This window comes from Somniosus microcephalus, unplaced genomic scaffold (assembly GCF_052327205.1).
Source record: "Somniosus microcephalus isolate GS21.2 unplaced genomic scaffold, FLI_Smic_1.0 unresolved_chr2, whole genome shotgun sequence".
NCBI lineage: Eukaryota > Metazoa > Chordata > Chondrichthyes > Squaliformes > Somniosidae > Somniosus > Somniosus microcephalus.
In genome coordinates, this window is record NW_028225180.1 from 15,685,459 (window position 1) to 15,746,206 (window position 60,748).

At 47.5% G+C, this 60,748-nt stretch overlaps 1 protein-coding gene across 1 annotated transcript; it reads right to left on the minus strand.

Moving 5' to 3' along the window:
• Positions 1-756: 756 nt before the first annotated feature.
• On the minus strand, positions 757-35,759 carry LOC147092181 (serine protease FAM111A-like). Its single transcript, XM_085975863.1, has 4 exons — positions 35,672-35,759; positions 25,049-25,157; positions 12,136-12,288; positions 757-4,462 (listed from the first exon to the last, which is right to left on the minus strand). The coding sequence occupies exons 2-4, from the start codon at positions 25,127-25,129 to the stop codon at positions 2,681-2,683; spliced, it is 2,016 nt and encodes a 671-aa protein (XP_085831989.1). The 5' UTR covers positions 25,130-25,157; positions 35,672-35,759; the 3' UTR covers positions 757-2,680.
• Positions 35,760-60,748: the final 24,989 nt, after the last annotated feature.

Below are 60,748 nucleotides of genomic sequence, written 5' to 3' on the forward strand. Positions count from 1 at the left end.
GTAGTTTTAATGAGTAGCTCACAGCTCTTGGTCTCTGGAACCTCTTGGACACAGATGACGTCGTCTTAAGTCTGTTCCTTTGTTCTCGCAGTAAGTCTGTGTGAAGTTGTTCTTTGAGTATCGAGGTTTTAACCCTTTTCTTATCAACAGTTCGTTTGGCCAGTGTCCATATATGGTCTTTAACAAAATCACCTGCTTTAATTGGTTCTAATGGTCAAAATACCATTGTCACTCAGACTGAGGTTAACATCTTGACCCCGCCTTTTCCAGTATTTTTACACAACCTCTGTCCTGTTATCTTGTTTGTAGTTTTTCACCCCATTGTAATTTACTTTATCTCTTTCATTTCATAGCCTCAAGCAATACACAGCCTTTCTTTACCAAGGGCCCATATCAGCGCTGTTTCACTCATCTTGAGATATCCAGACTGTTTCACTTCAATCTACCTTAACTCCCATGATCTCGCTCATTTTATGGTTCTTATACTAATTAACTTTTAATTATCTTTGCAATTAGTTTTGTTAAGCGAATTCTAATTTCTACTCAGCATCATAATATGTTATTTAGCAACTTAATCTTCACTCGCAGCCTGCGGCTGTTTCTTATCAAAACTTAGTCCAAACTGCTTTTGATTGTCTTTGCAGCTGCATTTTGAACAAGTCTTAACTTTTTAGCTCGCCAGGAGTAATTCTGGGTAATATTAATTGGTCAATGGCTACACTTGAATTCTACATATATGATTCTTGTCTACTAAATATCATCCTCTTGCACATTGTTGCCACAGTATTTATGTGTTACATCGCTAACTATGTCCAGTTCTGACAAAGGGTCACAAACCTGAAACGTTAACTCTGTTTTTCTCTCTCCAGGGATTCTGCCTGGCCTGCTGAGTGTTTCCAGCATTCTCTGTTGTTATAGCCGTATAATATTAGCAGACTTCCTAGACAACCTGATTAAGACTTTCCTTAGAACTGAGAGGTCTGCTGCCCAACCACAGTCATTAAATGATAAAACATTGTTAAATGGTATCAAGCACAAACAAGGAAAATGAGCTGGATATTAACTGGGGCGGGTTGCGTAGGCGGGTGTGAGGGGTGGAGATTCGGATGGTAAACCCGGAAGCCTGGGTTTTTCCAAGACTTTTGGCCTTCAGCCTGATTGACAGGCTTGGCATCGAGTCGGCCGGGGGTGGGGGCGGGGGGCGGGGGCACCGCGGAGGGAGCCGCAGGACTAGGTAGGTCCGATTCCCCACCCCGGGCAGTCAGGGGTCCGAACTCAGGGTGGGTCCGATCCCAAAGTGGGGTCCAATCCAAAGGAGGGTCCGATTCCCAATCCCAGGGTAGGGCCGATCTCCGACCCCGGCGGGGGCGGGCCAGGTCTGATCCGGTGAGTGGCGTGGCGTGGGGTGGGGGGGGGGGAGGTGACGGGCATTTGTTCGTGGTGGGAGGGGGCTGCTGTTTGATGGTGGTGGAACTTGGGCAGGCCGGGAGGAAGCACTCCTGCTCCTCCTGGCCCACAAGGCGTGCTGCGAAGGCCACTTACCTTCTCCCTGAGGCTGTCCTTGCCTCGCTGCATCTGCCGGGTTTCCCGAAGCCCGGGTAACCCGGCCGGCCCCACTGAAACCGGCAAAGCAGGCTGAATCCGAGGCTTCCAGCCTCAATGACGTATTTAAAATAACAACTCCTGTTCCTGGGACCGGGTTGGCTGCCCGCCCCTTGTCCCCGCTCAGTAAAACCTGGAGGCTGGTGGGTTGGAGCTGGCTTTCCCACACGCTCTGAAGTTTTACTCCTTTAACCCCACCCACCTGCACCCAGTCCCACCCGCTCACCCAGGTTAAAATTACCCCCAAAGTGAAGGGATCTGGTGTCCCAATTTTGTCTGATTTACACTCCTGTGAAGCACCTTTGGGACGTTTTACTACGTTAAAGAAAGAACGAAAGACTTGCATTTATATAGCGCCCTTCACGACCACCGGACATCTCAAAGCACTTTTCAGCCAATGAAGTACTTTTTTGAAGTGTGCTCACTGTTGTAATGTGGGAAACGCGGCAGCCAATTTGTGCACAGCAAGATCCCACAAACAGCAATGTGATAATGACCGCATCATCTGTTTTAGTGATGTTGATTGAGGGATAAATATTGGCCCCAGGATGAACTCCCCCCCCCCCCGCCCCCCGCCCCGCCCTGCTCTTCTTCGAAATAGTGGCCACGGGACCTTTTACGACCACCTGAGAGGCCAGAAGGGGCCTCGGTTTAACGTCCCAGCCTGAAAGACGGCACCTCCGACAGTGCGGCGCTCCCTCAGCACTGCACCGGAGTGTCAGCCTAGCTTTATGTGCTCAAGTCTCTGGAGTGGGACTTGAACCCACAACCCTCTGACTCAGAGGCGAGTGTGCCGCCCACTGAGCCCCGGCTGACACTGTATCAATAAAGACGCTATATAAACACAAATTGTTGGTGTTGATATCTCCAGGAAGGAATATCGGAGGTAACAGTCAGTGTACAGTTCACGGGCGCGGGTCAGATTGTATTCAGTTGAATGTTGGTATGAACAACACTCAACGTTTCCCCATATCGCAAGCCCTTCCTTGATGCCCAGTATGCCAGTCACTTTCTTCAGTTTGTCCGCTTCATGACCATTAAACGATGTCGTCGCTCTTCCAGTACATGTACGGGTTCTTCACTCAGCATTCCCACATAGAACTGTTTCAAAACCAGGATGGGCTTGATGTAAATCAAGTTGGAAAGCTAGAATTGTGGTTCCATATTCAAACAAACCCGGAGGATACCCCACGCCAGCAGAATGCATGGCAACGACTGCGCCATCGGAATTTATCACCGGGGAGCCGGAAGAACCGTGGAAGAAACAGGTATCGTATTTGAGATGCTGGTGATTATCTCGTACTGCCAATATCTCTTGTGAGATCATGTACACTCTGTTTAATATCTGCTCTAGTGAATACTCTACTTCAAGATGCTTTTGCATCTGTTTTAGAAGGCGCTCTGCTATATTGCGATCTTCCGTTACAACAGGCAAAACAGCACAGTTGTCAATCTTCTTCATTTCTCCATTTGGATGACCAATAATGTAGACTGCTCCCTTCTCAGGTGCCACATTGCAGTTTTCAAGAAGGCCTGGCAAAGACTCGGAATTTCTCTGCGGGCGCTCCTCCAGCTCCAAAACTGCATAATCCAGGGCTTTGGAATACACTTTAAACCACCCTTTCACTTTGTAAATTGTATCCTGAAAATTGGTTTCTTCGTACTCAAATGTGACGACCACATTCGTGTTGAGTACCTCGGCTATATCTTCTTCACTTCGAGCTGTAGTATATTCAGCCACTAGCCCTTCAACAACATGGTAGCACGTGAGGATATATGCACCTTTCAGTATGAAGCAAGTCCCTGAATAGGTATATTCGGGATAGTTCACAATGCAGCCAACCGATGAACTCTTTGATTTAAGCATTGGTAAATGCATGACTGGGATGGAGATGTTCCCATTTGTTTGATATTCACTCTTCAGAAAATTCACAATCGCTGATGGTGATTCGTCACCGCCTGTGCTTTCTTTCATAAATTTCTGAAAATCAGAAATGATTGTCATGTTTGTGTCCACCATGTATGAGGGTATATCTTTTATTATACCCATTACATCGCGTTTCTTTGAGGTTCTTAGATGTATTCCATCAAATGCGGCGCTGCTCTGGCCAGTTATCATTTGGCCCTGGGCAGTCATTCCTTGCCCATTGGCAGTCCCGGGGACCTCTATTTGAAACACCTGTCCGTTTAAAGTATTCACGGTGTTGTTGAATTGAATTTTAGTTACAGGGTTGCCAAACGATACAAGCTTACAGAGATCAGATTCCACGATGGGGAGAAAGCGCCCGTCCAACGTTAAAGCTTCCCGTATGGTTTCTCCTTCGAAGCCCAAGACGCAAAGATTGCTCTCTCCCTTTGATAGCTTCTGGCAAGATAGTATCTTTCGGTTAGCTTTCCCTTTGGTTCTACCCATTGGAGAGATGTAAAACAGAATGGGACGTTTGTCCAGAGATCGCGCAGTACTTACTGGTCTACCATTGATGCCTCCAGTTAGATCTTTCACAAATGACAGAACAAAGTGGGCTCCTGCTGGCAGACAACAGCAGGGAATCCTGCTACTCACAATTCCTTGAAGAGGCGGCGCCCCATAAGTAACAACTTCACAGGATTGATGTTGTTTCTCCATTTGTAGAAAGTCAGGTGATGACTGGAGTGCTGAAACCAAGCTATCGTGTGGCTTCCCAAAGATTGTATACCTGACACAGTCCATGTCCCCTTTAAAACTGAATGTGAACTGGAGTCTTTGGTCTTCTCCATCCTGGTATTGTTCATCCGCAGGCAGTTGCTCACTCTCCTGTGACTCTACTTGTTGCACTGGCATGTCCTCAGATTTTATGCATTTAGTAGAGCCTTGACCAGACTGGAAAAAAAAAGGCATTTAATGTCAGTTTGATTCACCCCTTTGAAGGGCCCTAATTGCCTACAATGTGGCTTTGGCCTCGCTGTAGAGGTAGTGAATTGACCAGAGAATTAACAGCCCAGTTAAAAGGACAACCGCTCGGGCTATGCCTCGAGACCAATGGAAGGATGGGAAAGTTGGTCAAGAACTGAGATCAGCAGCGGTGGGAAAAGTGCTGACTGTGAACCAGAGCGAAAGACAAGCTCATCCGACGAACCGCATCATCCTGCTAAGCAAGCAAAGGAAAGCGATAACCAGGAACCAGCTTGTGAGAAACAAGGACTTGAGAAATGGGAAAGTCATCACGGCTGGGATTGATATTGATAGGAACTGATGATGTGGAATCTGTATGGGTAGAGCTGAGAAATACCAAGGGGCAGAAAACGTTAGTGGGCATTGTATACAGACCCCCAAACAGTAATGCTGAGGTTAGGGATGGCATTAAACAGGAAATTAGAGAAGTGTGCAATAAGGGCACAGCAGTTATCATGGGTGACTTTAATCTACATATAGATTGGGCTAACCAAATTAGTAACAATACTATAGAGGAGTAATTCCTAGAGTGTATACGGGATGGTTTCCTGGACCAATATGTTGAGGAACCAACTAGAGATCAGGCCATCTTAGACTGGGTATTATGTAATGAGAAAGGATTAATTAGCAATCTTGTTATGCGAGGCCCCTTGGGGAGGAGCAACCATAATATGATAGAATTCTTTATTAAGATGGAGAGTGAAGTAGTTGACTCAGAGACTAGGGTCCTGAATTTAAATAAAGGAAACTACGATGATATGAGGCGCGAGTTGGCTAGGATGGATTGGGGAACGTTACTTAAAGGGTTGACGGTGGATAGGCAATGGCAAACATTTAAAGATCGCATGGATGAACTACAGAATTTGTTCATTCCTGTCTGACATAAAAATAAAACAAAAAAGGGGGCGCAACCGTGGCTAACAAGGGAAATTAGGGATAGCTTAAGATCCAAGAAGAGGATATGTAAATTGGCCAGAAAAAGCAGTAAATCTGAGGATTGGGAGCAGTTTAGGATTCAGCAAAGGAGGACAAAAGGATTAATTAAGAGGTGGAAAATTAAGTATGAGAGTAAGCTTGCAAGGAACATAAAAACTGACTGTAAAAGCTTCTATAGATATGTGAAGAGAAAAAGATTGGTGAAGTCAAGCATAGGTCCTTCGCAGTCAGAATCAGGGGAATTTATAATGGGGAACAAAGAAATGGCTGACCAATTAAATACACACTTTGGTTCTGTCTTCACAAAGGAGGACACAAATAAACTCCCAGAGATGTCAGGGAACATAGGGGCTAATGAGAGGGAGAAACTGAATTAAATCAGTATTTGTAGGGAAATGGTGTTAGGGAAATTGACGGGATTGAAGGCCGATAAATCCCCAGGGCCTGATAATCTACATCCTAGGGTACTTAAAGAAGTGGCCCTAGAAATAGTAGATAAATTGCTGGTCATCTTCCAAAATTCAATAGACTCTGGAACAGTTCCCATGGATTGGAGGGTAGCTAATGTTACCCCACTATTCAAAAAAGGTGGTAGAGAAAAAACAGGGAATTATAGACCAGTAAGCCTGACATCAGTAGTGGGGAAAATGCTAGAGTCCATTATAAAAGATGTAATAGCAGAGCACTTGGAAAACAGTGACAGGATCGGACAAAGTCAACATGGATTTACAAAAGGTAACTCGTGCTTAACTAATCTACTGGAATTTTTTGAGGATGTAACTGATAGAATAGATAAGGGAGAACCAGTGGATGTTGTGTATTTGGACTTTCAGAAGGATTTCGATAAGGTCCCGCATAAGAGATTAACGTGCAAAATTAAGGCACATGGGATTGGGGGCAAGGTATTGACTTGGATAGAGAACTGGTTGGCAGACAGGAAACAAAGAGTTGGAATAAACGGGTCTTTTTCCGAGTGGCAGGCAGTGATTAGTGGGGTCCCGCAGGGATCGGTGCTAGGACCCCAGCTATTCACAATATATATTAATGATCTAGATGAGGGAACTAGAAGTAATATTTCCAAGTTTGCAGATGACACAAAGCTGGGTGGGCGTGTGTGCTGTGAGGAAGATGCTGAGAAACTCCAGTATGATTTGGACAGGTTGGGTGATTGGGCAAAAGCATGGCAGATGCAGTATAATGTGGATAAATGCAAGGTTTTCCACTTTGATGGCAAAAACAGGAAGGCAGATTATTATCTGAATGGCAATAGATTGGGGGAAGGGGAAGTGCAACGAGACCTGGGTGTCCTTGTGCACCAGTTGCTGAAGGTAAGCATGCAGGTGCAGCAGGCGGTTAAGAATGCAAATGGCATGTTGGCCTTCACAGCGAGAGGATTCGAGTACAGGAGCAAGGATGTCTTGCTGCAGTTGTACAGGGCCTTGGTGAGACCACACCTTGAGTATTGTGTGCAGTTTTGGTCGCCTTATCTGAGGAAGGATGTTCTTGCCATGGAGGGAGTGCAGTGAAGATTCACCAGACTGATACCTGGGATGGCAGGAATGACGTATGAGGAGAGATTGTGTAAGAATTCACAATAATTTACAGTTCTGAAGATTCATTTTTTTTGATTAAAGAATCCCTGGGCGTTGTGCTTTTAAATTTCCAGGGATAAAAATGGCTGTCACCACATGGCCGAAGACAAAGGACAATGCTTTGTTTACAAAGCAATTGATGCTATCAGCATTTGTTTGTATATCGAGTGGATACATCTAAACTGCAGAAGAGACTTTTGCACCTTGAATGGGAAACATTTAAGATTTGAATGGGTTTTAAATCACCCAGCACTGGACAATAGAGCAGTTGTATCTCCCTTTTGTTTCAGCCCAAGAAGCTCCGGAAGACACATTAACGCAGTCTAACCACTTTGAGTTAGCCAATCACAGCTTTCTCTTGTGTATTGGACCCTTTTGGGTGGGGAATTTTGCACACAGCCCTTGCAAGGCAGAACGGCAGGACCTCACCAGGTATAAAAATAGCGGCTGAGAAGCTATCTCTCTCTCTTACTTCGCTGGACCACAGGTGAGCAGGGTGTTCTGGCTCCTCAACAAGGCAACCTAGCAGGAGTTAAGGGGTGGTGATTTAAGGGAATTGCTAAGATTGTTTAAATAACATTGTAGCCATTGTATCCCTCGTTTTTGCCATCTGCAACCCCCTGTTAAGCAGTTTTACAATTTTACAGTGTTCGTGTGGGATAGTTTGATATTTTGATTATAGTTTCTTTTCTTTTAGTTAATAAAGCTTGATTTTTTTCCTCTCATCCAAACCACTTGTTCCGCTTTAATATCATTAATTATAAGTTCCTCCACTCAGAACTAAAGGAGGGGTAGCGATTCGAAACCGCTGTTTGTAAATTGGTTTAGAGTGCAGCAGCAAAAAGACTGCTGGCCAGGTAGATTACCTTAAACCAGTTAAAAGAAGCCCCCAAATCCTTACAATGGCGAGCCAGGTAGGAGTGGAGGCAGTTTTTGATTTAATAAGTGGTCTGGATCTGGAGAAAGCATCAGCTCTTGATTCTCTCGTTGTTTTCAATATGTGGGTAGCCCTGCGGATGTTCGCAGCAGCGTGTAGGCTGACCTATCGGGGTATAGGTGGCTGGGTTAGGAAGGGTGTGAAGAGAGAGCAGGAGGAAAGGTTTAGGGAAGCAAAGGCAGTTTATAAGCTGGCCTGCGCCCTAAGGTTTGAGGAAGCAGATCATGGCCCCTGTAGGGCAGAGATAGAAAGCCTTAACATGGCTTTAAATGCATCAAAGGGGATGATTTGTCTGATCAGCCCGAAGGCAGGTCAGCTGGACTTTACTGGCAGCCCAAGTAGAACCATCCCACAGGCAGCACCCAGAACGGTGCTGGATTGGGAATTAGAGACCCCAAGACCGCAGCCCACAGCTCCGAGTCTTGAGGAGCTCTGGCAGCGAGGAGGGGTGGACAATGGGGTGGTAGGAGAACGGCAGCAGGTCCCGCTAGGCAGGTGGGACCAGGACCAGTGTACCCCCTCCAACAACGGAGGTACGGTCCGCCCGTGAGGAGTGAGCCTGAGAATAGGAATCCTCAGCCCACAGCATGTTCGAGTTCACAGGCAAGCACTGTGGCTTGTGTGGGGGGAGGAGCCAGTCATGTTCAGAGTAAGCTGTTTAAGCCAGGGAACAGGAAAGGAGAGTTCTGGGACCCCTGTAGAGCAGGTCTGGTAGCAGAAATCCGGGACAAGGGAGGCACACAGGGGATAGTTTTGGCCCCAGGAAAAAGGCAGGTCCAAAATTCCCCAGTTAAAGCCACCTGGGTGAGGGAACATGAGTTTGCTGTCCATGCAAGTTCAAGTTCACAGCCTGTAAAGACAGGCACTGTGACTTGTTTCCAGGGAAAAGCAGACAAACCCAGAGAGAGATTTGCACCAACAGGCTGCCAGGTATATTATACAGTGCGGGCTATTTGGACATGGGGGAGCAGGTTCCCAGCCAGCTGGGGCTGTGACCCAAGCTCAGGGTCCGCCAGCCAAATTTTCCCCCATAGAGACACCCCTCAGAAGGTCTCAGCGGGTGCCGCAGCCTAAGAAAGCATGGTCACCCACTTTACAGTGGAGTAGGGCGGTATCCCAAGCCAGGGAGAAGCCAGAGAACAGGGGTCCCCACTCAACAGCCATAAGCTGCGAGGGACCAGAGACAGGAGGCAGTCCAGCTTCGCTGCAGCCAGCAGCAATCTGCGACAGTGCCAGAGATTAGACTGGCCGTCCGGAGACGGGCGGCATTTGTATTATAGCTATGTGTGTGTATAATTTTTTAAGGTGGATTTTAAGTTTTGTTGATTTAACTAGTTTCAAGTTAAAGTGCAAAGAGTTTAAGTTTACATGTGTGCCGAATGTTTGTATTTTGGTCCGAGGTCAAGGGACCCGACCATGTCTCCACCTAAGGCAGCAGGTCCTTTTAAGTTTTTGCAGGAGATTGGAAAATGAAGCAGCCATGTTCGCCCAGCCCGAGCTGGACACCGAATGAAGATACGGAATGTTGGGGATCACCTCGCCACTGGACGAATCCAGGAGACCCCGCAGCAGTCTTCGGGAAAAACCGGACAGAGTCCGGAGGAACTTGCCTACTCCTCCTACGGGGCGGAGATGGCCCCAGCTGGGTGGGGCACGGCCCCCAACCCAGCACTATCCTGACCGAAGTTCACTTGCGGGAGACCTCGCTGTCGAGGGGTCACGATGGGGAAGCGCGGGCGCCTTGTGACAGGGACGCGTTCCCTGGGGGTGGGTGGTGATGGCCCGGGAAGATTGTATAGAGGAGGGGGAGACCCAAGAGTCGCGTGGGTGCGGTCGGGGGTTGGAGGTACTCACCCGGGGGCCCACGGGCAAAGAGGATAAGTGTGGCTGGGAAGGATGAGTGGGTGGCCGGATCAGTGTGGGGCCAGGGAGAGCCGTCACACAGGCACCCATCATTTTCTGCAGCCAGTCGAGGGAAGACGGGAGGGGGAGGGACTGGGAGTCATGAGATCCCATACTCCCCGGTCTTGGTCTGTGCCAAGGTAATTTAAACATGAGGGGTACCCCGCCTCCACAAAGGGACAAGGGAACGGTTCAGGGCTGGCGGAGCAGGCTGGTCGGCAAATCCATTCTGCCTGTTTTAAAGTTTAAGACGATCAAAGGGGGGTGGAAGGTATTTTCACTGCCCGAGTGGGAGGAGCAATACCCACTCGAATTTCGCGACCCATTATCGGCACATGATCGGGGTTTATTTAAGCATGTTGTTTAATGATTTTTTTTTTGTATTTTGTGTTGCAGCCCCAAGTTGAGCAGAGGCGTCGGATCCTCTCCGTGCTTGGGACCAGTTTGTGACAACTCCAAGTTGAGCAGAGGCGTAGGACCCTCTCCGTGCTTGCGATAATTTTTGAGTACATTGTGTAACTAAGATTGCAACATTTTGTAATAACTTATGATGTAAAAAAAAAGTGATTGTAAATTTGGTTTACACTGTATAATTTTACAAGTGTGTAGGGGTATGAGACCCCTTAGTGAAAACTGAAGTATCTGTAAGATGCCTACCGTACCATGGTTTTTTTTCTTGAATTTAAGGGGAATAGACGGGACGGGGATCAGTGGCAGATAGCTATTAGGTAAATACAGGGGATGGTTGTTTGTGGGGGGTCAGAAATCATTGCTCATTTCTTCAAGAGGATACTACAAGCAAGCTGGAAGTATCCAAGGGCGGACTGTAAGAATTCGCAATAATTTACAGTTCTGAAGATTCATTTTTTTTGATTAAAGAATCCCTGGGCGTTGTGCTTTTAAGTTTCCAGGGATAAAAATGGCTGTCACCACATGGCCGAAGACAAAGGACAATGCTTTGTTTACAAAGCAATTGAATGCTATTAGCATTTGTTTGTATCGAGTGGATACATCTAAACTGCAGAAGAGACTTTTGCACCTTGAATGGGAAACATTTAAGATTTGAATGGGTTTTCAATCACCCAGTACTGGACAATAGAGCAGTTGTATCACCCTTTTGTTTCAGCCCAGGAAGCTCCGGAAGACACATTAACCCAGTCTAACCACTTTGAGTTAGCCAATCACAGCTTTCTCTTGTGTATTGGACCCTTTTGGGTGGGGAATTTTGCACACAGCCCTTGCAAGGCAGAACGGCAGGACCTCACCAGGTATAAAAATAGCAGCTGAGAAGCCAGCTCTCTCTCTTACTTCGCTGGACCATAGGTGAGCAGAGTTTCTGACTCCTCAACAAGGTAACCTAGCAGGAGTTAAGGGGTGGTGATTTAAGGGTATTGCTAAGATTGTTTAAATAACATTGTAGCCATTGTATCCCTCGTTTTCGCCGTCTGCAACCCCCTGTTAAGCAGTTTTACAATTTTACTGTGTTCGTGTGGGATAGTTTGATATTTTGATTATAGTTTCTTTTCTTTTAGTTAATAAAGCTTGATTTTTTCTCTCTCATCCAAACCACGTGTTCCGCTTTAATATCATTAATTATAAGTTCCTCCACTCAGAACTAAAGGAGGGGTAGCGATTCGAAACCGCTGTTTGTAAATTGGTTTAGAGTGCAGCAGCAAAAAGACTGCTGGCCAGGTAGATTACCTTAAAGCAGTTAAAAGAAGCCCTCAAATCCTTACAATTGGGTCGATTGGGCTTATACTCGCTGGCGTTTAGAAGAATGAGAGGGGATCTCATTGAAACTTATAAAATTCTAACAGGACTAGACAGACTAGATGCAGGAAGGATGTTCCCGATGGTCGGGGAGTCCAGAACCAGGGGTCACAGTCTAAGGATAAGGGGTAAGCCATTTAGGACTGAGATGACAGCTGGGTACTGGGAAAGTCAGTCATTCGAGGACAAAGTGCAGGCGGCTTTGTAAATGTACCTAGGGAACAGAACAAAATGATCTTTCTGGGCGTGACTTAACGTTTGTGTGCAAAGAGCTGACACCCAGGTGGGGAAGAGAAAGATACCTACACCTTGCATGCGGGAGAAGTGGCTGAGCAGAGTTCAGTAAAACAAATGCACGAAAAAGTCTGAAAATAGAATTCTGAATCTCAAAAAGTGGCATAAGAGCAGCAGGTGGAGTGCTTCCATCTAATAAATGCAATCTAGAATGCTAGTGATTCTATTACCTCTAGAGATATACCACTGAATGCGTGTTGGAGGCTCTGGTCTTCTCCATCCTGGCATTGTTGAACCGCAGGCAGTTGCTCACTCTCCTGTGACTCTACTTGTTGCACTGGCATGTCCTCAGATTTGATGCATTTAGTAGAGGCTTGACCAGACTGAAAAAAAAAAGGCATTTAATGTCAGTTTGATTCATTCTTTTGCATGTGGGAGAAGCGGCTGAGCAGAGCTCAGTAAAACAAACGCACGGAAAAGTCTGAAAATAAAATTCTGAATCTCAAAGTGACGTAAGAGCAGAAGGTGGAGCTCTTCATGTACTAAATGCGATCTAGAACTCTAGTGATCCTATTTCCTCTAGAGATTAGCCACTGCTAACAATAAATAAATAAAGATTAGCAATGTCAGCACAGGCATTCTGTGTTGGGACTGCAGTATGTGGGAGTTTGGGAACAGCAAGACTGTCCTGGATTGCCACATCTACAGGAAATGCCTCTGCCTCGAGACACTTCAGCTAAGAGTCATTGAGCTGGAACGTGAGTTAGAGACACTCCGACACATACGGGGTGCTAGTAATCTCTGGATAGTTTTCTCCAGAGTACAGTCACATCTCAGAGGAATGTGTTAGATGTCCTGGAGAGATGTAGGTTGGACATATTGGGGAGTTAAGGGTTAACAGTCGGGACTTCTTTGTATCTTAGAGCAACAGGTTTTCCTGGCTATCCAAGATATAAACCGGGTGACATTGAAGTGTGAAAAAAGGAATGGATTGTCAGGCTTTCCGATATAAACAGGGTGATTGTGAAGTGCCGTGAGGAGAAGGCATTGCTGGTTTTCTGATATGTAACATAAAAAGATAGAAAAATAGGAGCAGGAGTCAGCCATTCAGCCCTTTGAGCCTGACCCGCCATTCAATATTATCATGGCTGATCCTCTATCTCAGTACCATTTCCCCACTCTCTCCCCATACCCCTTGATGCCTTGTAAGGGAATAAGTGTCAGTAATGACATCACCCATGAATGGTTAATTTTAGGATATTAAAACAGGAGTAGCGAGGCCTTTCGCTAAAGATAACAATAGGTAAAGGAAGCCTTGTTTAGGGAAGTGGTTCTGTTTACATAGATAATATGTTTTCAAAGGGTTTGGGAAATAGATACGTCACTTTGACATTTTCCTTTGATGTAGTAAAATATATATGGTGTATAAAGGAGCATGGTTTTCAACAGTTTGTCAGAGAGTGCTCAAAATATGCTTGGAGCACTGTGCACAGTTCTGGTCTCCATATCACACTTGGAGCACTGTGCACAGTTCTGGTCACCATATCACACTTGGAGTACCGAGCACAGTTCTGGTCTCCATATCACACTTGGAGTACTATGCACAGTTCTGGTCTCCATATCACACTTGCAGTTACTGTGCACAGTTCTGGTCTCCATATCACACTTGGAGGACTGTGCAAAGTTCTGGTCTCCATATCACACTTGGAGCACTGTGCACAGTTCTGGTCTCCATATCACACTTGTAGTACTGAGCACAGTTCTGGTCTCCATATCACACTTGGAGTACTGAGCACAGTTCTGGTCTCCATATCACACTTGGAGTTACTGTGCACAGTTCTGGTCTCCATATCACACTTGGAGCACTGTGCACAGTTCTGGTCTCCATATCACACTTGGAGTACTGAGCACAGTTCTGGTCTCCATATCACACTTGGAGTACTGCGCACAGTTCTGGTCTCCATATCACACTTGGAGTACTGAGCACAGTTCTGGTCTCCATATCACACTTGGAGTACTGTGCACAGTTCGGGTCTCCATATCACACTTGGAGCACTGTGCACAGTTCTGGTCTCCATATCACACTTGGAGTTACTGTGCACAGTTCTGGTCTCCATATCACACTTGGAGCACTGTGCACAGTTCTGGTCTCCATATCGCACTTGGAGCACTGTGCACAGTTCTGGTCTCCATATCACACTTGGAGCACTGTGCACAGTTCTGGTCTCCATATCACACTTGGAGTACAGTGCACAGTTCTGGTCTCCATATCACACTTGGAGTACAGTGCACAGTTCTGGTCTCCATATCACACTTGAAGTTACTGTGCACAGTTCTGGTCTCCATATCACACTTGGAGCACTGTGCACAGTTCTGGTCTCCATATCACACTTGGAGCACTGTGCACAGTTCTGGACTCTATACCACACTTGGAGCACTGAGCACAGTTCTGGTCTCCATGTCACACTTGGAGTTAATGTGCACAGTTCTGGTCTCCATATTGCACTTGGAGCACTGTGCACAGTTCTGGTCTCCATATCACACTTGGAATACTGTGCACAGTTCTGGTCTCCATATCACACATGGAGTTACTGTGCACAGTTCTGGTCTACATTTCACACTTGGAGCACTGTGCACAGTTCTGGTCCCCATATCACACTTGGAGCACTGTGCACAGTTCTGGTCTCCATATCACACTTGGAGTAATGAGCACAGTTCTGGTCTCCATATTGCACTTGGAGCACTGTGCACAGTTCTGGTCTCCATATCACACTTGGAATACTGTGCACAGTTCTGGTCTCCATATCACACATGGAGTTACTGTGCACAGTTCTGGTCTACATTTCACACTTGGAGCACTGTGCACAGTTCTGGTCCCCATATCACACTTGGAGCACTGTGCACAGTTCTGGTCTCCATATCACACTTGGAGTAATGAGCACAGTTCTGGTCTCCATATCACACTTGGAGCACTGTGCACAGTTCTGGTCTCCATATCACACTTGGAGTACTGTGCACAGTTCTGGTCTCCATATCACACTTGCAGTTCTGTGCACAGTTCTGGTCTCCATATCACACTTGGAGCACTGTGCACAGTTCTGGTCTCCATCCCACACTTGGAGTATTGTGCACAGTTCTGGTCCCCATATCACACTTGGAGCACTGTGCACAGTTCTGGTCTCCATGTCACACTTGGAGCACTGTGCACAGTTCTGGTCTCCATACCACACTTGGAGTACTGTGCACAGTTCTGGTCTCCATATCACACTTGCAGTTCTGTGCACAGTTTTGGTCTCCATATCACACTTGGAGCACTGTGCACAGTTCTGGTCTCCATATCACACTTGGAGCATTGTGCACAGTTCTGGTCTCCTTATCACACTTGGAGTACAGTGCACAGTTTTGGTCTCCATATCACACTTGGAGTTACTGTGCACAGTTCTGATCCCCATATCACACTTGGAGTTACTGTGCACATTTCTGGTCTCCATATCACACTTGGAGTTACTGTGCACAGTTCTGGTCCCCATATCACACTTGGAGCACTGTGCACAGTTCTGGTCTCCATATCACACTTGGAGCACTGTGCACAGTTCTGGTCTCCATATCACACTTGGAGCACTGTGCACAGTTCTGGTCTCGATATCACACTTGGAGCACTGTGTACAGTTCTGGTCTCCATATCACACTTGGAGCACTGTGCACAGTTCTGGTCTCCATATCACACTTGGAGCACTGTGCACAGTTCTGGTCTCCATATCACACTTGGAGCACTGTGCACAGTTCTGGTCTCCATATCACACTTGGAGCACTGTGCACAGTTCTGGTCTCCATATCACACTTGGAGCACTGTGCACAGTTCTGGTCTCCATATCACACTTGGAGCACTGTGCACAGTTCTGGTCTCCATATCACACTTGGAGCACTGTGCACAGTTCTGGTCTCCATATCACACTTGGAGCACTGTGCACAGTTCTGGTCTCCATATCACACTTGGAGCACTGTGCACAGTTCTGGTCTTCATATAACACTTGGAGCACTGTGCACAGTTCTGGTCTCCATATCACACTTGGAGTACAGTGCACAGTTCTGGTCTCCTTATCACACTTGGAGCAGTGTGCACAGTTCTGGTCTCCATACCACATTCGGACACGAGGCTCGAGATCACAGCGGGAGCAGGACCGGAGTGGGACCGGAGCTGAGAGCGGGGATTAAAGGAGCGGCAACTCGAGGTCACATCGGGAGTGAACCAACAAGAGGTGCAGAGTCGGCGAGCGACTCAACACAGGAGTGATGTCAGAATTCAAAATGGAGCTGAGAGGTGAGTATCGGGTGAGTATTTGTGGTAAATTTTTTGTTCTGTTTTGAGTATATTTCTGCGAAGTAGTTCACAGCCTATCTAATAGAAGGAAGTGCTGCTTGGTGGATAGCTGTTGAGTGTTTAATGTTAAGTTTTAAGTTTATTTCTGGTATATAGAGGCATGACAGGGCAGCTCAGTCCTGTGATTTGCCCATCCTGTGCCCTGTGGGAAGTCCTGGGTGCTTCCTGTGGCCTGGACGACCACGTGTGCAGTAAGTGTCGCCAACTGCAGCAACTCAAGCTCCGTGTTTCGGAGCTTGAGCGGCGGCTGAAGTCACCACGGTGCATCCGCGAGACCGAGAACTTCGTGGATAGCACATTGCTAGAAGTGGTCACCCCGCAGTCTCAGAATGTGCAGACAGAGAGGGAATGGGTGAGCGCCAGACAGAGGAGGAGGACCAGGCAGGTAGGGCAGGAATCCCCAGAGTACCTCTCGCTCGCTAACCGGTTCACAGTTCTGGAAACTGGTGGGGGCGATGGCTCCTCTGGTGAGAGCAACCAGAGCCGAGGCCACGGCACCACAGGTGGCTCAGCTGCACAGGGGAGGGGCGTGGGGGGGATGAAGAGTGGAAGAGCAATAGTGGTAGGGGATTCATTAGTTAGTGGAACAGATAGGCGTTTCTGTGGACACAGACGTGACTCCAGGATGGTTTGCTGCCTCCCTGGTTCCAGGGTCAAGGATGTCACTGAGCAGCTGCAGGACACTCTGAGGGAGGAGGGTGAACAGCCAGAGGTCGTTGTCCATATCGGTACCAATGAAATAGGCAGAAAGAGGGATGAGATCCTGCAGGCAGAGTTTAGGGAGCTAGGAGAGAGTTTAAAAAGCAGGACCTCAAAGGTAGTAATCTCTGGAATACTCCCAGTGCCACATGCTAGTGAGTACAGGAATAGGAGGATAGAACAGATGAATGCGTGGCTGGAGAGATGGTGCAGGAGGGAGGGCTTTAGATTCCTGAGGCATTGGGACTGTTTCTGGGGAAGGTGGGACCTGTACAAGCCGGACGGGTTACACCTCAACAGAGCCGGGACCAATATTCTCACGGGGAGGTTTGCTAGTGCTGCAAGGAGGGTTTAAACTAGCTTTGCAGGTGGATGGGCACCAGCATATAGGAGTAGAAAAGAGGAATAAGGTGCATAAAAGAGTGAATGTGTTGGATAGTACTAGAGAAAGAAGTACTAGAGATGGAAGTAGAACCATATTAGACAGGAGCAGACTAAGAAAGACTGAAAAATTCAAAAATGGGTTTAGAATGCATGTACGTAAATGCGCAAAGTGTGGTGAATAAGGTTGGTGAGCTACAAGCACAATTAGCCGTGTGGCAATAACGGAAACGTGGCTTAAAAACGGTGAGGACTGGGCACTTAATATTCAAGGGTACAAGGTGTTCAGAAAAGATAGGGAAGGAAAAAAGGGAGGTGGGGTGGCAGTGCTGATTAAGGAAGACATTGTAGTTATTATGTCCGTGTGTAATTGAGACACGGACTGCAGGAGTTGGTTATAACAGGTCTTTACTGAGTGGAGACAACCTGGAACTACTATGCAAAGTTACTACACAGGCTTATATACAGGGGTGGTCACTACTGGTACTGCAGTATACAGGGGCTGCAGAATATAGTTCCTTCTGCAAAGTACATACACTACAATTCCTCCCCTTTTAGCTAAACAGTACATAACATTCGATTAATAATTAAATAACATATTTACAATTACAGTTGCTAGATACATTAGCTGAAGTTAAGCAATTATAAGTTCAGCCTTTGAGGAGGCTTCCTGATTCTGTCTGGATAACGCCTCTTTGGGGTATCAGGTTCTTCTGGCAAAGTTGATTCGGGATCAACGTCGTTGTTTGGTTCGTCTGCTTCTAATATCACCGATTCTGAGGTAGATGCAATTGGTAATAACAACAGAAAATGCTGGAAAAACTCAGCAGGTCAGGCAACATCCGTGGAGAGAAATTTGAGTTGACGTTTCGGGTTTGACCCTTCTTCAAAACTGGAGAGAAAAGGAACTAGATCGAAGGCAGGGCTGCGATCGGACAAAAGAACAAAAGAACCAAAAGAAGTAAAAGAGATTAGAAGCTAGACGAGATGGTAATAGGCTGGGATTAGGTGTAAAGTGTACTGGCAGGGCAAAAGATAGCTGCCAGGTGTGAGAGAGAAACAAAAGGAAAGGGGGGGGGGAGGAAAGGAGTGGAAAAATATAAGTAAAAATGAAATAGGGGCCGAGGTTATGATCTGAAATTGTTGAACTCGATATTGAGACCGGAAGGCTGCAGAGTGCCTAATCGGAAGCACCTCATCTTCCGATTAGGCACTCTGCAGCCTTCCGGTCTCAATATCGAGTTCAACAATTTCAGATCATAACCTCGGCCCCTATTTCATTTTTACTTATATTTTTCCACTCCTTTCCTCCCCCACCCTTTCCTTTTGTTTCTCTCTCACACCTGGCAGCTATCTTTTGCCCTGCCAGTACACTTTACATCTAATCCCAGCCTATTACCATCTCGTCTAGCTTCTAATCTCTTTTACTTCTTTTGGTTCTTTTGTTCTTTTGTCCGATCGCAGCCCTGCCTTCGATCTAGTTCCTTTTCTCTCCAGTTTTGAAGAAGGGTCAAACCCGAAACGTCAACTCAAATTTCTCTCCACGGATGTTGCCTGACCTGCTGAGTTTTTCCAGCATTTTCTGTTGTTATTTCGGATTTCCAACATCTGCAGTATTTTGCTATCGTAGATGCAATTGGTACTTCGGTTTCATCACCAGGTGTATCGGATCGTGGTGTGGAATTGACGTTTTCCAGTGACTCTAGAATCTGGTCAGCATGGCGTCTTACAATTCTCTCTCCAACGTCCACGGTATACATTAGAGGTCCTTGCCGTGTACAGATCGTTCCTGGCTGCCATTTCTCTGTGCGGTAGTCCCGGGCCAAAACTGGTTGACCTATCTTAAAACTCCTGGTCGGCCTTTCATTCATATTCTGAAACTGCCTGTTCTCCACATCTCTTCTGATGTTGGCTTAACCAAATCCAAGCGGCATCGTAGTCTTCGATTGAAGAACATCATGGCAGGAGTTTGGTTGGTAACCGCATGTGTCGCATTCTGGTAGGCAAACAAGAAGTTATCCACCTTGTGTTGTAGGGGTATGTCTTCATTACACATTGCCTTGATAGCCTTCTTGAATGTTTGAACGAACCTCTCAGCCAATCCATTGGTGGCTGGATGATATGGGGCGGATGTGTAATGCTTAACACCATTGTTCTTTGCCATATCGCCGGAGCTGATGCTACTCTGAATACCAGTCGATTATACTGGTAAAGACCTTTGTGTTTATCGTGAGATACTTCCTAGAGGATTCTTCAACCTCCATCTGCAAATATGCTTGCTCCAGGTCAATTTTCATAAAAAGCTTCCCTCCAGATAGTGAGGCGAAAATATCTTCTATCCTCGGGAGAGGATATTGTACTGTGTGAACGACTGGGTTCACCGTCACCTTGAAGTCCCCACAGATGCGAACCTTCCTTGGCTCCTCAGACTTAGTGTTTAACGTTTTCTTCATGACAGGAATGATGGGTGTCGCCCACTCGCTCCAGTCTACCTTAGATAACACGCCTGCATTCTCCAGATTCTCCAGCTCTGCCTCGACGGCTGGGCGAATTGCATATGGTACCGGTCTTGCTTTGAAAAACTTGGGAATTGCATTCTCTTCTATTTTTATCGAGGCGGTTACGCCTTTAAGAGTTCCCAGTTCTTGTTGAAATACCTCTTTGGCGTTAGTGAAGATTTTTGACAATCGTCCAAGAGTGATGTCGTCATCCTTTTTACCAGCCACCGTCAGTGCCTGAATGGAGTGCCAGTCTAAACTTATCTTTCTGATCCATTCACGTCCCAATAACGGTGGTCCACCATCTTGCAGTATGTACAGATACAATTTCTGTATTTCCTTGCCGTTGTATTCGACAGGCACCCCTATTTTTCCTCTGGGGTATACTTTTTTCCCCGTATACGTCTTCAAGACAATGGGTGTCTCTTTCAAGGGTATGTGTGAGAATAGCCGCTTGTAGTCTCGTCGATTCATGACGGTCAGGGCTGATCCTGTATCCAATTCCATTTTGACTTGGGACCCTGCTATCGTGAGGGTGACCGTTCGCTGATCCTCTTTTGCGATTACGTTGTGAAGTTTGAGACAGCTTAGTCTCTTGTTCCCGGATTCACTATCGCTCATCTGGTCTTCGGAACTACTGTCCGTCATCTTTTGTACTTTCCTGTACTGTTCCTTAGTAGCCTTTTTGTTGTCGTTAGTCTTCTTCCCAGACCTGCAAACTCGTGCAATGTGTCCCATCTTTCCACATTGCCTGCATATTTTGTCCTTGGACCAGCAGTCCTTCTGGTCATGGGTTGTTCTGCCGCAGCGATAACATTTTCCAAATCCCCGTGTCATTTCGTGGGTGCCATATTCCTGTGGCTTTTGCTGTATTTCCGCAGCTCCCCTTGCTGCTGCTTCGTACGATACTGCCACGCTGAAAGCCTTATCTAGCGTCAGCTCTTTCTCTGAGAGTAATCTCTTCTGGGTTCCTTCACTCAGGAGTCCACAGACAAATTTGTCCCGTAGGGTATCTGCCAGTCCTGCTCCGAACTGGCAGTGCTTTGATAGCTTGCGTAGTTCCGTAAGGTAATCAGCATTGCTCTCATCTTTATGCTGATTTCTCCTGTGGAATTTAAATCTTTCTGCTATCAGCAGCGGTGTAGGATTTAGGTGTTCCTGTAGGATATCAACAATTTCGTTAAAACTCTTCGCCATCGGTTTGGCTGGAGTAATCAGGTTCCGCAATAGGCTGTAATTTCTTGCGCCCATTAAGTTTAGTAGTACCGATGCCTTTTTCTCATCGGCTACTTCGTTTGCCTCGCAATATACTTTGACTCTTTCCACATACGTGGTCCAGTCTTCTATTGCATTATCGAAGGCAGTGATATTGCCAGTCTTCGGCATATTGGAAATCTAAGATGGCGCCTCCCGCGCTTTGCCTTCTTCCCCGATTTAACAAAATGGCGCCTCCCGCGCTTTCCGTCTTCCCCGCTGCTGCTAGCGCTGTTGCTGGCGTTTTATGCCTTGATGGCGACGCCCTATGGTCTTCGCGCACTTCCCCCTGAGCTGCTGCTAACGCCGCTCTCCGCGGTTCCCGTGGCAAACTGCAGCTCCTCGCGGCTTTCTGCGCTTCTAATTTCTTTTATTTCCCCGTCGTCGGAGCAACCCTGCGGGACACTTTCCTCCCTCTTCTCGGGTCTGTACGCTGCCCGGCTTCATAGCACCGGCCGCGCCCTGTGTGCTCCACCCTCTCTCTCTCTCTCCTCTTCCTGACAACGCTGCTCGGCCCCGTTGAAAAGCCACCCAATCGAGCTCTAGCCCGCCGCAGCCCAGGAAGGATCAGTGTACTACCTGCCACCAGCCTGATTTGCTGGAACACCATCGACAGGATAACCAAGCCTCGCACTCGACAGCCTCTCCTGCAAATCTTCTACTCCGATGAATCAGAGGCGGTTGCCCATGGTCGACGCCCGTTTCTTCTGTTTGTTTTTTTTTCTTTCTTCCTTCTGGCCTCGACCTCTGACAACTTCGCTTCAGGGATGGATCCCCATGAGGTGGTGCAGACTGTAGGTAAGTTCGGATCTGCTCGTCGCCAGTATTATGTCCGTGTGTAATTGAGACATGGACTGCAGGAGTTGGTTATAACAGGTCTTTACTGAGTGGAGACAAACTGGAACTACTATGCAAAAGTTACTACACAGGCTTATATACAGGGGTGGTCACTACTGGTACTGCAGTATACAGGGGCTGCAGAATATAGTTCCTTCTGCAAAGTACATACACTACAGTAGTGTTGGAAAGGGAGGATGTTCCTGAGGGGACAAGGACAGAATCCATTTGGTTAGAGTTGAGAAGTAAAAAGGGTCTGATCACGCTATTGGGTGTATTCTACAGGCCTCCAAATAGTGAGAGGGAGGTAGAGGAGCAAATCTGCAGGGAAATCACAGAAATATGCAAGAGCTATAGAGTGGTGATACTGGGGGACTTTAATTACCCAAATATCGATTAGGATAATGCTAGGGTAAAGGGGAAGGAGGGGCAGGAATTTCTGAAATGTGTTCAGGAGAATTTCCTTGACCAGTATGTTCTTGGCCCAACTAGGAAGGAGGCATTGCTGGATCTGGTGCTGGGGAATGAGGTGGACCAGGTCGACCAAGTGTCTGTGGGAGAACACTTGGGTACGAGTGATCATCGTATCATTAGATTTAGATTAGCAATGTAGAGGAGCAAGGAACAATCTAGAGTGGAACTTCTAAACTGGAATAGGGCTAACTTCAATGGAATGTGAAAGGATCTAGCCAGGGTAAAATGGAACCACAGACTGACAGGAAAAACTGTAACAGGACAATGGGTGACCTTTAAGGGGGAGATGTTCCAAGTACAGGCTCGGTACATTCCAACAAGAGGGAAGGGTAAGGGAACCAAAGCAAGGGCTCCTTGGATGACGAGGGAGATAGAGAAGATGATTAAAAAAAAAAAGAGGGTGTATGATGCATGTCAGGCGAATTCTTCAAGGGGGAACCAGACTAAATACAATAAGTTGAGAGGGGATGTGAAGATGAAAATATGATTGGCAAAGAGAGAATATGAGAGTAGAATGGCAGATAACATAAAAGGGAACCCAAAAATCTTCTACCAGCATGTAAACAGTAAGCGGGTAGTAAGAGGCAGGGTGGGGTCTCTCAGGGACAAAGAAGGTGATATATGCTTAGAAGCACAGGGCAAAGCTAGAATACTCAATGAGTACTTTGTATCAGTGTTTACTAAGGAGGTGGACGCTGACAAAATATCGGTAGAAGTGGAAAAGGTAGAAGCAATGGAAGGGGTGAAAATTGATAGACAGGATGTACTCGAAAGGCTGGGTATGCTTAGAGTGGATAAGTCACCTGGTCCAGATGGTTTGCATCCCAGGTTGCTAAGGGAATTGGAGGAGGAGATGGCGGAAGGGCTTGCCATAATTTTCCAATCTTCCCTAGATGCGGGGGAGGTGCCTGAGGATGGAAAGTGTCAAATGTGACACCATTGTTCAAGAAAGGGTGTAAGGACAATCCTAGTAACTACAGGCCGGTCAGTTTAACATCAGTGGTGGGTAAAGTTTTAGAAACAATAATCAAGGAAAATATTAATGGGCAATTGGAGAGGTTTAAGCTAATTAAGGAGAGCCAACACGGATTTGTAAAAGGCAGATCGTGTTTGACTAATCTAGTTGAATTTTTTGATGAAGTAACAGAGAGGATTGATGAAGGGAATGCAATGGATGTTGTCGACATGGATTTTAGGAAGGCGTTTGACAAAGTACCACATAGAAGGCTGGTTAACTAAATTGAGGCTCATGGAATAGGTGGGTCAGTGGCAGCTTGGATAAGGAATTGGCTTAAGGACAGAAAACAGCGAGTTGTGGTAAATGGCTGTTTTTCAGACTGGAGGATGGTAGACAGTGGTGTTCCCCAAGGGTCAGTGCTGGGGCCACTGCTTTTTTTGATATATATAAATGACCTGGATATTGGAATACAGAGTAGAATTTCTAAATTTTCTGATGACACCAAACTTGGGGGTGTGGCAAACAGTGATGATGATACCAATCAACTGTAACTAGACATAGAAAGGCTAGCAGAATGGGCAGACAAGTGGCAGATAGAATTTAATACAGAGAAGTGTGAGGTGATGCATTTTGGCAGAAGGGACAGGGAGAGGCAATATACACTTAATGGCACAGTTTTAAAGAGTGTGCAGGGACAGAGGGACCTGGGAGTTAATGTGCATAGGTCCCTGAAGGTGGCAGGACATATTGAGAGAGTGGTTAACAAAGCATATGGGATCTTGGGTTTCATAAATAGAGGTATTGAGGGCAAAAGTAGAGAAGTTATGCTGAACCTTTATAAAGCGCTGGTTAGGCCACAACTGGAGTATTGCGTCCAGTTCTGGTCACCACACTTTAGGAAGGATGTGAAAGCCCTTGAGAGGGCGCAGAGGAGATTTAACAGAATGGTTCCGGGGATGAGAGATCTTAGCTACAAGGACAGTTTGGAGAAGCTGGATTTGTTTTCATTAGAGCGAAGGAGATTGAGGGGTGATTTGATAGAGGTATACAAGATTATGACGGGTTTGGATAGGCTAGACAGGGAAAGGCTGTTCCCACTAGTTGATGGTACAAGGACTAGGGGACACAGATTTAAGGTTTTGGGCAAGAGATACAGGGAGGATGTGAGGAAAAACTTTTTTACGCAGCGAGTGGTGAGGACCTGGAACTCGCTGCCGACGGAAGTGGTGGAAGCGGAGACACTCAATGTTTTCAAGGGGAGACTGGATAGGCACTGGAGGGAAATAAACTTGCAGGGCTACGGGGATAGAGTGGGGGAATGGGACTGACTGGATTGCTCTACAGAGAGCTGGCATGGACTCGATGGGCCAAATGGCCTCCTTCTGTGCTGTTATGACTCCATGACTAGGGTGCAGAAGAGATTTACTAGAATGGTTCCAGGGATGAGGGATTACAGTTACGTGGATAGACTGGAGAAGCTGGGGTTGTTCTCCTTGGAGCAGGGAATGCTAAGAGGAGATTTAATAGATGTGTACAAAATCAGGAAGGGTTTAGATAGAGGAAATAAAGAGAAACTGTTTCCAGTAGCTGAGGGGTCGATAACCAGAGGGCACAGATTTAAGGTCATTGGCAAAAGAACCAGATTTGCATAAGCTTGTTACCTCCATCTCCTGGATTGATTCACTTGTGGAAGTGGAACGTTGAGAAATCGACTGCTGGTCTCCATCACTTGGGAAGGACATTCTTCCGTTATCGTGAGCAATCCTAGGTCTTTGAAAAAAAATAGCAAAACTGTCTAATCCAAGAAGCAATCATGACTTTTAAGTTGGTTTCAACACAGAAGCTAGACAACAGCAACATCTTGCATTTATGCAGCCCCTGTAACCTAGTAAAACGTCCCAAGATGCTTCACAGGGGTGATTATCAAACAAAATTTGACACTGAGCCGGATAAGGAGATATTAGAACAGGTGACACAAGAGCACAAGAAATAGGAGCAGGAGTCGGCCACTTGGCCCCTCGAGCCTGCTCCGCCATTCAATAAGATCATGGCTGATCTTGGGCTCAAAGCCGCTTCCCCGCCCGCTCCCCATAACCCTTCACTCCCTTATCTTGCAAAAATCTGTCCATCTCCACCTTAAATGTATTTAATGACCCAGCCTCCACGGCTCTCTGGGGCAGAGAATTCCACAGATTTACGACCCTCCGAGAGAAGAAATTCCTCCTCATCTCCGATCTAAAAGGGCGACCCTTTATTCTGAGACTATGCCCCCGAGTTCTAGATTCCCCCACGAGGGGAAACATCCTCTCTGCATCTACCTTGTCGAGCCCCCTCAGTATCTTATATGTTTCAATAAGATCACCTCTCATTCTTCTAAACTCCAATGAGTAGAGGCCCAACCTGCTCAACCTTTCCTCATAAGTCAACCCCCTCATCTCTGGAATTAACCGAGTGAATCGTCTCTGAACTGCCTCCAATGCAAGTATATCCTTCCTTAAATAAGGAGACCAAAACTGTACGCAGTACTCCAGGTGTGGTCTCACCAACACCCTGTACAGTTGTAGCAGGACTTCCCTGCTTTTATACTCCAACCCCCTTGAAATAAAGGCCAACATTCCATTTGCCTTCCTGATTACTTGCTGTACTGCATGCTAACTTTTTGTGTTTCATGCACAAGGACCCCCAGGTCCCTCTGAACTGTAGCATTTTGTAATCTCTCTCCATTTAAATAATACATTGCTTTCTTTATTTTTCCTACCAAAGTGGATAACCTCGCACTTTCCCACATTATACTCCATCTGCCAAATGTTTGCCCACTCACTTAGCCTGTCTATATTCCTTTGCGGGTTCTTTGAGTCCTCTGCACAACTTGCTTTCCCACCCATCTTTGTATCATCCGCAAACTTGGCTACATTACACTCGGTCCCTTCATCCAAGTCATTAATGTAGCTTGTAAATAGTTGAGGCCCCAGCACCGATCCCTGTGGCACCCCACTAGTTACCGTTTGCCAACCGGAAAATGACCCATTTATTCCGCCTCTCTGCTTTCTGTTAGTTAGCCAAATCTCTATCCATGTTAATATATTACCCCCAACTCCGTGAGCTCTTATCTTATGCAGTAACCTTTTACGTGGCGCCTTCTGGAAATCCAAACACACCACATCCACTGGCTCACCTTTGTCCACCCTGTTTGTTACCTCCTCAAAGAACTCCAGCAAGTTTGTTAAACATGATTTCCCTTTCATAAAACCATGCTGACTCTGCTTGACTGCATTATGATTTTCCAAATGCCCTGCTACTGCTTCCTTAATGAAGGACTCCAGCATTTTCCCAACGACAGATGTTAGGCTAACTGGTCTATCGTTTCCTGCTTTCTGCCTCCCTCTTTCTTAAATAGGGGTGTTACATTAGCGGTTTTCCAATCTGCTGGGATCTCTCCAGAGTCCAGGGAATTTTGGTAGATTGCAACCAATGCATCCACTATCTCTGCAGCCACTTCTTTTAAGACCCTGGGATGCAGGCCATCTGGTCCAGGGGACTTACCAACTTTTAGTCCCATTAATTTACCGAGTACTATTTCCTTAGTGATAGTGATTGTCTTTAGTTCCCCCCTCCCTGTGGCCCCTTGATTATCCATTATTGGGATGTTGTTAGTGCTTTCTACCGTGAAGACAGATACAAAATATTTCTTTAGAGTCTCTGCCATTTCCCCATTCCCCATTATTAATACCCCAGTCTCATCCTCTAAGCGACCAACGTTTACTTTAGCTACCCACTTCCTTTTTATATACCTGTAGAAGCTCTTACTTTCTGTTTTAATATTTCTTGCCAGTTTACTCTCATAATTCATCTTCTCTCTCTTTATTATTTTTTTAGTCATCCTTTGCTGGTTTTTACAAATTTCCCAATCCTCTGGTCTCCCACCAATCTTGGCAACATTGTATGCCTTCGTTTTCAATTTGATACCATCCTTTACTTCCTTAGTTAGCCACAGATGGTGCTCCCTTCTCTTAAAATCTTTCTTTCTCACTGGAATATATTTTTGTTGAAAGTTGTGACATATCTCCTTAAATGTCCACCACTGCATTTCAACTGTCTTGCCTTTTAATTTATTTTTCCAGCCCACTTTAGCCAGTTCTGCCCTCATGCCATTGTAATTGCCTTTGTTTAAGATCAGGACACTGGTTTGAAATACAACTTTCTCACCCTCCAACTGAATTTGAAATTCAACCATGCTATGATCACTCTTTCCAAGAGGATCCTTTACTAAGAGATCATTTATTAATTCTGTCTCATTACACAGTACCAGATCCAAGATAGCCTGCTCCCTGGTTGGTTCCATTACATACTGTTCTAGGAAACCATCCCGGATGCATTCTATGAATTCCTCTTCAAGGCTACCATGGCCAATTTGATTTGTCCAATCAATATGGAAATTAAAATCACCCATGATTATTACCGTATCTGTTGTGTCCATGTATAGTAAGACACAAACTGCAGGAGAACGGTATAACAGGTGTTTACTCAACGTGGCTCACACTAGAACTGATCTGTACAGATTACTACTCAGTGCTATATACAGGTGTGGTCACTGCCGGTACTGCAGTATACATGAGCTGTAAAAGATAGTTCCCCCCCCTTAAAGGTATATACATTACAATTCCTCCCCTTTTAGATTAACAGTGCCATTACACTCATCTAACAATTAAATATCAAACTAATTACAATTAACACTTTTAACATGCAACATTAGCTGAAAATAGTCTATTTATATATTCAGTCTTTGGGGAGGCTTCCTGATCCTTTCTGGATAGCGCCTTTCCCGAGTGTCTTGCTCTTGGTGCGGAGGCAATTCTGGCCCCCTGTCGTCGGTTGGTTCATCAGCTTCCGATGCTACTGTTTCTGGGGTAGATGCGACCTGTACGTCGGGTTCATCACCAGGTACGTATGGGCGAGGCATGTAGTTGACTTGTTCCTGTGACTCTAGGATCTGGTCAGCATGGCGTCTCACGATGCTCTCCCCAACGTCCGCTGTGTACATTAGTGGGCCCTGCCGTGTGCATATCGTTCCTGGCTGCCATTTTTCTGTTCGGTAGTCGCGGGCCAAGACTGGTTGCCCGACATTGAAGCTCCTTGTTGGCTTCTCATGGATGTGCTGGAATTGTTTACTCTCAACATCTCTTCGTACGTTTGGTCTGAGCAAATCCAGGCGCGATCTTAACCTTCGGTTAAAGAACATCATGGCTGGGGCCTGGTTGGTGACTGCATGTGTCGCATTCCGGTAGGCGAACAGGAAATTGTCCACCTTGTGCTGCAGCGGAATGTTGTCATTGTACATAGCCTTTATTGCCTTCTCAAAGGTTTGTACAAACCTCTCAGCCAATCCATTTGTGGCTGGATGATACAGGGCGGATGTGTAATGCCTTACCCCATTCTTTTTCAAGAACCTCCGGAACTCTTCGGACACAAACTGTGGTCCGTTGTCGGAGCAAATCTGTTCTGGCAAGCCATTCCTGGCAAAAATGGTCCGTAGGACTGCAATAGTTTTCTCCGTGGTGGTGGAGGACATTTTGATGACCTCAGGCCATTTCAAGTGCGCATCCACGGCTATTAAAAACATTGAGTCCATGAATGGACCAGCAAAATCAGTATGCACCCGTTGCCATGGAGATGAGAGCCACTCCCATGGGTGTAGAGGGGCCTGTGGTGGTGCATTTTGGACTTTCTGGCATCCTGAGCAGCTCTTGGTCAGGTCCTCGATTTGTTTATCGGTTCCCGGCCACCACACATAAGCCCTGGCTAGGCTTTTCATTTTTACCCCTCCCAGATGACCCTCATGAAGCTCATTGAGCACTCTATCCCTTAACTTGGGTGGAATTACCACTCGGGATCCACACATCAAGGTCCCCCGGCACACTGACAGCTGCTCTCTCCTTGTCAAGAATGCTGGCAACAGTGAGTCACCATGTGCTGGCCATCCCTTCACCGTCAAATCATATACCCGAGACAGTGTCAGGTCATTTCAGGTTTCCTTTTCGATACAAGCGTTAGTTACCGGTAGGTATTCAACTATAGTCGAATGGAATATTTCGACAGGATCCACTGCTGGTGCTTCCTCCGCAGTAGGCAGTGGCAGGCGTGATAGCCCATCAGCATTTCCATGCTGTTTCGTGCCCTTATATTCAATCTCATAGTGGTGCGCCCCTAGAAAAAGTGACCATCTTTGTAGTCGTTGCGCAGTCATCACCGGAATGCCCTTCTTCGGATTAAAAATGGAGACAAGAGGCTGGTGATAAGTCAGCAAGGTGAATTTCTGCCTGTGCAGATAGTGATTGAACTTTTTCACTCCCCGCACTAGGCTGAGAGCCTCCCTGTCAATCTGGGCATAGTTACACTCGGCTGAGGTTAGTGATCGTGATGCAAAGGCTATTGGCCTCTCTGAGCCGTCCGAGAATTTGTGCGACAGCACCGCTCCAATGCCGTAGGGTGACGCATCACATGCCAACCGAATTGGTAATGCTGGGTTGTAATGGGCCAATACCTCTTTCGATGTGATTAGTGTTTTGCTCTTCTGGAAAGCTCGTCTACATTCGTCACTCCACTTCCATGGCACCCCAGTTTGCAGTAGGGTGTTCAGTGGGTGTAGTATTGTAGACAAATTTGGCAAGAACTTATGGTAGTAGTTTACCAGCCCGAGGAACGACCTCAGTTGTGACACATTTTCCGGTGCTGGAGCCTTGACTACTGCCTCAATCTTCTCTGGGGATTTATGCAGCCCCTCTTTATCGATAACGTGGCCACAATACGAGATCTGTTTTCCAAAAAACTCGCATTTGGGGTGGTTAGCTCGGAGCCGATATTCCTGCAATCTAGTGAGCACCTGCTCCAGGTTGGCAAGGTGATCACTGTCATTTTCGCCCGTGACCAGGATGTCGTCCAAATAACACTGCGTCCCTGGGATCCCTTGCAGGACTTGTTCCATTGCCCTCTGCCAAATAGCCGGAGCTGATGCTACCCCGAATACCAGCCGGTTGTATTGGTAGAGGCCTTTATGGGTGTTGATTGTGAGGTATTTTTTGGATGCATCTTCTACCTCCATTTGCAGATACGCCTGGGCCAGATCAATCTTAGTGAAGTGTTTCCCTCCAGATAGCGAGGCGAAAATATCTTCAATCCGCGGAAGTGGATATTGTACGGTGTGAAGGACCGGGTTTACTGTTACCTTAAAGTCCCCACAGATGCGAACCTTCCTTGGTTCCCCAGGCGTGCTGCTCAATGACTTTTTCATCACAGGGACGATGGGTGTAGCACACTCGCTCCAGTCTACCTTGGACAGTACACCTGAACGTTCCAGACACTCCAGCTCTGCTTCGACGGCTTTGCGCATCGCATAAGGTGTCGGTCTGGCCTTAAAAAATTTTGGGCTTGCGTTTTCTTCAATTTTAATCATCGCTGTCATGCCTTTTAGTGTTCCGAGTCCTTGCTGGAACACTTCTTTTGCGTCAGTTAGGATCTTTGACAGTCGCCCAGGTGTGACGTCGTCATCCTTTTTGTCAGCCACAGTCAGTGCCTGTATGGTATGCCAATCCAGTTGTATTTTCCGGATCCATTCACGTCCCAGTAATGGTGGTCCTCCATCTTGCAATACATACAGGTCTAGTTTTGGTGTTTCCTTACCGCTATATATAACGGTCACCCTTATTTTTCCTTTGGGGTAGACTTTTTGCCCCGTGTACGTCTTCAAAATCATTTTTGTGTCTCTCAAGGGTATGTGTGAGAATAGCCACTCATAGTCCCGTCGGTTTATGACTGTTAGGGCTGATCCTGTGTCCAATTCCATCTTTACCTGCACTCCTGCTATCTTGAGAGCGACCCAAATGGTTCGGTGATCCTCCGTTGTGATCACGTTATGTAGTTTCAGAGAACTCAGTTCCCTGCTTTCGGAGTCGTTATCACTCTTTTGTTCGTCTGAACTATTCTCCGTCATCTTATGTACCTTCTTCTACTTTCCTTTGGTAGGTTTCTTATTGCTGGTTTTCTTTCCCGACCTGCAGACTCGTGCTATATGTCCTATTTTTCCACACTGTCTGCACACTTTGTCTTTGAACCAGCAATCATTCTGGTCGTGTGTTGTTCTGCCGCAGCGATAGCACTTCTCTGTTCCATATGACATTTCGTTTGTGCCATATTCTTGCGGTCTCTGTTGTATCTCTGCAGCGCCCTGTGCTGCTGCTTCATATGATACCGCAATGCTGAAAGCCTTTTCCAGCATCAGGTCCTTTTCAGATAAAAGCCGTTTCTGGGTTCCTTCACTTTGAAGCCCACACACAAACTAGTCCCTTAAGGTATCTGCCAGTCCGGCTCCAAACTGGCAGTGTTTCGATAGTTTGCGCAGTTCTGTTAAATAATCAGCATTGCTTTCATCCTTATGCTGGTTCCATTTGTGAAACTTGAATCTTTCTGCTATCAGCAGCGGTGTGGGGTTTAAATGTTCCTTTAGTATCGTTACTATGTCTTCAAAACTCTTTTCCATTTGCTTCGTTGGGGTTACTAGATTTCGTAACAACCCATACGTCTTTGCACCCATTAAATTTAACAATACCGATGCTTTTTTGTCATCAGACACCTCATTTGCCTTGCAGTACACCTCTATTCGCTCGACATATGTAGTCCAATCTTCGACTTCATTGTCAAACGCGGTGATACAGCCACTCTTCGGCATTTTGGGTGTGGTTTAAAATGGCGTCTCCCAATAGCTTAAAATGGCATCTGCTGCGCTTTCCTTCCTCCCCCGCTGCTGCCAACGCCGCACCCGGCGGTTCTCGTGGCAATGGCGGTGCCCTGTAGGTTTCGCGCGCTTCTCCTGCGCTGCTGCCAACGCCGCTCTCAGCGGTACTCGTGGCAATGGCAGCGCCTCGCGGGTTTCTGCGCGTCTCTCTCTCCCTATCTTCGACGCTGCTCGGCCCCTGAACACCGGCTGCGCCCTGTGCGCTCTGCCCTCTCTCTCTCTCCCCCGTCGACGCTGCTCGGCCCTTTGCTGTGCCGCTCGGTCGGGCTCTAGCCCGCCGCTGTCCGGGAAGGGTCTGCGCACTACCTGTTGCCAGCCCGTTTCGCTGGACCACCTCGACTGGAAAGCCAAGCCTGGCTCTCGACAGACTCCCCCGCAATTCTCGAATCTCTGCTGGATGACCGGGCGGTTGCCCGTGGTCGACGCCCGAGTCTCTGGCCTTGACCTCCAATCCACTGATCTCCAGGAACGAATCCCCGGGAGGTGATGCAGAGTTGCAGGTAGGTTCAAACTTGCCTTGTCGCCAATGTTGTGTCCGTGTATAATAAGACACAGACTGCAGGAGAACGGTACAACAGGTGTTTACTCAACATGGCTCACACTAGAACTGATCTGTACAGATTACTACTCAGTGCTATATACAGGTGTGGTCACTGCCGGTACTGCAGTATACATGAGCTGTAAAAGATATTTCCCCCCCCTTAAAGTTATATACATTACAGTAGCTTTTTTACAGGCCTCCATTATTTGTTGATTTATACTCTGTCCAACAGTATTGCTACTGTTCGGGGGCCTGTAGACTACGCCCACCAGAGACTTTTTCCCTTTATTATTTTTTATCTCCACCCAAACCGATTCTACATCTTGATCTTCTGAGCCAATATCACTTCTCACCACAAAAGCTTGGTCAAAGAGGCAGGTTTTAAGGAGCGTCTTTAAGGAGGAGAGAGAGGCGGAGAGGTTTAGGGAGGGAATTCCAGAGCTTAGGGCCCAGGCAGCTGAAGGCACAGCCGCCAATGGTGGAGCGATGGAAATCGGGGATGATCAAGAGGCCAGAATTGAAGGAGCACAGAGATCTCGGGAGGTTGTGTGGCTCAAGGAGATTACAGAGATCGGGAGGGGCGAGGCCATGGAGGGATTTGAAAAAAGTATGAAAATTTTGAAATTGAGGCGTTGCTTAACCAGGAGCCAGTGTAGGTCAGCGAGCACAGGGGTGATGGGCGAACGGGACTTGGTGCGAGTTAGGACACGGGCAGCCGAGTTTTGGATGAGCTCAAGTTTACGTCGGGTGGAATGTGGGAGGCCGGCCAGGAGTGCGTTGGAATAGTCAAGTCTGGAGGTAACAAAGGCATGGATGAGGGTTTCAGGAGCGGATGAGCTGAGGCAGGCGCGGAGACGGGCGATGTCACACTTCCGTAAAAGCATTTCATAATCTTCGATACCTCGTCACTAAGGTACATTGTGAGAACCTCATCTTAACTTCAATTCTTTTGATTCTTCACCGAGCCATTCTGAAAAAGTTCTCCTTGAAGTGAGACTAAGAATGCAAGGATGTTGCCATCAGTAGTTCTTTGACTCATCGCGGCATTGGGTGTGATTGAACGCATAGACATTCAGGAGTGATCTTCTCGGTATAGTGTTACTTAAACAGGCTGTTGCGTCCAAGAAGAGTCATAGTCATAGAGTCATAATGGCACAGAAGGAGGCCATTCGGCCCATCGAGTCCGTGCCGGCTCTCTGTAGAGCAATCCAGTCAGTCCCATTCCCCCGCTCTATCCCCGTAACCCTGCAAGTTTATTTCCCTCAAGTGCCTATCCAGTCTCCCCTTGAAAACATCGAGTGTCTCCGCTTCCACCACTTCCGTCGGCAGCGAGTTCCAGGTCCTCACCACTCGCTGAGTAAAAAAGTTTTTCCTCACGTCCCCCCCTGTATCTCTTGCCCAAAACCTTAAATCTGTGTCCCCTAGTCCTTGTACCATCAACTAGTGGGAACAGCCTTTCCCCGTCTAGCCTATCCAAACCCGTCATAATCTTGTACACCTCTATCAAATCACCCCTCAACCTCCTTTGCTCTAATGAAACCAAATCCAGCTTCTCCAACCTGTTCTTGTAGCTAAGATCTCCCATCCCCAGAACCATTCTGGTAAATCTCCTCTGCACCCTCTCAAGTGCCTTCACATCCTTCCTAAAGTGTGGTGACCAGAACTGGACGCAATACTCCAGTTAATGTGCATATGTCTCTGAAGGTGACAGGACATATTGAGAGAGTGGTTAGCAAAGCATATGGGATCTTGGGAATCATAAATAGAGGTATTGAGTACAAAAGTAGAGAAGTTATGCTGAACCTTTATAAAGCGCTGGTTAGGCCACAACTGGAGTACTGTGTCCAATTCTGGGCACCACACCTTAGCAAGGATGTATATGTCTTGGAGAGGGTGCAGAGGAGATTGACCAGAATGGTACCAGGGATGAGGGACTTCAGTTACGTGGAGAGACTGGAGAAGCTGGGATTGTTCTCCTTAGAGCAGAGAAGGTTAAGGGGGAGATGGACCAGAATGGTACCAGGGATGAGGGACTTCAGTTACGTGGAGAGACTGGAGAAGCTGGGGTTGTTCTCCTTAGAGCAGAGAAGGTTAAGGGGAGATTGACCAGAGGTGTTGAAAAATATGAGGGGTTTTGATCGAGTAAATAGGGAGAAACTGTTTCCACTGGCAGTAGGGTCAGTAACCAGAGGACACAGATTTAAGATCATTGACAAAAGAACCAGAGGGGGTTAATGCGGAGGTTTTTTTACGCAGCGAGTTGTTACGATCTGGAATACACTGCCTGAAACGATTCAATGTTAACTTTCAAAACGGAATTGGATAAATACTTGAAGTGGAAAAATTCACGGGGAAAGGGCAGGGGAGTGGGACTAATGGGATAACTCTTTCAAAGAGCCGGCACAGGCACGATGGGCCGAATGGCCTCCTCCTGTGCTGTATGATTTCATGGGGTTAATTTTAACTGCAATAGACTTTTAAAAACAGGGATCTTGAAATGTATCCGGTCCTACCTGTTGTGCTGTAATTGCATTGATCCCCGTCCCACAGGACGTACTGGTCCCCTCAGATGGTTGTCACGCCTGTTTTTATTCTAACTCTCTCTCTCGATTGCCCCTCCCATAGTTTTCGTACTCACTTACCTCGGCCTCTTTTATTTTCAGCCTGGGTGTTGTCCTGCCGAATACACCTCGGTCCGACACTCGGCTATGTCAATAGCCAAAAGCCACAACGACACAACTCGGAGTAGGGAGTGGGAAGGGTGGCGATCAAGGGTTAAACGATCAAAGGCATGGCACCCCTTCCCCCACCCGAAATCTAGCACCGAGAAATGAATTTTGCTTCGGAGCCCGGCCTCATCCGACCCAGCGAATCATAAATAGCAAACAACTCTAACTCGCGATATCTTTAAGATAGTGTCGAGTGAAAAAAAAGGATGCATGTTCAGTAACTTACAGACAAAAAGCACTTCAGAATGCCTCGACAGCTGGACTTTGACTGATTCCGCTGGTCAGGGGACATGGCAGGAAGGAAACAGGCTATTCCTGTGTGTCAGTTTGGTTTCTGATGATGGTATCATTGTATGCGCAGTGCTTCTCTCTCTCTCTTAGGCAGTCCCTCAGAAACGAGGATGACTTGCTTCCACATTAAAATGAGTTCTCAGGTGACTGATGAGTCCAATGCGGGACCTACAGTCTCTGTCACAGGTGGGGCAGACGGTGGTTGAAGGGGCGGGTGGGTGGGGTGTGTTAAGTATGTGTATTGTATTGAACAATTAACACAAAGACTTAAACGTATAACTCAAACAGGTCTTTACTGGTTGGAGGTAGGGACTGTACGTAGGTCTTTACTTCATGCCCACAGGTGGGAACTGAGGGGAGATCAGTACCCACAGTACTATTTATACCCCTATGGCCAGGAGTGGTACTGCGTATCACTACGCCCTACAAGTAGTGCAGTCCTGTCCATAGGTTCAAAGTAGCACACATATTACATACACAACATTCCTCCCTTCCTAGCTTTACAGTCATCTCCCCATTTAACATAACGTAATAACATATATACATATATAACTTCAGGTTTACATAACAGAATAACATAGATACATAGATAACTTCATGTCAAAACAGATCACAGATTCAGTCTCTGCGGAAAACAGTTCACAGATTCAATCTCTGTGGTGTAGTCGGTTCACGTTGCTGGAGTGACTCATTCAATAGTCCTTCCATGGATTTAACAGTTTGAACTTCCGAACTGAATTGGCTCCGTTCGGAGGGACCACGTGTGTGATCTGGTAGAGGTAATAATGGTTCAGATGGGTCATCTTCTGTTTCGACTTTTCCTTTTCTGCTTCTTGGAGACTCTCTGGGCTCCACTGTCAGCTGCCAGCTGCATGCGCAGTTCCTCCTTCTCTTCCTCCTTTTTCCGTAGTAGAGCCACCTTCTCCCGATGTTCCGTAGACTTTCGGTGCTCCTCCATGATTTCTGTATGGTGGGAGTCGAAGTTACAAGTTGGGCAGGACAGGACATAGTAATATTCGGTGTCGTCCTGATCTAGGCCAGCGAGAGGGTCTTCTATTTCCTCCATACCCAGCTGGGCATTAGCCAGCTTTTGTTCCAAGTCCAGACATCTTTCCTGAAGAGACTTCTTCATGCATACCTCTTCATCTAGCTTTTTCTGGGCTTTCAGCAAGTCGTTTACTAATGACCTCATTTGAGATTTTACTACTTCAACTTCTTTTGGAGATTGATTGATCGGACTATTCAATCCCTCTACCGGAGCAGCTGTTTCAGCGGTCTGTTGTTCTACGTTGACGTGAGTCAGCGTACTTTTGGCATCCAAGGGCTGCTCTGTTGCAGTCATCTCAGTCTGTGTTGCCACCTCAGCTCTTCCAATAGCCTTTGAGAGTTCCGAACCCCTTTCGTTTGAATATTGAAGTTCGTGTTCAAGTTTTTCCCATTTCAGAGTCCTGTCCTTCAGCATATGCAGGAGTTGGCTGACCGTTAACTCCTCTGACATCAGACGTTTTGTGTGCTCCTGCTCCATTTTCTCCATCAGCTGCTTCTGTTGTCTTTCCAGATTCTCCAACTCTATATCAAAGAACTCTTTCGTTGCATTCAACTCTTGCTCAAAACGGCGAAGCATTTGTTCTAATTGCTGTTGTAGTTTGAAATGGAGTTGAGTTCGAGCCCGGTGTCCCTCAGAAATGGGCACATCAGTAGACTTGCCAGACTCAGAATCCACAGTTAAACTATGTTGTTGTTGCTCAGTGGAATTCTGTGCTGAAACTTTGTCTTTTGCACCTGAGTTGGGCTTACCATCATCCGTTCCAGAGTCTGGGCCGACTATCTTCACCGAGTTCTCACTCGTTATTGTTTGTAGGAAATGCCAGTCCATATTCATTTTCCTAATCCACTCCCGTCCTAGTAGTGGAGAACCTCCTTCAGATATCACATATAAGTCCATTATTTGACTGTCTTCGCCCTTGTGGACCACTGCAACCTCTATTTTCCCGATGGGATACACTCTTTGCCCCGTGTATGTTTTTAATATAATCCCCGTATCCTGTAGGGGAATATGTTGGAATAACTTTCCGTAATCTTTCTTATTTATGACCGTCAATGCTGATCCAGTGTCCAATTCCAGTTTTACTTGGACTCCTTCTATCTGAAGAGTGACCCAAATTGTCTGGAGGTCTGCACCCTTACCAGCGTTGAGTACTCTTAAGCTAGCCAGTTCATTACAGCTTAAGCTAGCCAGTTCATTACTGCTAGCGTCTGAATCGGACTCCTGTTCGGTCACCTTGTGTACCTTTGCGTATTTTCCTTGCGGTGACTTCTTGTTGCTGGTCTTCTTCCCTGACCTGCATACTCTAGCTATATGTCCAAGCCTACCACAAGTTCTACATTCTTGGTTTTTAAACCAACACTGGTTCTGATCATGCGTTGTCTTTCCACAACGATAACATTTGCCAGGACTCACACCCAATTTGTGTGCACTGAGCTCCGGTGACCGTAGCTGCATTACTGCTGTGCCTCTCGCTGCGGCTTCGTGTGCTGCTGCCATAGTGACCGCCTTCTCAAGCGTCAGCTCATTCTCCTCGAGCAGTCGCTTTTGTGTATCCTGTTTAAATAAACCACACACAAATTTGTCTCGTAGTGCATCTGTCAGTCCCGTTCCAAACTGGCAATATTTAGCTAATTTACGCAATTCCAGCAAATATTCAGCATTGCTTTCATGCTGTAGCTGCCTTCTGTCGTAAAATTTAAATCGTTCCGCTAGCATCAGCGGCGTGGGGTTTAGATGATCTTTCAGGACAGTAACAATCTCATCGAACGTCTTATCCGCCGGTTCATCTGGTGATAACAGTTGTTTCAATTGCCCGTATGTCTTCGCACCCATTAAATTTAATAATGTTAGGGCTTTATCTTGGTCACGAATTTTATTGGCCTTACAATAATTTTTTACTCTTTCAACATATATGGCCCAATCTTCGAGGTCACTATCAAAGGTGCTAATATTCCCGTGTTTAGGCATTGTAGATTTGCAATTTCTCAGATTTTATTTTGTTTACATGTTATCAAAGATGGCAGCTTCCCGCTCTTGCCGTCGTCCTCCGCCCACAAAATGGCGGTTTTCCCGCGCTTGGCGGCCTTCACCCGTCCCCCGACGCCGTCTCCCTTCAGCCCCCGAGTGCGGCCCTTATCTTCGCCGCGATCGCCCTTATCTTCTCCAACTTCCCCAGCCCTGTCTTTGCAGCCAACGCTGCACGGCTTACCCCACCACCTAGGTTGAACAAGGAAACTGCAGAAAGACTTCTGTCAGTCGCTGGAAGCTGTCAGGATGGCTGCTGCACTCCAGTGCTCAGTCGCTGATGGAGGCTTCAGAGTCCTAAAGCCTGTCGCTTCTAGTGGGGTGGTGATGTTTGAAACCTCTCTTCAACTGCCGCAGGGTAAGAACCTGACTCGTCGCCAGTGTTAAGTATGTGTATTGTATTGAACAATTAACACAAAGACTTAAACGTATAACTCAAACAGGTCTTTACTGGTTGGAGGTAGGGACTATACGTAGGTCTTTACTTCATGCCCACAGGCGGGAACTGAGGGGAGATCAGTACCCACAGTACTATTTATACCCCTATGGCCAGGAGTGGTACTGCGTATCACTACGCCCTACAAGTAGTGCAGTCCTGTCCATAGGTTCAAAGTAGCACACATATTACATACACAACAGGGTGCTTGGGTTGAATTCCGCTGTTTGCACTTGGCTTCCGCTTGCTCCTCATTCCCGAGTACTCGTCCAACTCCCTTTTAACAGTACTGATGGAACCAGCTTCCACCACCTTCTCAGGTCGAGCGTTCCCGATCCCGACAACTCTCTGAGTGAAAAAATTTCTTCTCATCTCCCCTCTAGACCTTTTGCCAATGATTTTGAACCTATGACCTCTAGTTATTGACCCACGCACCAGGGGGAATAATTATTCTCTATTTACTCTATCAAAACCCCCTCATCATATTGAAAACCTCAATTAGGTCACCTCTCAAGCTTCTCTGTTCCAAGGAGAACAGTCCGAACTGTTCCAAATTCTCCTTATAACTGAAGTCCTTCATCCCTGGTAACATCCTGGTAAACCTCCTCTGTCCCCTTTCTAAGGCCTTTACATCTTTCCTGAAGTGTAGTGTCCAGTATTGTCCACAATACTCCAGCTAAGGCCTAACCCGTGTTTTATAAAGGTTCATCATAACTTCCTTGCTTTTGTACTCTCTGCCTCTATTTTGAGGATGTAAGGAGCAGGGTGGATAAAGGGGAACCAGTAGATGTAGTGTATTTGGATTTCCAGAAGGCATTCGATAAGGTGCCACATAAAAGGTTACTGCACAAGTTAAGAGCTCACGGGGTTGGGGGTAATATATCAGCAAAGATAGAGGCTTGGCTAACGCACAAAAAACAGAGAGTCGGGATAAATGGGTCATTTTCAGGTTGTCAAACTGTAACTAGTGGGGTGCCACAGGGATCGGTGCTGGGGCCTCAACTATTTACAATCTACATTAATGACTTGGATGAAGGGACCGAGTGTAATGTAGCTAAATTTGCTGATGATACAAAGATAGGTGGGAAAGCAAGTTGTGCAGAGGACACAAAGGGCGCGATCTTGCCAACCCTGGGGAGGCGGGTATAGAGGCGGGACTGCCGGGAAAATGGCAGAATTCAGGGGCGGGTGCCCAACCCAGCTCCGTGCCATCTTGCCAGGAGGCGGGTAGCCGGCCCGCGCCGAGACCCGTCTCCTTGGAGGCGGGAAAGGGATTTGTGCCTCTTATCTGCCTGTTAACAGGGAGTTAACAGGCAGATAAGAGGATTATCCCCATTTTACCCACACAAATGCGGGCTTACCAAATGCTCCGAACCCCGCCAGGGTCACCGAGATGAGTAGTGGGTCTGCGGGGGTCGGAGGGGTGCAAAAGTGCGCTGTGGAGGTGAGTGATGGGTGCAAGTGTGGAGAGGTGAGTATGTGAGGTGAGTGGAAAGTGATAGAAAATGTTTACTCACCTTTGTTTCTTCCTGCAGGCTTCAACCGTTGGGTATGCGGAGAGTCTCGCACCTCAGCGGCAGAGATGACAGGTGGCCGCTGCATTCTCCAATGCAACAACCATCTAATTTCTGCTCACAAAAGAGGTTTGATGAGGTCTTGAATTCAAGAACTCATCAAACTACAGAGAATGTCATAGAGCTGTCAAATTTTTGACAGATGAAACGTCATACGCTGACGTTCTCTGTAACCGGCTTCCCCTTAATTGGCCTGCTGAGCCCACTGGACGGACTTAACAAGGTCAATCAACGGAAAATAGCGTTGGCTGGCCAGAAGTTGTTGGAGGCGGGACGAAAACCCGACAAGTGGGAGTCCCGCCTCCAAAAGCTCCCCATTTGCAAAATCCAGCCCATAGAATCTCCAAAGGGATGTCGACAGGCTAAGTAAGTGGGCAAAAATTTGGCAGAAGGAGTATGATGTGGGAAAGTGAGAGGTTATCCACTTTGGTAAGAAAAATAAAAAAGCAACTTATTATTGAAATGGAAAGAGATTACAAAATGCTGCAGTACAGAGGGACCTGGGGGATCCTTGTGAATGAAACACAAAAAGTTGGCATGCAGGTACAGCAAGTAATCAGGAAGGCAAATGGAATGTTGGCCTTTATTTCAAGGGGGTTGGAGTCTAAAATCAGGGAAGTCCTGCTACAACTGTACAGGGTATTGGTGAGACCACACCTGGAGTACTGCGTACAGTTTTGGTCTCCTTATTTAAGGAAGGATATACTTGCATTGGAGGCAGTTCAGAGAAGGTTCACGAGGTTAATTCCAGAGATGAGGGGGTTGACTTATGAGGAAAGGTTGAGCAGGCTGGGCCTATACTCATTGGAATTTAGAAGAATGAGAGGTGATCTTATTGAAACATATAAGATACTGAGGGAGCTCGACAGGGTAGATGCAGAGAGGGTGTTTCCCCTCGTGGGGAAATCTAGAACTCGGGGGCACAGTCTCAGAATAAAGGGTCGCCCTTTTAGAACTGAGATGAGGAGGAATTTCTTCTCTGAGGGTCGTAAATCTGTGGAATTCTCTGCCCCAGAGAGCTGTGGAGGCTGGGTCATTAAATACATTTAAGGTGGAGATAGACAGATTTTTGAACAATAATGGAGTGATGGGTTATGGGGAGCGGGCAGGGAAGTGGAGCTGAGCCCAAGATCAGATCAGCCATGATCTCATTAAATGGCGAAGCAGGCTCGAGGGTTCAAATGGCCGAATCCTGCTCCTATTTCTAATATTCTTATGGTCTTATGAAGCCCAGGATCCCGTTTGCATTTTTAACCGCTTTTAAACGGTTAAACTATCAAAGGCATGTTACCCCCCGCCACCCGCCCGAAACCTAGTACAGGTAGACTATCATTTAACCGAACTTCCGATAACCGAAACCCTCTAAAAACCAAAGGTTTTTTCGTTCAGCGTAAGGCGTGCGCACGACCCCGACCCCCACCCCCGACCCCCCGACGACCCCCACCCTTTCGGATAAGGGATAGTGTATCCTTTATCCGCACTTTCGAAAACCGAAATCCTCTGAAAACCGAAAGTGTTTTCGTTCAGCGTAAGTCGTGCGCACGACCCCGACCCCCGCCGAACCCCCGACCCCCGCCGACCCCCACCCCGACCCCCCGCCGACCCCCCGCCGACCCAGACCCCCGCCGACCCAGACCCCCGCCGACCCCCCCGCCGACCCCGACCCCCGTCGACACCCCCGCCGACCCCGACCCCCCGCCGACCCCCACCCCCGACAAATTTCCCAGTCTTATAAAATACCTTCTGAAATCCGAAATTTTCCGAAAACCGAAACACGGCTGGTCCCGAGATTTTCGGATAAAGGATAGTCTACCTGTACTGTACAAACAAATGAATATTGCTACAGAGCAAGTCATTGCTTGGCCACAGGCTACCCTGAGATCGCATCAAAAAAAAATAGTGAGCAACTAGAACTGGTGTTGTAGGAATTCGGGTTCACCTAAGTAGGTATTGGACGAATGCCTACTAAATAATCGAGTTCGACTTCAGGAGAAACAATCCAATAAGTCTTTAATGAAGGATTTGACGAAATACAAAAACAGCGTAGATCGAGGCAGGAGAGCCGTGGAACAGGTCTTTCCCCAGCAGGGACACCACGAGGACAGAGTCCGCAGTCCCGTGGATTGCATGATGACGTCATCACGCTCGGTCGCGTTTTCCCGCGCTTAGGTGGTCACGTGACCTGCGTCGTGATGTCGACGCGTTTGCCCGTGCTTGGGCGGTCACGTGACCTGCGTCGTGATGTCGACGCGTTTACCCGGCAATGAGGCTGGCCGTTGCGGCCGAAGTCGCGAGAGCGGGAGGCACCCGCCACTGCGGCTGGCCGAATAGGCCGAAGTCGCGGGCGCGGTAGGCCGAGCTGTGCTGGCGGCCGTTACGGGAGGCCGAGCCGGGCCGGCGGTCGCCGCGCATGCGTCACGTGATGCGCGACGTGACGTCAGTGCGTTACATCGCGTTCTTAAAGGGGCAACGGCCCAAACAGGTAAGTTATATACAAACATAGGTAAGTTGTATACATACGTAGTAAAGTTAAAGGGAATTTTATATCTTTATAAGCAAGGGACACTCGGTAGAACCGCCACAGTGCCACCTTTAAGAATGTTTAGCAACTTACAGACCTGACAAAAAGCTCGTCCCAGGATAACTTCGGCGGAGAATGAGACTGCGGAAGAGGAATCTGTTGACTTGGCGCACCAAGTCTGCTTACTGAGAATGGCGTCAGTGCATGCGCAGTGCACTCAGCACTAAAGTTGGCTTCAGGACGACAGGAAAGGAGACAGCCTACAATGGAGACGTTACTCATTCCATTGGTATCTCACCCCACCTTCACCACACACAGGAAAGTGCGCCTGCGTAGGTATGTGAGGCAAGAGCTGAATACTGGAACTGGTTTCTGTTACAAAGCAGCAAGCGTGTTCTTACTGGAACTTCCACGCCCATATTGTACACCAGCCATGGCAACTGGTCTGCAGGTGATACACGCAACAAGGAAACCCATGATTGGTTCCCAGCTAAAAGATTCACTGCCCACAACCTCGGTGTCCTATTGGACCCCGGGGTGTGCTTCCGAACCATATCCCTTCCATCGCCAAGACCGCCTAATTTCATCTGCGTAACATCGCCCGACTCCGACCCTGCCTCAGCTCAGCCGCTGCTGAAACCCTCATCCATCCATTTGTAACCTCCTGACTCGACGAGTCCAAGGCACTCCTGGCCGGACTCCGACATACCATCCTCCGTAAAATTTAACTCGTCCAACAGTTTGCTCGTCCCATATTCTAACTCATACCTGTGCTCGCTGGTCTACATTGCCTGCCAGTCCGACATTGCATCGATTTTCAAACACTCATCCTTGTTATCAAATCTTGCCCTGGCCCCACCCCTCCCTATCTCTGTAACCTCCTCCAGCCCCTACAACCCTCCCTATCTCTGTAACCTCCTCCAGCCCTACAACCCCCCTATCTCTGTAACCTCCTCCAGCCCCTACAACCCTCCCTATCTCTGTAACCTCCTCTGCCCCTACAACCCTCCCTATCTCTGTAACCTCCTCCAGCCCCTACAACTCTCCCTATCTCTGTAACCTCCTCCAGCCCCTACAAACCTCTCTATCTCTGTAACCTCCTCTGCCCCTACAACCCTCCCTATCACTGTAATCTCCTCCAGCCCCTACAACCCTCCCTATCTCTGTAACCTCCTCCAGCCCCTAAAACCCACCCTATCTCTGTAACCTCCTCCAGCCCCTACAACCCTCCCTATCTCTGTAACCTCCTCCAGCCCCTACAACCCTCCCTAACTCTGTAACCTCCTCCAGCCCCTACAACCCTCCCTAACCCTGTTGGCTCCTCCAGCCCCTACAACCCTCCCTATCTCTGTAACCTCCTACAGCCGCTACTGTTAGATCCATGTATCTTGATGTTGTGTGTCCTTCAATAATTAGACAAGAGACTGCAGGGAACAATCAACAGGTCTTTACTGGATGAGGGTTACTCTAAAACTAATTGTACAGATCCCTACTCAGGGTTTATATACAGGTGTGGTCACTGCCGGTACTACAGTATACAGGAGCTGTAAAAAGTAGTTCTCCCCTTAAAGGTACATACATTACAATTCCTCCCCTTTTAGATTAACAGTACCATAACATTCATTTAACAATTAAATATCAACTAATTACAATTAACACTTTTAACATGCAACATTAACTGAAAATAGTCTATTTATAAATTCAGTCTTTGGGGCGGCTTCCTGATCCTTTCTGGATAGCGCCTTTCCCGAGTGTCTTGCTCTTGGTGCGGAGGCGATTCTGGCCCCCTGTCATCGGTTGGTTCATCAGCTTCCGATGCTACTGTTTCTGGGGTAGATGCTGCCTGTATGTCGGGTTCATCACCAGGTACGCAAGACATGGGGTTGACTGTTAGGGCTGATCCTGTGTCCAATTCCATCTTTACCTGCACTCCTGCTATCTTGAGAGTGACCCAAATGGTTCGGTGATCCTCCGTTGTGATCACGTTATGTAGTTTCAGAGAACTCAGTTCCCTGCTTTCGGAGTCGTTATCACTCTTTTGTTCATCTGAACTATTCTCCGTCATCTTATGTACCTTCTTGTACTTTCCTTTGGTAGGTTTCTTATTGCTGGTTTTCTTTCCCGACCTGCAGATTCGTGCTATGTGTCCTACTTTTCCACACTGTCTACACACTTTGTCTTTGAACCAGCAATCATTCTGGTCGTGTGTTGTTCTGCCGCAGCGATAGCACTTCTCTGTTCCATATGACATTTCGTTTGTGCCATATTCTTGCGGTCTCTGTTGTATCTCTGCAGCGCCCCGTGCTGCTGCTTCATATGATACCGCAACGCTGAAAGCCTTTTCCAGCGTAAGGTCCTTTTCAGATAAAAGCCGTTTCTGGGTTCCTTCACTTTGAAGCCCACACATAAACTTGTCCCTTAAGGTATCTGCCAGTCCCGCTCCAAACTGGCAGTGTTTCGATAGTTTGCGCAGTTCTGTTAAATAATCAGCATTGCTTTCATCCTTATGCTGGTTCCATTTCTGAAACTTGAATCTTTCTGCTATCAGCAGCGGTGTGGGGTTTAAATGTTCCTTTAGTATCGTTACTATGTCTTCAAAACTCTTTTCCATTTGCTTCGTTGGGGTTACTAGATTTCGTAATAACCCATACGTCTTTGCACCCATTAAATTTAACAATACCGATGCTTTTTTGTCATCAGACACCTCATTTGCCTTGCAGTATACCTCTATTCGTTCGACATATGTAGTCCAATCTTCGACTTCATTGTCAAACGCGGTGATACAGCCACTCTTCGGCATTTTGGGTGTGGTTTAAAATGGCGTCTCCCAATAGCTTAAAATGGCATCTGCTGCGCTTTCCTTCCTCCCCCGCTGCTGCCAAAGCCGCACCCGGCGGTTCTCGTGGCAATGGCGGTGCCCTGTAGGTTTCGCGCACTTCTCCTGCGCTGCTGCCAACGCCGCTCTCAGCGGTACTCGTGGCAATGGCAGTGCCTCGCGGGTTTCTGTGCGTCTCTCTCTGCCTATCTTCGACGCTGCTCGGCCCCTGAACACCGGCTGCGCCCTGTGCGCTCTGCCCTCTCTCTCTCTCCCCCGTCGACGCTGCTCGGCCCTTTGCTGTGCCGCTCGGTCGGCCTCTAGCCCGCCGCTGTCCAGGAAGGGTCTGCGCACTACCTGTTGCCAGCCCGTTTCGCTGGACCACCTCGACTGGAAAGCCAAGCCTGGCTCTCGACAGCCTCCCCCGCAATTCTCGAATCTCTGCTGGATGACCGGGCGGTTGCCCGTGGTCGACGCCCGAGTCTCTGGCCTTGACCTCCAACCCACTGATCTCCAGGAACGAATCCCCGGGAGGTGATGCAGAGTTGCAGGTAGGTTCAAACTTGCCTTGCCGCCAATGTTGTGTCCGTGTATAATAAGACACAGACTGCAGGAGAACGGTACAACAGGTGTTTACTCAACATGGCTCACACTAGAACTGATCTGTACAGATTACTACTCAGTGCTATATACAGGTGTGGTCACTGCCGGTACTGCAGTATACATGAGCTGTAAAAGATAGTTCCCCCCCTTAAAGTTATATACATTACAGTAGCTTTTTTACAGGCCTCCATTATTTGTTGATTTATACTCTGTCCAACAGTATTGCTACTGTTCGGGGGCCTGTAGACTACGCTCACCAGAGACTTTTTCCCTTTATTATTTTTTATCTCCACCCAAACCGATTCTACATCTTGATCTTCTGAGCCAATATCACTTCTCACCACAAAAGCTTGGTCAAAGAGGCAGGTTTTAAGGAGCGTCTTTAAGGAGGAGAGAGAGGCGGAGAGGTTTAGGGAGGGAATTCCAGAGCTTAGGGCCCAGGCAGCTGAAGGCACAGCCGCCAATGGTGGAGCGATGGAAATCGGGGATGATCAAGAGGCCAGAATTGGAGGAGCACAGAGATCTCGGGAGGTTGTGGGGCTCAAGGAGATTACAGAGATCGGGAGGGGCGAGGCCATGGAGGGATTTGAAAATAGGTATGAAAATTTTGAAATCGAGGCGTTGCTTAACCAGGAGCCAGTGTAGGTCAGCGAGCACAGGGGAGATGGGCGAACGGGACTTGGTGCGAGTTAGGACACGGGCAGCCGAGTTTTGGATGAGCTCAAGTTTACGTCGGGTGGAATGTGGGAGGCCGGCCAGGAGTGCATTGGAATAGTCAAGTCTGGAGGTAACAAAGGCATGGATGAGGGTTTCAGCAGCGGATGAGCTGAGGCAGGGGCGGAGACGAGCGATGTCACACTTCCATAAAAGCATTTCATAATCTTCGATACCTCGTCACTAAGGTACATTGTGAGAACCTCATCTTAACTTCAATTCTTCTGATTTTTCACCGAGCCATTCTGAAAAAGTTCTCCTTGAAGTGAGACTAAGAATGCAAGGATGTTGCCATCAATAGTTCTTTGACTCATCGCGGCATTGGGTGTGATTGAACGCATAGACATTCTGGAGTGATCTTCTAGGTATAGTGTTACTTAAACAGGCTGTTGCGTCCAAGAAGAGTCATAGTCATAGAGTCATAATGGCACAGAAGGAGGCCATTCGGCCCATCGAGTCCGTGCCAGCTCTCTGTAGAGCAATCCAGTCAGTCCCATTCCCCCGCTCTATCCCCGTAACCCTGCAAGTTTATTTCCCTCAAGTGCCTATCCAGTCTCCCCTTGAAAACATCGAGTGTCTCCGCTTCCACCACTTCCATCGGCAGCGAGTTCCAGGTCCTCACCACTCGCTGCGTAAAAAAGATTTTCCTCACATCCCCCCCTGTATCTCTTGCCCAAAACCTTAAATCTGTGTCCCCTAGTCCTTGTACCATCAACTAGTGGGAACAGCCTTTCCCCGTCTAGCCTATCCAAACCCGTCATAATCTTGTACACCTCTATCAAATCACCCCTCAACCTCCTTTGCTGTAATGAAACCAAATCCAGCTTCTCCAACCTGTCCTTGTGGCTAAGATCCCCCATCCCCGGAACCATTCTGGTAAATCTCCTCTGCACCCTCTCAAGGGCCTTCACATCCTTCCTAAAGTGTGGTGACCAGAACTGGACGCAATACTCCAGTTAATGTGCATATGTCCCTGAAGGTGACAGGACATATTGAGAGAGTGGTTAGCAAAGCATATGGGATCTTGGGCTTCATAAATAGAGGTATTGAGTACAAAAGTAGAGAAGTTATGCTGAACCTTTATAAAGCGCTGGTTAGGCCACAACTGGAGTGCTGTGTCCAATTCTGGGCACCACACTTTAGCAAGGATGTATATGTCTTGGAGAGGGTGCAGAGGAGATTGACCAGAATGGTACCAGGGATGAGGGACTTCAGTTACGTGGAGAGACTGGAGAAGCTGGGATTGTTCTCCTTAGAGCAGAGAAGGTTAAGGGGGAGATGGACCAGAATGGTACCAGGGATGAGGGACTTCAGTTACGTGGAGAGACTGGGGAAGCTGGGATTGTTCTCCTTAGAGCAGAGAAGGTTAAGGGGAGATTGACCAGAATGGTACCAGGGATGAGGGACTTCAGTTATGTGGAGAGACTGGAGAAGTTGGGATTGTTCTCCTTAGAGCAGAGAAGGTTAAGGGGAGATTGACCAGAATGGAACCAGGGATGAGGGACTTCAGTGACGTGGAGAGAGTGGAGAAGCTGGGGTTGTTCTCCTTAGAGCAGAGAAGGTTAAGGGGAGATTGACCAGAATGGTACCAGGGATGAGGGACTTCAGTGACGTGGAGAGACTGGAGAAGCTGGGGTTGTTCTCCTTAGAGCAGAGAAGGTTAAGGGGAGATTGACCAGAATGGTACCAGGGATGAGGGACTTCAGTTACGTGGAGAGACTGGAGAAGCTGGGGTTGTTCTCCTTAGAGCAGAGAAGGTTAAGGGGAGATTGACCAGAATGGTACCAGGGATGAGGGACTTCAGTGACGTGGAGAGACTGGAGAAGCTGGGGTTGTTCTCCTTAGAGCAGAGAAGGTTAAGTGGAGATTGACCAGAGGTGTTGAAAAATATGAGGGGTTTTGATCGAGTAAATAGGGAGAAACTGTTTCCACTGGCAGTAGGGTCAGTAACCAGAGGACACAGATTGAAGATCATTGACAAAAGAACCAGAGGGGGTTAATGCGGAGGTTTTTTTACGCAGCGAGTTGTTACGATCTGGAATACACTGCCTGAAACGATTCAATGTTAACTTTCAAAATGGAATTGGATAAATACTTGAAGTGGAAAAATTCACGTGGAAAGGGCAGGGGAGTGGGATTAATGGGATAACTCTTTCAAAGAGCCGGCACAGACACGATGGGCCGAATGGCCTCCTCCTGTGCTGTATGATTTCATGGGGTTAATTTTAACTGCAATAGACTTTTAAAAACAGGGATCTTGAAATGTATCCGGTCCTACCTGTTGTGCTGTAATTGCACTGATCCCCGTCCCACAGGGCGTACTGGTCCCCTCAGATGGTTGTCACGCCTGTTTTTATTCTAACTCTCTCTCTCGATTGCCCCTCCCATAGTTTTCGTACTCACTTACCTCGGCCTCTTTTATTTTCAGCCTGGGTGTTGTCCTGCCGAATACACCTCGGTCCCACACTCGGCTATGTCAATAGCCAAAAGCCACAACGACACAACTCGGAGTAGGGAGTGGGAAGAGTGGCGATCAAGGGTTAAACGATCAAAGGCATGGCACCCCTTCCCCCACCCGAAATCTAGCACCGAGAAATGAATTTTGCTTCGGAGCCCGGCCTCATCCGACCCAGCGAATCATAAATAGCAAACAACTCTAACTCGCGATATCTTTAAGATAGTGTCGAGTGAAAAAAAAGGATACATGTTCAGTAACTTACAGACAAAAAGCACTTCAGAATGCCTCGACAGCTGGACTTTGACTGATTCCGCTGGTCAGGGGACATGGCAGGAAGGAAACAGGTTATTCCTGTGTGTCAGTTTGGTTTCTGATGATGGTATCATTGTATGCGCAGTGCTTCTCTCTCTCTCTTAGGCAGTCCCTCAGAAACGAGGATGACTTGCTTCCACATTAAAATGAGTTCTCAGGTGACTGATGAGTCCAATGCGGGACCTACAGTCTCTGTCACAGGTGGGGCAGACGATGGTTGAAGGGGCGGGTGGGTGGGGTGTGTTAAGTATGTGTATTGTATTGAACAATTAACACAAAGACTTAAACGTATAACTCAAACAGGTCTTTACTGGTTGGAGGTAGGGACTGTACGTAAGTCTTTACTTCATGCCCACAGGCGGGAACTGAGGGGAGATCAGTACCCACAGTACTATTTATACCCCTATGGCCAGGAGTGGTACTGCGTATCACTACGCCCTACAAGTAGTGCAGTCCTGTCCATAGGTTCAAAGTAGCACACATATTACATACACAACATTCCTCCCTTCCTAGCTTTACAGTCATCTCCCCATTTAACATAACGTAATAACATATATACATATATAACTTCAGGTTTACATAACAGAATAACATAGATACATAGATAACTTCATGTCAAAACAGATCACAGATTCAGTCTCTGCGGAAAACAGTTCACAGGTTCAATCTCTGTGGTGTAGTCGGTTCACGTTGCTGGAGTGACTCATTCAATAGTCCTTCCATGGATTTAACAGTTTGAACTTCCGAACTGAATTGGCTCCGTTCGGAGGGACCACGTGTGTGATCTGGTAGAGGTAATAATGGTTCAGATGGGTCATCTTCTGTTTCGACTTTTCCTTTTCTGCTTCTTGGAGACTCTCTGGGCTCCACTGTCAGCTGCCAGCTGCATGCGCAGTTCCTCCTTCTCTTCCTCCTTTTTCCGTAGTAGAGCCACCTTCTCCCGATGTTCCGTAGACTTTCGGTGCTCCTCCATGATTTCTGTATGGTGGGAGTCGAAGTTACAAGTTGGGCAGGACAGGACATAGTAATATTCGCTGTCGTCCTGATCTAGGCCAGCGAGAGGGTCTTCTATTTCCTCCATACCCAGCTGGGCGTTAGCCAGCTTTTGTTCCAAGTCCAGACATCTTTCCTGAAGAGACTTCTTCATGCGTACCTCTTCATCCAGCTTTTTCTGGGCTTTCAGCAAGTCGTTTACTAATGACCTCATTTGAGATTTTACTACTTCAACTTCTTTTGGAGATTGATTGATCGGACTATTCAATCCCTCTGCCGGAGCAGCTGTTTCAGCGGTCTGTTGTTCTACGTTGACGTGAGTCAGCGTACTTTTGGCATCCAAGGGCTGCTCTGTTGCAGTCATCTCAGTCTGTGTTGCCACCTCAGCTCTTCCAATAACCTTTGAGAGCTCCAAACCCCTTTCGTTTGAATATTGAAGTTCGTGTTCAAGTTTTTCCCATTTCAGAGTCCTGTCCTTCAGCATATGCAGGAGTTGGCTGACCGTTAACTCCTCTGACATCAGACGTTTTGTGTGCTCCTGCTCCATTTTCTCCATCAGCTGCTTCTGTTGTCTTTCCAGATTCTCCAACTCTATATCAAAGAACTCTTTCGTTGCATTCAACTCTTGCTCAAAACGGCGAAGCATTTGTTCTAATTGCTGTTGTAGTTTGAAATGGAGTTGAGTTCGAGCCCGGTGTCCCTCAGAAATGGGCACATCAGTAGACTTGCCAGACTCAGAATCCACAGTTAAACTATGTTGTTGTTGCTCAGTGGAATTCTGTGCTGAAACTTTGCCTTTTGCACCTGAGTTGGGCTTACCATCATCCGTTCCAGAGTCTGGGCCGACTATCTTCACCGAGTTCTCACTCGTTATTGTTTGTAGGAAATGCCAGTCCATATTCATTTTCCTAATCCACTTCCGTCCTAGTAGTGGAGAACCTCCTTCAGATATCACATATATGTCCATTATTTGACTGTCTTCGCCCTTGTGGACCACTGCAACCTCTATTTTCCCGATGGGGTACACTCTTTGCCCCGTGTATGTTTTCAATATAATCCCCGTATCCTGTAGGGGAATATGTTGGAATAACTTTCCGTAATCTTTCTTATTTATGACCGTCAATGCTGATCCAGTGTCCAATTCCAGTTTTACTTGGACTCCTTCTATCTGAAGAGTGACCCAAATTGTCTGGAGGTCTGCACCCTTACCAGCGTTGAGTACTCTTAAGCTAGCCAGTTCATTACAGCTTAAGCTAGCCAGTTCATTACTGCTAGCATCTGAATCGGACTCCTGTTCGGTCACCTTGTGTACCTTTGCGTATTTTCCTTGCGGTGACTTCTTGTTGCTGGTCTTCTTCGCTGACCTGCATACTCTAGCTATATGTCCAAGCCTACCACAAGTTCTACATTCTTGGTTTTTAAACCAACACTGGTTCTGATCATGCGTTGTCTTTCCACAACGATAACATTTGCCAGAACTCACACCCAATTTGTGTGCACTGAGCTCCGGTGACCGTAGCTGCATTACTGCCGTGCCTCTCGCTGCGGCTTCGTGTGCTGCTGCCATAGTGACCGCCTTCTCAAGCGTCAGCTCATTCTCCTCGAGCAGTCGCTTTTGTGTATCCTGTTTAAATAAACCACACACAAATTTGTCTCGTAGTGCATCTGTCAGTCCCGTTCCAAACTGGCAATATTTCGCTAATTTACGCAATTCCAGCAAATATTCAGCACTGCTTTCATGCTGTAGCTGCCTTCTGTCGTAAAATTTAAATCGTTCCGCTAGCATCAGCGGCGTGGGGTTTAGATGATCTTTCAGGACAGTAACAATCTCATCGAACGTCTTATCCGCCGGTTCATCTGGTGATAACAGGTGTTTCAATTGCCCGTATGTCTTCGCACCCATTAAATTTAATAATGTTAGAGCTTTATCGTGGTCATGAATTTTATTGGCCTTACAATAATTTTTTACTCTTTCAACATATATGGCCCAATCTTCGAGGTCACTATCAAAGGTGCTAATATTCCCGTGTTTAGGCATTGTAGATTTGCAATTTCTCAGATTTTATTTTGTTTACTTGTTATCAAAGATGGCGGCTTCCCGCTCTTGCCGTCGTCCTCCGCCCACAAAATGGCGGTTTTCCCGCGCTTGGCGGTCTTCACCCGTCCCCCGACGCCGTCTCCCTTCAGCCCCCGAGTGCGGCCCTTATCTTCGCCGCGATCGCCCTTATCTTCTCCAACTTCCCCAGCCCTGTCTTTGCAGCCAACGCTGCATGGCTTACCCCACCACCTAGGTTGAACAAGGAAACTGCAGAAAGACTTCTGTCAGTCGCTGGAAGCTGTCAGGATGGCTGCTGCACTCCAGTGCTCAGTCGCTGATGGAGGCTTCAGAGTCCTAAAGCCTGTCGCTTCTAGTGGGGTGGTGATGTTTGAAACCTCTCTTCAACTGCCGCAGGGTAAGAACCTGACTCGTCGCCAGTGTTAAGTATGTGTATTGTATTGAACAATTAACACAAAGACTTAAACGTATAACTCAAACAGGTCTTTACTGGTTGGAGGTAGGGACTATACGTAGGTCTTTACTTCATGCCCACAGGCGGGAACTGAGGGGAGATCAGTACCCACAGTACTATTTATACCCCTATGGCCAGGAGTGGTACTGCGTATCACTACGCCCTACAAGTAGTGCAGTCCTGTCCATAGGTTCAAAGTAGCACACATATTACATACACAACAGGGTGCTTGGGTTGAATTCCGCTGTTTGCACTTGGCTTCCGCTTGCTCCTCATCCCCGAGTACTCGTCCAACTCCCTTTTAACAGTACTGATGGAACCAGCTTCCACCACCTTCTCAGGTCGAGCGTTCCCGATCCCGACAACTCTCTGAGTGAAAAAATTTCTTCTCATCTCCCCTCTAGATCTTTTGCCAATGATTTTGAACCTATAACCTCTAGTTATTGACCCACGCACCAGGGGGAATAATTATTCTCTATTTACTCTATCAAAACCCCCTCATCATATTGAAAACCTCAATTAGGTCACCTCTCAAGCTTCTCTGTTCCAAGGAGAACAGTCCGAACTGTTCCAAATTCTCCTTATAACTGAAGTCCTTCATCCCTGGTAACATCCTGGTAAACCTCCTCTGTCCCCTTTCTAAGGCCTTTACATCTTTCCTGAAGTGTAGTGTCCAGTATTGTCCACAATACTCCAGCTAAGGCCTAACCCGTGTTTTATAAAGGTTCATCATAACTTCCTTGCTTTTGTACTCTCTGCCTCTATTTTGAGGATGTAAGGAGCAGGGTGGATAAAGGGGAACCAGTAGATGTAGTGTATTTGGATTTCCAGAAGGCATTCGATAAGGTGCCACATAAAAGGTTACTGCACAAGTTAAGGGCTCACGGGGTTGGGGGTAATATATCAGCAAAGATAGAGGCTTGGCTAACGCACAAAAAACAGAGAGTCGGGATAAATGGGTCATTTTCAGGTTGTCAAACTGTAACTAGTGGGGTGCCACAGGGATCGGTGCTGGGGCCTCAACTATTTACAATCTACATTAATGACTTGGATGAAGGGACCGAGTGTAATGTAGCTAAATTTGCTGATGATACAAAGATAGGTGGGAAAGCAAATTGTGCAGAGGACACAAAGGGCGCGATCTTGCCAACCCTGGGGAGGCGGGTATAGAGGCGGGACTGCTGGGAAAATGGCAGAATTCAGGGGCGGGTGCCCAACCCAGCTCCGTGCCATCTTGCCAGGAGGCGGGTAGCCGGCCCGCGCCGAGACCCGTCTCCTTGGAGGCGGGAAAGGGATTTGTGCCTCTTATCTGCCTGTTAACAGGGAGTTAACAGGCAGATAAGAGGATTATCCCCATTTTACCCACACAAATGCGGGCTTACCAAATGCTCCGAACCCCGCCAGGGTCACCGAGACGAGTAGTGTGTCTGCGGGGGTCGGAGGGGTGCAAAAGTGCGCTGTGAAGGTGAGCGATGGGTGCAAGTGTGGAGAGGTGAGTATGTGAGGTGAGTGGAAAGTGATAGAAAATGTTTACTCACCTTTGTTTCTTCCTGCAGGCTTCAACCGTTGGGTATGCGGAGAGTCTCGCACCTCAGCGGCAGAGATGACAGGTGGCCGCTGCATTCTCCAATGCAACAACCATCTAATTTCTGCTCACAAAAGAGGTTTGATGAGGTCTTGAATTCAAGAACTCATCAAACTACAGAGAATGTCATAGAGCTGTCAAATTTTTGACAGATGAAACGTCATACGCTGACGTTCTCTGTAACCGGCTTCCCCTTAATTGGCCTGCTGAGCCCGCTGGGCGGACTTAACAAGGTCAATCAACGGAAAATAGCGTTGGCTGGCCAGAAGTTGTTGGAGGCGGGACGAAAACCCGACAAGTGGGAGTCCCGCCTCCAAAAGCCCCCCATTGGCAAAATCCAGCCCATAGAATCTCCAAAGGGATGTCGACAGGCTAAGTAAGTGGGCAAAAATTTGGCAGAAGGAGTATAATGTGGGAAAGTGAGAGGTTATCCACTTTGGTAAGAAAAATAAAAAAGCAACTTATTATTGAAATGGAAAGAGATTACAAAATGCTGCAGTACAGAGGGACCTGGGGGATCCTTGTGAATGAAACACAAAAAGTTGGCATGCAGGTACAGCAAGTAATCAGGAAGGCAAATGGACTGTTGGCCTTTATTTCAAGGGGGTTGGAGTCTAAAATCAGGGAAGTCCTGCTACAACTGTACAGGGTATTGGTGAGACCACACCTGGAGTACTGCGTACAGTTTTGGTCTCCTTATTTAAGGAAGGATATACTTGCATTGGAGGCAGTTCAGAGACGATTCACGAGGTTAATTCCAGAGATGAGGGGGTTGACTTATGAAGAAAGGTTGAGCAGGTTGGGCCTCTACTCATTGGAGTTTAGAAGAATGAGAGGTGATCTTATTGAAACATATAAGATACTGAGGGAGCTCGACAAGGTAGATGCAGAGAGGATGTTTCCCCTCGTGGGGGAATCTAGAACTCGGGGGCACAGTCTCGGATTAAAGGGTCGCCCTTTTAGAACTGAGATGAGGAGGAATTTCTTCTCTCAGAGGGTCGTAAATCTGTGGAATTCTCTGCCCCAGAGAGCTGTGGAGGCTGGGTCATTAAATACATTTAAGGTGGAGATAGACAGATTTTTGAACAATAATGGAGTGATGGGTTATGGGGAGCGGGCAGGGAAGTGGAGCTGAGCCCAAGATCAGATCAGCCATGATCTCATTAAATGGCGAAGCAGGCTCGAGGGTTCAAATGGCCGAATCCTGCTCCTATTTCTAATATTCTTATGGTCTTATGAAGCCCAGGATCCCGTTTGCATTTTTAACCGCTTTTAAACGGTTAAACTATCAAAGGCATGTTACCCCCCCCCCACCCGCCCGAAACCTAGTACAGGTAGACTATCATTTATCCGAACTTCCGATAACCGAAACCCTCTAAAAACCAAAGGTTTTTTCGTTCAGCGTAAGGCGTGCGCACGACCCCGACCCCCACCCCCGACCCCCCGCCGACCCCCACCCTTTCGGATAAGGGATAGTGTATCCTTTATCCGCACTTTCGAAAACCGAAATCCTCTGAAAACCGAAAGTGTTTTCGTTCAGCGTAAGTCGTGCGCACGACCCCGAACCCCGCCGAACCCCCGACCCCCGCCGACCCCCACCCCGACCCCCCGCCGACCCAGACCCCCGCCGACCCAGACCCCTGCCGACCCCCCCGCCGACCCCGACCCCCGTCGACACCCCCGCCGACCCCGACCCCCCGCCGACCCCCACCCCCGACAAATTTCCCAGTCTTATAAAATACCTTCTGAAATCCGAAATTTTCCGAAAACCGAAACACGGCTGGTCCCGAGGTTTTCGGATAAAGGATAGTCTACCTGTACTGTACAAACAAATGAATATTGCTACAGAGCAAGTCATTGCTTGGCCACAGGCTACCCTGAGATCGCATCAAAAAAAAATAGTGAGCAACTAGAACTGGTGTTGTAGGAATTCGGGTTCACCTAAGTAGGTATTGGACGAATGCCTACTAAATAATCGAGTTCGACTTCAGGAGAAACAATCCAATAAGTCTTTAATGAAGGATTTGACGAAATACAAAAACAGCGTAGATCGAGGCAGGAGAGCCGTGGAACAGGTCTTTCCCCAGCAGGGACACCACGAGGACAGAGTCCGCAGTCCCGTGGATTGCATGATGACATCATCACGCTCGGTCGCGTTTTCCCGCGCTTAGGTGGTCACGTGACATGCGTCGTGATGTCGACGCGTTTGCCCGTGCTTGGGCGGTCACGTGACCTGCGTCGTGATGTCGACGCGTTTACCCGGCAATGAGGCTGGCCGTTGCGGCCGAAGTCGCGAGAGCGGGAGGCACCCGCCACTGCGGCTGGCCGAATAGGCCGAAGTCGCGGGCGCGGTAGGCCGAGCTGTGCTGGCGGCCGTTACGGGAGGCCGAGCCGGGCCGGCGGTCGCCGCGCATGCGTCACGTGATGCGCGACGTGACGTCAGTGCGTTACATCGCGTTCTTAAAGGGGCAACGGCCCAAACAGGTAAGTTATATACAAACATAGGTAAGTTGTATACATACGTAGTAAAGTTAAAGGGAATTTTATATCTTTATAAGCAAGGGACACTCGGTAGAACCGCCACAGTGCCACCTTTAAGAATGTTTAGCAACTTACAGACCTGACAAAAAGCTCGTCCCAGGATAACTTCGGCGGAGAATGAGACTGCGGAAGAGGAATCTGTTGACTTGGCGCACCAAGTCTGCTTACTGAGAATGGCGTCAGTGCATGCGCAGTGCACTCAGCACTAAAGTTGGCTTCAGGACGACAGGAAAGGAGACGGCCTACAATGGAGACGTTACTCATTCCATTGGTATCTCACCCCACCTTCACCACACACAGGAAAGTGCGCCTGCGTAGGTATGTGAGGCAAGAGCTGAATACTGGAACTGGTTTCTGTTACAAAGCAGCAAGCGTGTTCTTACTGGAACTTCCACGCCCATATTGTACACCAGCCATGGCAACTGGTCTGCAGGTGATACACGCAACAAGGAAACCCATGATTGGTTCCCAGCTAAAAGATTCACTGCCCACAACCTCGGTGTCCTATTGGACCCCGGGGTGTGCTTCCGAACCATATCCCTTCCATCGCCAAGACCGCCTAATTTCATCTGCGTAACATCGCCCGACTCCGACCCTGCCTCAGCTCAGCCGCTGCTGAAACCCTCATCCATCCATTTGTAACCTCCTGACTCGACGAGTCCAAGGCACTCCTGGCCGGACTCCGACATACCATCCTCCGTAAAATTTAACTCGTCCAACAGTTTGCTCGTCCCATATTCTAACTCATACCTGTGCTCGCTGGTCTACATTGCCTGCCAGTCCGACATTGCATCGATTTTCAAACACTCATCCTTTTTATCAAATCTTGCCCTGGCCCCACCCCTCCCTATCTCTGTAACCTCCTCCAGCCCCTACAACCCTCCCTATCTCTGTAACCTCCTCCAGCCCTACAACCCCCCTATCTCTGTAACCTCCTCCAGCCCCTACAACCCTCCCTATCTCTGTAACCTCCTCTGCCCCTACAACCCTCCCTATCTCTGTAACCTCCTCCAGCCCCTACAACTCTCCCTATCTCTGTAACCTCCTCCAGCCCCTACAAACCTCTCTATCTCTGTAACCTCCTCTGCCCCTACAACCCTCCCTATCACTGTAATCTCCTCCAGCCCCTACAACCCTCCCTATCTCTGTAACCTCCTCCAGCCCCTAAAACCCACCCTATCTCTGTAACCTCCTCCAGCCCCTACAACCCTCCCTATCTCTGTAACCTCCTCCAGCCCCTACAACCCTCCCTAACTCTGTAACCTCCTCCAGCCCCTACAACCCTCCCTAACCCTGTTGCCTCCTCCAGCCCCTACAACCATCCCTATCTCTGTAACCTCCTACTGCCCCTACTGTTAGATCCATGTATCTTGATGTTGTGTGTCCTTCAATAATTAGACAAGAGACTGCAGGGAACAATCAACAGGTCTTTACTGGATGAGGGTTACTCTAAAACTAATTGTACAGATCCCTACTCAGGGTTTATATACAGGTGTGGTCACTGCCGGTACTACAGTATACAGGAGCTGTAAAAAGTAGTTCTCCCCTTAAAGGTACATACATTACAATTCCTCCCCTTTTAGATTAACAGTACCATAACATTCATTTAACAATTAAATATCAACTAATTACAATTAACACTTTTAACATGCAACATTAACTGAAAATAGTCTATTTATAAATTCAGTCTTTGGGGCGGCTTCCTGATCCTTTCTGGATAGCGCCTTTCCCGAGTGTCTTGCTCTTGGTGCGGAGGCGATTCTGGCCCCCTGTCATCGGTTGGTTCATCAGCTTCCGATGCTACTGTTTCTGGGGTAGATGCTGCCTGTATGTCGGGTTCATCACCAGGTACGCAAGACATGGGGTTGACTGTTAGGGCTGATCCTGTGTCCAATTCCATCTTTACCTGCACTCCTGCTATCTTGAGAGTGACCCAAATGGTTCGGTGATCCTCCGTTGTGATCACGTTATGTAGTTTCAGAGAACTCAGTTCCCTGCTTTCGGAGTCGTTATCACTCTTTTGTTCATCTGAACTATTCTCCGTCATCTTATGTACCTTCTTGTACTTTCCTTTGGTAGGTTTCTTATTGCTGGTTTTCTTTCCCGACCTGCAGATTCGTGCTATGTGTCCTACTTTTCCACACTGTCTGCACACTTTGTCTTTGAACCAGCAATCATTCTGGTCGTGTGTTGTTCTGCCGCAGCGATAGCACTTCTCTGTTCCATATGACATTTCGTTTGTGCCATATTCTTGCGGTCTCTGTTGTATCTCTGCAGCGCCCCGTGCTGCTGCTTCATATGATACCGCAACGCTGAAAGCCTTTTCCAGCGTAAGGTCCTTTTCAGATAAAAGCCGTTTCTGGGTTCCTTCACTTTGAAGCCCACACATAAACTTGTCCCTTAAGGTATCTGCCAGTCCCGCTCCAAACTGGCAGTGTTTCGATAGTTTGCGCAGTTCTGTTAAATAATCAGCATTGCTTTCATCCTTATGCTGGTTCCATTTGTGAAACTTGAATCTTTCTGCTATCAGCAGCGGTGTGGGGTTTAAATGTTCCTTTAGTATCGTTACTATGTCTTCAAAACTCTTTTCCATTTGCTTCGTTGGGGTTACTAGATTTCATAATAACCCATACGTCTTTGCACCCATTAAATTTAACAATACCGATGCTTTTTTGTCATCAGACACCTCATTTGCCTTGCAGTATACCTCTATTCGTTCGACATATGTAGTCCAATCTTCGACTTCATTGTCAAACGCGGTGATACAGCCACTCTTCGGCATTTTGGGTGTGGTTTAAAATGGCGTCTCCCAATAGCTTAAAATGGCATCTGCTGCGCTTTCCTTCCTCCCCCGCTGCTGCCAAAGCCGCACCCGGC

What these genes read in the sequence shown, in the direction of transcription:
- LOC147092181 (XM_085975863.1), bottom strand. Translation starts at nt 25,129, where the DNA reads ATGTCCTTCCCAAGTGATGGAGACCAGCAGTCGATTTCTCAACGTTCC. An exon ending in AATCAATCCAGGAGATGGAG is followed by an intron (nt 12,289 to 25,048) that starts GTAACAAGCTTA and finishes TTTTTTTTTCAG; the next exon opens with TCTGGTCAAGCCTCTACTAA. An exon ending in TCAGTGGTATATCTCTAGAG is followed by an intron (nt 4,463 to 12,135) that starts GTAATAGAATCA and finishes TTTTTTTTCCAG; the next exon opens with TCTGGTCAAGGCTCTACTAA.